We start from the raw sequence: 72,089 nt of genomic DNA, 5'->3' as shown, positions 1-72,089 counted from the left end.
CAATTAACAAATAATCTTGCTTTGCGTCACCTCGTCCCCATAAGTCCTTGCTGTTGCTACTGCACACGGTCGATATTTTACGGTAACGGTAACAACTGAAGATCAGGTACCTCATATGTGACTACAACCAGAAATGGGCCAAGAAATGTAGGAGCACTGGAAGTAGCAAGCGCATAAGTTCTACATCATCGTAGCCATGTATGCGCAGTAGCACCTTGTTTCTCGCGCTGGCAAACTGCTCTCTGGCAACGGCTCAAACGAATTATTCAGTCAAGGCAGTGCGTCTGTCGCATTTAGTAGTTAAGGTCCAGGCCCGAAAAACAGTGCAGGGGGTGAAATGTTTGTGGACCCTCCATGTAGCGAAGAGGGGTGACGCAAGAGGGCAGCAGCTGCCAACAGGGGTGAGCACTGTGCCCCCGTGTAGTACTGACAGGTGCCAACAGAGGACAAGAGAGAGATGCAGAGCGTGCAGGAAATGTTTTAGCGAAAGCCCCGGAAATTGCACAAGCCCCGCCCATTTACCCCCCCCCCCCCCCTCCACGCCAACTGAGTGCAAGTGTAAAGGCTTTGCCTGTGTCGAGTAATGATCTTTGCACGTTGTCACTTGTAGCACATCAATGTTTGTCGCTTTTTGTAGAGTGATAATTTGCTTGTTCCCTCTTATTTTGTAGTCCACGTGTTTTACCGCGGTTGATTATATTAGCAGTGTTGTGTTGTTAGAAGTACTACTTAGCAGTTTGTGTAATTAACCCTTTGATTGCTGGAGGCGCACGATCCGCTTTGCAGGCTGAGGCGCTGCGGCCTGCACTCTAATCCGTATACCTGTGCTAATGTGGTATCTAGCAGAGAGTTCAAGAGGTAATTAGCATAATTGGCCATATATAAATTATAAAAATAGAAAGGGCACAATATGAAGGAAAAATTAAAAATGAAATTTTGGAGGATAAATACTAACAGAGAGAGGGGCTGGCCAGTGCTTACCTCAGCTCAGTACAGCCGATAGATACACATAAAACAGAACTGAAAATTTACGTTCCTAGCTTTCGGAAGAAATGTTCCTTCATCGGAGAGGGGAAAGAAACGGAAGAAGGGAAAGGAGAATCAGTTACTCACAACCCAGGTTATGAAGAAACAGGGAAAGGAAAATAGGGAGGGTAGCAAGGATGGAGGCATGGTTGTCAGAGGGAAGCCAAAAATATTCTACTGTAAGTACTGTGCCAGCTTCAAACCAAAGAGGATGCATACAGAAGTAAAGAAGTATATAGTATAAAGATAAACACAACTATGTAGGATGAAAAGATGCGTGAATGGCTAAAGAGGAAAGGGAAAGAGTAGAAGACTGAAGAGTAAATGGGAGAGAGGTTGTTTAACGTAGGTTCAGTCCAGGGGTATGGCGGGATGAAAGGATGTGTCGGAGTGCAAGTTCCCATCTCCGCAGTTCAGAGGGACTGGTGTCGGGTGGGAGAAGCCAAATGGCACATACGGTGTAGCAGGTTCCTAGGTCCCAAGAATTATGCTGGAGGGCATGCTCCGCTACTGGGTATTGGGCATCTCCTAGGCAGACAGTTCGTCTGTGTCCGTTCATGCGCTCAGTCAGTTTAGTTGTTGTCATGCCGAAGTAAAAGGCTGTGCAGTGCAGGCATGTCAGCTGATAAATGACATGTGTAGTTTCACACGTGGCCCTGCCTTGAATTGTGTATGTTTCACCAGTAGTGGGGCTGGAGTAGGTGGTTGTGGGGGGATGCACAGGGCAGGTTTTGCAGCGGGGTCGGTTACAGGAGTAGGAACCGCTGGGTAGAGAAGGTAGTCTGGGAATATTGTAGGGTTTAACAACGATGTTACGGAGGTTAGGGGGGCGACGAAAGGCAACAATTACACTAATAACCTTCCCAGTGCTTTCCTCTCCCACAACTATCCTGCAGACCTTGCCCACAAACAGATTTCCCGAGCAATACATTCCTCCCCATCCAACAACAATGTTCCTACCCCCAGACCACACAGAAGCATCCCCCTTGTCACCCAATATTATCCTGGCCTCGAAAACATCAACAAATTACTCCGCCAGGGATATGACTTTCTCAAGTCAACCCCTGAAATGAGATCATCCCTTGACAAAATTCTCCCCACACCACCCAGAGTGACCTTTGTCGCCCCCCCCCCCCTCCCCCTCTGTAACATCCTTGTTAAACCCTGGCGACCTACAAAACTTTAGACTGAGATCTTGCAAATATGAATCGAAAAAGACTTTTTTTTATATTTACACATAGTGGTAAAACAAAATTGTGATACATCCATTTACCTTAGAGGATGAATGTAAAAATAGCCTATGCACTTAAACCATAAATTAAATGATACAGAAATAGGAAGGACATATACAACAAAAGTCTATGAAACTACAATGCTCACACCCACATTGACTATTAGCATTTACTAGTTAACAGCTAGGTCAGAAAGTACAAATGAAACTATCAGAAATCATTTGCTCGGAAAATACTCCATACAAAGCACTAAAACATACTTCTGTAGCTTTGTATGAATGTCATAAAAGGCACAGTCAGCAAGCATGTAGGCATATTTCGGTCAAAGAATTAAACTTTCCCTGGAGCAGCCTGGTCGCTTGGTTGTTCGTTGTCGCTGCCTCCACTACGTCTAAAGAAATGTACATCAAAAACCATTACAAACCAGAAGTCTTTTAAAGTAGTTCATGTGATCTTACTTTGCATCACCTCGTCCCCATAAAAGTCGTTGCTGTTGCTACTGCACAAAGTCGACATTTTACGGTAACAACTGAAGATCAGCTACCTCACACGTGACTCCAACCAGAAATTGGCAGAGAAGTGTACGAGCAGCACAAGTAGCAAGTGCAGAAAACTACGTAATCGTAGCTGCGCATGTGCAGTAGCGCCTTATTTCTCGCACTGGAAAACTGCTCTCTGGCAACTGCTCAAATGAATTATTCAGTCGTGGCAGTGCATCTGCCTCATTTAGTAGTTAAGGTCCAGGCCCGAAAAACAGTGCAGGGGGTGAAATGGTGGTGGACCCTCCACCTAGTGAAAAGGGGTGAGCACTGTGCCCCCGTGTAGTACCGACAGGGGGAAAGCGCGAGGTGCAGAGCGGGCAGGAAATGTTTTAGCGAAAGCCCCGGACTTTGCACAAGCCCCGCCCATTTACCCCCCCCCCCCCCCCCCCGCCCCCGCCCTCCATGCCAACATAGTGCGAGTGTAAAGGCTTTGCCCCTGTTTCACACCGCTATTAATAGGGAATGCTTCTGTTGTTTTAACATTGAAGCAGATTGTTGCTTGTGTTTTCTCATGGAAAGAGAGAATTACTTGCAGTTTAGGTGGGCATCCAATCGTCTGCAACAGTTTGAAAAGCCTATTTCTGCTCACTAAATCTAACGCTTTAACAAGGTCAATGTAAGCAATATAAAGTGGACTCTGCTGCTCACGACATTTCTCTTGTAGCTGTCTTAAAGAGATCATTACTATGGTTGATCGGCCTGGCCTGAAGCCACACTGAGATTCTGGAAGCTAAGATTTGTAATCGTATTGGGATGGCTCTTGCATAAGCTTTCCCGGCTACACTTAGTAATGAAATGCCTTGGTAATTGTTTGCAGTCACTTCTGTTCCATTTCTGTTTATACAGAGTAACTATCCTCAAATTCTGCGTACTCACCGGGACATAACCTTCTTCCCAGCTGGTTGCGATAAGTGAATATAAATGTTTGAGAAGAACAGATTTGTTATACTTAATAACCTCTGCCGGGATCCCATCTTTACCTGGGGCTTTCTGTTAGCAAGAAAATCTATTTTTCTACTGAGTTCTTCCACAGTAGGCATGTCATCTAGTTCTTCAATCACTGGCATTTGTTTGATGGCGTTACATGCATCATTGCTAACTTCATTCTCGGCTGCATACAACTCGAGGTAGTGTTCAACCCAGCGTTCCATTTGTTTGCCTTCATCAGTAATGACTTCACCCTTCTTTGACTTCAGAGGACTCCTTAATTTATTGTTTCTTTTATTGCATAGGCCAATACTGCTGAGTTGTAGATTGCACCCATGAGTTTTGCTCATTTTGTATCCACACACAAACCATAAATTAAAGGATACAGAAAATAGGAAGGACATACACAACAAAAAGCTATGAAACTACAAACATGGACAGTTAGCATTTAGTAATTAACAGTTACGACAGCACAAATGAAACTATCAGAAACCTTTTGCTTGGAAAATGCTCCTTAAAATGCACTTCAACATACTTAAGTAGCTTTGTATGAATGTCATAAAATGCACCCTCAGCAAGCATTTCAATCAAAGAATTAAACTTTCCAGAATCAGAGTGAGAATTAGAAAAAACTAATCTTCGTCAAGTATCCTGATAGCCCTGGAACAACCTGGTCACTTGGTTGTTTGCTGGACGTTGCCTCAGCCGCAACGTTTAAAGAATGTACATCAAAAACTGTTATAAACTAGAAGTCTTTTAAAGTAGTTGACGTGATGAATGTACGAAGTATTGAATGTAACTTCCTTGCACCATCAAGCAAAACCTCTGGGTAAATATTGCTCTTCTTCTGAAAGATCTCGTCCATTTCTTTCAGGTACACGAAATCTTCTCAACCTCTCCCCGATTTCTTATTGTTGTCCACTATGCCCTTATAAGTACATAGCGAACATCACCATTTGTTCTCACACTGCGCTGGCGAAAACGTCTTTCCCGAAGCTTCCCTGATAAAAATGGACATTGCGTCCCAGAATTGCTGCTTCCGCTTCAGGTCTCGGCTCTTACCGAACCATTCGTTATGAATTCTATAGAATTCAATAACTTCCAAGGTAGCTTCCCTGTCCTACAATGGTTCAGGTGTGGGGCATTAACGAAAGGGTTCTTGGGTGCGAGGTGAATGGATAACAAATAACTCTTCCATTACCTCGTGGTCTGAAAATAACATATTATAATAGAATTTCCATATTCTTAAACATAATTAATATTCACAGAACACTTTTAAAATTAACAAATAATCATATTTTGCATCACCTCGTCCCCATAAAAGTTGTTGCTGTTGCTACTGCACACGGTCGACGTTCAGTGTTAACGGTAACAACTGAAGATCAGCTGCCAACAGGGGTGAGCACCGTGCCCACGCGTAGTACCGACAGAGGGCAAGAGCGAGGTGCAGAGTGGGCGGGAAATGTTTTAGCGAAAGCCCCAGAAATTGCACAAGCTCTGCCCATTTACCCCCCCCCCCCACACACACAGAGACACACACACACACACACACACACACACACACACACACACACACACCCCCTACACGCCAACCGAGTGCGAGTGTAAAGGCTTTGCCCGTGTCGAGTAATGATCTTTGCACGTTGTCACGTGTAGCGCATCAACATGTTTGTCACTTTTTGTAGAGTGAGAATATGCTTGTTCCCTCTTTTTTGTAGTCCACGTGTTTTACTGCGGTTGATTATAGTAGCAGTGTTGTGTTGTTAGAAGTACTTCTTAGCAGGTTTTGTAATTAACCCTTTGACTGCTGGAGGCACACGATCTGCTTTGCACGCTGAGGCGCTGCGGCCTGCACTCTAATCCGTATACCTGCGCTAATGTGGTATCTAGCAGAGAGTTCAAGAGGTAATTAGCAAAATTGGCCATATATGAATTATAAAAATAGAAAGGGCACAATATGAAGGAAAAATTAGAAATGAAATTTTTGGAGGATAACACATGCGAGCCTCGAAATACTTCCTGAGGAGCATATTACGCTCTGCATGTTGCTTACTGGCTGCCAATGTTGCCTCCAGCAAACACGTTTCAGTTCCAGGCTTGCCCGTTTCAACTCCAGCTTCTCATTTTCCCTCTGGTCTCCCTTTTCCTGTCTTTCGCACTCCATCTCACGCCTCTCCTTTAAATAATTGTTCCTCCCTTCTTGGGTATCTCTTTGTGTACAACACTTGACTTTAAGCTTCTTGTGGGGGAGGGGGGGGGGGATGTACTTGCAGAGTCCTTACTCGTGCATAAAAATTGTCTACATGCTCATACAGAAGTGTGGCACAGAAAAGTATTCCATCATAGCCATGTTAGAACTTACCCAGTGATGAAAATAATGTAGTACTTCAAAGAAGGCACTAAAATACAGAGTAAAACAAGATTTGCTTGGATAAAGAGAATGAACTTGGTGAAATAGCAATACTTTTAGGCACAATTAATTTAAATGTCTATAGAAGGAATAATCAAAAACTGGAAGATTTTGCAATACTTATAAAGGATAAAATGCATATTAAGCAATGCAAAAATAAATGGAATTACAGTGCCTCTAACCAAGTAAATTATTGGCATTACTAGTTTACAAAGCAAACTGGGGTCATATTTGCTTGGCAGGTTACTACCTATAAAGAAATTTGAACGGAAGAATCAGTGAATGAGTGCACTGAAAAATGCAAAACGTTCACATAAACATCCACCATACTCCCACAGTTACTACTGAGAGAACTGGCGACCTACAAAACTTTCGACCGAGATCTTGCAAATATGAATCGAAAAAAGATTTACACATAGTGGTAAAACAAAATTGTGATACATCCATTTACCTTAGAGGATGAATGTAAAAATAACCTATGCACTTAAACCATAAATTGAAGGATACAGAAATAGGAAGGACATATACAACAAAAGTCTATGAAACTACAATGCTCACACCCACATTGACTATTAGCATTTACTAGTTAACAGCCATGTCAGACAGTACAAATGAAACTATCAGAAATCATTTGCTTGCAAAATACTCCATGCAAAGCACTTAAAGATACTTTAGTAGCTTTGTTATGAACGTCATAAAATGACGTCTCAGCAAACAGTAGGCATATTTCGCTCAAAGAATTAAAATTTCCAGAGTCAGAGTGAGAATTAGGAAAAACTAACCTTCGTCGAGTATCCTGATGGCCCTGGAACAGCCTGGTCGCTTGGTTGGTCGGTGGTCGCTGTCTCTGCCACAACGTCTAAAGAAAATAAAGCACTGCGTTAATGTACATCAAAAACCATTATAAACTAGAAGTCTCTTGAAGAAATTCACGTGATGACTGGTCGAAGTATCGAATGTAACTTACTTGTACCATCAAGCAAAATCTCCGGGTAAATGTTGGTCTTGTTCTGGAAGATTTTGTCCATTTCCTTCATATAAACGAAATCTCTCCGACCTCTCCCCGATTTCTTGTTATTGTCCACTACGCCCTTCTAAGAACGTAGCAAACATCGCCATTTGTTTTCGCATTGCGCTGGCGAGAACGTCTTCCCCAACGCTTTCGTGATATACGTGGACATCGCATCCCATAACTGCTGCTTCCGCTTCAGATCACGGCTCTTAACGAACCATTCATTATGAATTCTATAGAATTCAACAACTTTCAAGGTAGCTTCCCTGTCCTGCAACGGTTCTGGTGTGGGGCATTAACGATAGGGTTCTTGGGTGCGAGGTGAATGGAAAACAAGAACTCTTCCATTACCTCAGTCTAAAAATAACATACATATAATAGAATTTCCATATTCTCAAACATAATTAATATTCACACGACACTTTCACAATTAACAAATAATCTTGCTTTGCGTCACCTCGTCCCCATAAGTCCTTGCTGTTGCTACTGCACACGGTCGATGTTTTACGGTAACGGTAACAACTGAAGATCAGCTACCTCACATGTGACTCCAACCAGAAATTGGCCGAGAAGTGTACGAGCAGCAAATAGCAAGTGCGGAAGTTCTACGTCATCGTAGCTGTGCATACGCAGTAGCACCTTATTTCTCGCCCTGGAAAACTCCTCTCTGGCAACTGCTCAAATGAATTATTCAGTTGCGGCAGTGCGTCTGCTTCATTTAGTAGTGAAGGTCCAGGCCCGAAAAACAGTGCACGGGGTGAAATGGTGGTGGACCCTCCATGTAGTGAAGAGGAGTGACGCGAGAGGGCAGCAGCTGCCAACAGTGGCGAGCACTGTGGCCCCGTGTAGTACCGACAGAGGGAAAGCGCGAGGTGCAGAGCGGGCAGGAAATGTTTTAGCGAAAGCCCCGGACATTGCACAAGCCCCGTCCATTTACCTCCCTCCACGCCAACCGAGTGAGAGTGTAAAGGCTTTGCCCATGTATCACACCACTATTAATAGGGAATGCTTCTGTTGTTTTACCATTGAAGCAGATTGTTGCTTGTGTTTTCTCATGGAAAGAGAGAATTACTTGTAGTAGTTTAGGTGGGCATCCAATCGTCTGCAACAGTTTGAAAAGCCTTTTTCTGCTCACGACATTTCTCTTGTAGCTGTCTTAAGGAGAAGATAATTACTATGGTTGATCGGCCAGGCCTGCAGCCACACGGAGATTTTGGGTAGATTCTGGAAGCTAAGATTTGTAATCGTATTAGGATGGCTCTTACATAAGCTTTTCAGGCTACACTTAGTAATGAAATGCCTTTTTAATTGTTAGTCACTTCTGTTCCCTTTCTGTTCATACAGAGTAACTATCCTCAGATTCTGCATACTCACCGGGACATAACCATCTTCCCAGCTGGTTGCGATAAGTGAATATAAATGTTTGAGAAGAACAGACTTGATATACTTAATAACCTCTGCAGGGATCCCATCTTCACCTGGGGCTTTCCGTTAGCAAGAGAATCTATTTTTCTACTGAGTTCTTCCATAGTACGCATTTCATCTAGTTCTTCCATAACTGGCATTTGTTTGATGGCGTCACATGCATCCTTGCTAACTTCATTTTCGGCTGCATACAACTCGAGGTAGTGTTCAACCCAGTGTTCCATTTGTTTGCCTTTATCAGTAATGACTTCACCCGTCTTTGACTTCAGAGGAGCTCTTTTTCTGACAGTTGGTCCAGCTGCTTTCTTAATATCATCGTACATTGCCTTAGAATCCCCAGAATCGGCCGCTTTCTGTATACCTGCACATAAATTCAAGCAGTAGTTATTTGCGCATTTCCTGGATGTTTGCTGTGCCCTGTTCTTTGCTTTTCGTAGATCATTTCGAGGTCTTTCATTTGGGTTTCTTTTGTAAGCAAGCAGGGCTTTCTGTTTAGCCTCAGTGACTGGTTCCATTTCTTCCAAATTTTGCTCGTACCAGTCCTTATTTATTTTTCCTTTTTTCCATAGGCCAATACTGCTGAGTTGTAGATTGCACCCATGAGTTTTTCCCATTTCGTATCCACACACAAATCATAAATTAAACGATACAGCAAATAGGAAGGACATACACAACAAAAAGCTATGAAACTACAAACATGGACTGTTAGCATTTAGTAATTAACAGTTACGACAGCACAAATGAAACTATCAGAAACCTTTTGCTTGGAAAATGCTCCTAAAATGCACTTCAACATGCTTTAGTATCTTTGTATGAATGTCATAAAATGCACCCTCAGCAAGCATTTCAATCAAAGAATTAAACTTTCCAGAATCAGAGTGAGAATTAGAAAAAACTAACCTCCGTCGAGTATCCTGATGGCCCTGGAACAGCCTGGTCGCTTGGTTGGTCGGTGGTCGCTGTCTCCGCCACAACGTCTAAAGAAAATAAAGCACTGCGTTAATGTACATCAAAAACCATTATAAACTAGAAGTCTCTTGAAGAAATTCACGTGATGACTGTACGAAGTATCGAATGTAACTTACTTGTACCATCAAGCAAAATCTCCGGGTAAATGTTGGTCTTGTTCTGGAAGATTTTGTCCATTTCCTTCATATAAACGAAATCTCTCCGACCTCTCCCCGATTTCTTGTTATTGTCCACTACGCCCTTCTAAGAACGTAGCAAACATCGCCATTTGTTTTCGCATTGCGCTGGCGAGAACGTCTTCCCCAACGCTTTCGTGATATACGTGGACATCGCATCCCATAACTGCTGCTTCCGCTTCAGATCACGGCTCTTAACGAACCATTCATTATGAATTCTATAGAATTCAACAACTTTCAAGGTAGCTTCCCTGTCCTGCAACGGTTCTGGTGTGGGGCATTAACGATAGGGTTCTTGGGTGCGAGGTGAATGGAAAACAAGAACTCTTCCATTACCTCAGTCTAAAAATAACATACATATAATAGAATTTCCATATTCTCAAACATAATTAATATTCACACGACACTTTCACAATTAACAAATAATCTTGCTTTGCGTCACCTCGTCCCCATAAGTCCTTGCTGTTGCTACTGCACACGGTCGATATTTTACGGTAACGGTAACAACTGAAGATCAGGTACCTCATATGTGACTACAACCAGAAATGGGCCAAGAAATGTAGGAGCACTGCAAGTAGCAAGCGCATAAGTTCTACATCATCGTAGCCATGTATGCGCAGTAGCACCTTGTTTCTCGCGCTGGCAAACTGCTCTCTGGCAACGGCTCAAACGAATTATTCAGTCAAGGCAGTGCGTCTGTCGCATTTAGTAGTTAAGGTCCAGGCCCGAAAAACAGTGCAGGGGGTGAAATGGTGGTGGACCCTCCATGTAGCGAAGAGGGGTGACGCAAGAGGGCAGCAGCTGCCAACAGGGGTGAGCACTGTGCCCCGTGTAGTACTGACAGGTGCCAACAGAGGACAAGAGAGAGATGCAGAGCGTGCAGGAAATGTTTTAGCGAAAGCCCCGGAAATTTCACAAGCCCCGCCCATTTACCTCCCCCCCCCCCCCTCCACGCCAACTGAGTGCAAGTGTAAAGGCTTTGCCTGTGTCGAGTAATGATCTTTGCACGTTGTCACTTGTAGCACATCAATGTTTGTCGCTTTTTGTAGAGTGATAATTTGCTTGTTCCCTCTTATTTTGTAGTCCACGTGTTTTACCGCGGTTGATTATATTAGCAGTGTTGTGTTGTTAGAAGTACTTCTTAGCAGTTTGTGTAATTAACCCTTTGATTGCTGGAGGCGTACGATCCGCTTTGCAGGGTGAGGCGCTGCGGCCTGCACTCTAATCCGTATACCTGTGCTAATGTGGTATCTAGCAGAGAGTTCAAGAGGTAATTAGCATAATTGGCCATATATAAATTATAAAAATAGAAAGGGCACAATATGAAGGAAAAATTAAAAATGAAATTTTGGAGGATAAATACTAACAGAGAGAGGGGCTGGCCAGTGCTTACCTCAGCTCAGTACAGCCGATAGATACACATAAAACAGAACTGAAAATTTACGTTCCTAGCTTTCGGAAGAAATGTTCCTTCATCGGAGAGGGGAAAGAAACGGAAGAAGGGAAAGGAGAATCAGTTACTCACAACCCAGGTTATGAAGAAACAGGGAAAGGAAAATAGGGAGGGTAGCAAGGATGGAGGCATGGTTGTCAGAGGGAAGCCAAAAATATTCTACTGTAAGTACTGTGCCAGCTTCAAACCAAAGAGGATGCATACAGAAGTAAAGAAGTATATAGTATAAAGATAAACACAACTATGTAGGATGAAAAGATGCGTGAATGGCTAAAGAGGAAAGGGAAAGAGTAGAAGACTGAAGAGTAAATGGGAGAGAGGTTGTTTAACGTAGGTTCAGTCCAGGGGTATGGCGGGATGAAAGGATGTGTCGGAGTGCAAGTTCCCATCTCCGCAGTTCAGAGGGACTGGTGTCGGGTGGGAGAAGCCAAATGGCACATACGGTGTAGCAGGTTCCTAGGTCCCAAGAATTATGCTGGAGGGCATGCTCCGCTACTGGGTATTGGGCATCTCCTAGGCAGACAGTTCGTCTGTGTCCGTTCGTGCGCTCAGTCAGTTTAGTTGTTGTCATGCCGAAGTAAAAGGCTGTGCAGTGCAGGCATGTCAGCTGATAAATGACATGTGTAGTTTCACACGTGGCCCTGCCTTGAATTGTGTATGTTTCACCAGTAGTGGGGCTGGAGTAGGTGGTTGTGGGGGGATGCACAGGGCAGGTTTTGCAGCGGGGTCGGTTACAGGAGTAGGAACCGCTGGGTAGAGAAGGTAGTCTGGGAATATTGTAGGGTTTAACAACGATGTTACGGAGGTTAGGGGGGCGACGAAAGGCAACAATTACACTAATAACCTTCCCAGTGCTTTCCTCTCCCACAACTATCCTGCAGACCTTGCCCACAAACAGATTTCCCGAGCAATACATTCCTCCCCATCCAACAACAATGTTCCTACCCCCAGACCACACAGAAGCATCCCCCTTGTCACCCAATATTATCCTGGCCTCGAAAACATCAACAAATTACTCCGCCAGGGATATGACTTTCTCAAGTCAACCCCTGAAATGAGATCATCCCTTGACAAAATTCTCCCCACACCACCCAGAGTGACCTTTGTCGCCCCCCTCCCCCTCTGTAACATCCTTGTTAAACCCTGGCGACCTACAAAACTTTAGACTGAGATCTTGCAAATATGAATCGAAAAAGACTTTTTTATATTTACACATAGTGGTAAAACAAAATTGTGATACATCCATTTACCTTAGAGGATGAATGTAAAAATAACCTATGCACTTAAACCATAAATTGAAGGATACAGAAATAGGAAGGACGTATACAACAAAATCTATGAAACTACAATGCTCACACCCACACGGACTCTTAGCATTTACTAGTTAACAGCTAGGTCAGAAAGTACAAATGAAACTATCAGAAATCATTTGCTCGGAAAATACTCCATACAAAGCACTAAAACATACTTCTGTAGCTTTGTATGAATGTCATAAAAGGCACAGTCAGCAAGCATGTAGGCATATTTCGGTCAAAGAATTAAACTTTCCCTGTAGCAGCCTGGTTGCTTGGTTGTTCGTTGGTCGCTGCGTACACCACATCCAAAGAAATGTACATCAAAAACCGTTATAAACTAGAAGTCTTTTAAAGTAGTTCGTGTGATGAATGTATGAAGTATTGAATGTAGCTTATTTGCACAATCAACCAAGCCCTCAGGGTAAATGTTGCTCTTCTTCTGAAAGATCTTGTCCATTTCTCTCATGTACACAAAATGTTTTCGACCTCTACCCGATTTCTTGTTGTTGTCCACTATAAGTATGTAGCAAACATAGCCATTTGTTCTCACACTGCGCTGGTGAAAACATCTTTCCCAAAGCTTCCATGGTAGAAACGGACATTGCGTCCCAGAATTGCTGCTTCCGCTTCAGGTCTCTGCTCTTAACGAACCGTTCATTATGAATTCTATAGAATTCAACAACTTTCAAGGTAGCTTCCCTGTCCTGCAACGGTTCCGGTGTGGGGCATTAACGATAGGGTTCTAGGGTGCGAGGTGAATGGAAAACAAAGAACTCTTCCATTACCTCGTAGTCTGAAAATAACAGATATATATAATAGAATTTCCATATTCTCAAAAATAATTAATATTCACAGAACACTTTCACAATTAACAAATAATCTTACTTTGTATCACCTCGTCCCGATAAGTCGTTGCTACTGCACATGTTCGACGTTCAACGGTAACGGTAACAACTGATCAGCTACCTCACATATGATACAACCAGAAATGGGCCGAGAAATGTAGGAGCAGCGCAAGTAGCAAGCGCATAAGTTCTACATCATCGTAGGCATGTATGCGCAGTAGCACCTTGTTTCTCGCGCTGGCAAACTGCTCTCTGGCAACTGCTCAAACGAATTATTCAATCATGGCAGTGCGTCTGTCACATTTAGTAGTGAAGGTCCAGGCCCGAAAAACAGTGCAGGGGTTGAAATGGTGGTGGACGCTCCACCTAGTTAAAAGGAGTGACGCGAGAGGGCAGCAGCTGCCAACAGTGGCGAGCACAGTGTCACCACGTAGTACTGACAGGTGCCGACAGAGGGCAAGTGCGGGGTGCTTAGCGGACAGGAAACATTTTAGCGAAAGCCCCGGACTTTGCAGCACAAGCCCTGACCATTGACCCCCTCTGTGCCAACCGAGTGCACGTGTAAAGGCTTTGCCCGTGCCGAGTAATGATCTTTGGACATTGTCAAGCCTAGCGCATCAATATGTTTGTTGCTTTTTGTAGAGTGAGAATTTGCTTGTTCCCTCTTTTTTTGTAGTCCACGTGTTTTACCACGGTCGATTGTAGAAGCAGTGTTGTGTTGTTAGAAGTTTTTCTTAGCAGTTTGTGTAGCTAAAACATTTAACCCTAGAGAAACAAGGTGCTAATCCCGAGACATAAATAACGAGGTGGGGTAAAAATTTACACAACGTTTTTCTGAATTATTTGTTTCACAAAAGAGGTTCTGGAGGAACATAAAGTGATAATCACACAATATGAAACATTTATTACAAAGTATAGTTATGTTTCATAATTTGACAAAGTAAATCATAACTATAATATCAATGCATTTTATTGTATCATGGTTGTCATATGCAGAAATATAACACTGCACTTATTTTTTGCATTCAGTTACCCTTCGTTATGAAATTGCAAAACAATAGAGTAAATCAAAACGCATAAGAATCATTGAAGGAAATAACATAAATTGGTAAAAAGTATAAAGCAAACAACTACAAAAATAGTTCCTCGTGTGAAAGGAAACACAGATTTCATAAATTATTTTCAAAATTTGATGATACTTTGAATATACCAAACATTTTCAAACTGAACTATTGACAAATATTTTTCCGCTGGTCCTTGCACACTGTTTTCGAACAGACACTGCATTGAAAGGAACTTTTCCGGTGTTCTTTGCAACTGCAAAGAAAGCATTGTCCACTTTTTTTAGATTGCTTCTGGTTGTGCTGCTGATCTTGGAATATTGCTCCCAATATGTGTCAAAATCTGTTCCACGGTTATGCGAAGCTCTTTGGGTAAATTTCTTCTCGTGATTCTGTCCTCCATTTTTGCTTCAATCAGCCCGAAAGCCTAAGCAATTTTCTCAAGTCATTGGCAGTTTGTGCCGCCATTATCCTTATACAAGACGTGGGTATTTATTCCCGATGCATCTAAAAGCCCTTACGTGTATCGCATTGTCCAGAGCCTGGTTTTTCGTGCTGTGGTCAATTTGTGGCATAGTAAATCAAATACATGAACTCCCCCTTTGTTATCATTGTAGGAAAGTATTATGTTAGATTTCGTCTTCTCACCTATTTCACCTATGTCGTGCATCGTTGACAAAAAAATAACGTTTTTATTTTTCTTCGGATTGTATGACTCAAACATTTTTTTCTCTCCTGTATATGAATACAGATGAAGACACTGGCCTACTCTTGGTTTGAAGCAGGGATTCAGGTATTTCTGGTATATTCTTGCGTAAGGTGCCAACCATTGTCAACTTTTTGTCAGCCAGTTTGTCGGCTACTTCACAAGATGCAAACCAGTTATCCATTGTAATGTTCCGGTTCGTTCCGCATACAGGTTCACATAATTTCATCACATATGTAGGAACTGAAACACATTTGTCCCTAGTCTCTTTCCCCAAATATGGAATTCCTGCATAAAAATAAGTCTTCACGTCACATAATGAAATTATCTTCAGCTTGTATTTGTCTGGCTTGCTTGGCAGGTACATTTTGAATGGGCACCTGCCTCTGAAGTTAAGGAGTGCCTCGTCAATGGTTAGGAGGGCAGAGGAAGTGTAAAATTGTTGACTATGTTTGGCAAACATACACCATAAATCACAAAATGCAGCATACTTGTCTGCCGTTCTTCTTTGCAATCTGGTATGTCGGTCATCAAATCTTAATTATCTATCAAAAACTCTAATCGGTTTTCCACATAACTCCTCGGAAAAATGGGGACCTGTATACTACAGACCATGCATCAGTAGAATTCAGATGCACATTTTTAGAGCTCCACTCATAAGTATACCAAATAAAGCTTTTATTTTGTTTTGGTTGGTATCTCCAATTAACTGTTGGGGTGACATGAATTTTTCCCTTGAATTAGCAATTTTTTGGTTTGTGTATGTAACTATTAGTGAAACTGTGTCGCTAGTAAACAACATTTCAAATAATTTCAGGGGAGACGTTTCGTTTATTGCCTTGTCTAGTGCACCAAGTGCATGTACCACTATATTCTTTGCTAGCACACTCACGCTTTTTTGTGGAAGGGATGCATGTTCCAACAATACCCATTTCTGCCATATAAAATTTTCCTTACACGGCTATCTCCTTCGTCTGATGAATCGACCTCAAATGGCGGTACATCGAATTCGTCATCCTCCCGGTCGTCTGTGATACGACCGTCTTCAGGTTCACTCACATCTTCGTCTGACTCACTCTAATATACGTTTTCAGCCTCTTGACGCTCAAATTCTCTTATTATTCTGGGCTGATAAGAGAGCCATCACTACGGGTTCTAACAGCGCCTACATTCACCTTCAACATTGTCACCGTTTTTTTGGCTAGCTTAATTTCAGCTGTGAGTTCTGAAAACATTGAGACAACCTTTTTCTTTTCAATTGACACTGCTTCTTGGTTCTTGCAAGTAACATTTGTGCTTACTTGTGCAAAAACTGCTTCCCTCTCATCAATCATCATTAATCTCATATCATCAATCACGTCACCTCTGCTCTTCTTTTCTGTTTGGCAAACAATATGAATGTGCTTGCACATATTTAATTTAATACTATAATCAATGCACGTGAAAGAATACCGATGACTGTACATTAATTTACACTTGCAGTTAACGTCATTGTTCTTCACAGAGCAGACATCATTAGATTTTGAAGGATGTTCTTCCCAACCAGTGTCTACCTTAGTAATGAAGTCATCCATTAAAATACTCATGCCTAGCACAAATGTCTTTTATTGTACTTGTTGCATTTCCTTTCACTATCACAGTAAGACTATCAAACAGTTTTGCAGTTACAAACGACATTAGTGGTGATATACCTTTTTCGAACCGTTTCACTTCCTTCACATTAGCATGTACGAGGGCAGTTCAATAAGTAATGCAACACATTTTTTTTTTCTGAAACAGGGGTTGTTTTATTCAGCATTGAAATACACCAGGTTATTCCCCAATCTTTTAGCTACACAACACTATTTTTCAACGTAATCTCCATTCAATGCTACGGCCTTACGCCACCTTGAAATGAGGGCCTGTATGCCTGCACGGTACCATTCCACTGGTCGATGTCAGAGCCGACGTCGTTCAGCATAAATAACTTCATCATCATCCGCGTAGTGCGTCCCACGGATTGCGTCCTTCATTGGGCCAAACATGTGGAAATCCGACGGTGTGAGATCGGGGCTGTAGGGTGCACGAGGAAGAACAGTCCACTGAAGTTTTGTGAGCTCCTCTCGGGTGCGAAGACTTGTGTGAGGTCTTGCGTTGTCATGAAGGAGAAGTTCGTTCTGATTTTTGTGCCTACGAACACGCTGAAGTCGTTTCTTCAATTTATGAAGAGTAGCACAATACACTTCAGAGTTGATCGTTTGACCGTGGGGAAGGACATCGAACAGAATAACCTTCAGCGTCCCAGAAGACTGTAACCATAACTGAACAGGCTGAGGGTATGGCTTTAAACTTTTTCTTGGTAGGGAGTGGGTGTGGCGCCACTCCATTGATTGCCGTTTTGTTTCAGGTTCGAAGTGATGAACCCATGTTTCATCGCCTGTAACAATCTTTGACAAGAAATTGTCACCCTCAGCCACATGACGAGCAAGCAATTCCGCACAGATGGTTCTCCTTTGCTCTTTATGGTGTTCGGTTAGACAACCAGGGACCCAGCGGGAACAAACCTTTGAATATCCCAACTGGTGAACAATTGTGGCAGCACTACCGACAGAGATGTCAAGTTGAGCACTGAGTTGTTTGACGGTGACCCGTCGATCATCTCGAACGAGTGTGTTCGCACGCTCCGCCATTGCAGGAGTCACAGCTGTGCACGGCCGGCTCGCACGCGGGAGATCAGACAGTCTTGCTTGACCTTGCGGCGATGATGACACACGCTTTGCCCAACGACTCACCTTGCTTTTGTCCACTGCCAGATCACCGTAGACATTCTGAAAGCGCCTACGAATATCTGAGATGCCCTGGTTTTCCGCCAAAAGAAACTCGATCACTGCCTGTTGTTTGCAACGCACATCCGTTACAGACGCCATTTTAACAGCTCCGTACAGTGCTGCCACCTGTCGGAAGTCAATGAAACTATACGAGACGAAGCGGGAATGTTTGAAAATATTCCACAAGAAATTTCTGGTTTTTTCAACCAAAATTGGCCGAGAAAAAAAATGTGTTGCATTACTTATTGAACTGCCCCCGTACATATTTCAAAGCCTTGTACATACTCTCCAGGTGCATGTTGGTATTGAGTCCAGCTCGCATCCTGTGACAATATGCCAAACAGTTTGCATTTTTTTCATAGTAGGTCGTGTAATAATGATGAAATTCGGATGTATCTGGATCTCTGTAGAGCTTCTGGAGTGCTTTTTGCAGTGATTTTTCAAATATGGCAACGTCTCTTACCTGCATTAATGTCTTGACGAGCTTGTACACCCCAGTTCTCTTGTCCTTATGCAGAGCTTTATTGTTAATGTTGTTCCTCCATGCTCTATCCACATGCCAGGTGCTGTTAAAGTATCTTTTTAGGATGCCCCATTGCTCTGTTCCAAGTGATTCTGCCAGATCTGACATGAATACCTTGGGGCAGATCTGTCCAATCTGAGTCTTTACATAGTTGAAAAATATATTTAATACCTCAGTCATTTCTGTTAGAAATGAGGAATGTACATGGAAATCCTTGCCTCGTATCATCCAGTACTAGTATTGTGGTAACTTCTAAATCGTAGCCATTTATACCATCTGTCCCATTGACACAAATACAATCATTTCCATATTTTGCCAATAATTCACTTTGTGCTGTGTTCATTATTACTAACATGAAATCCTCGCTTGTCAATTCCGGATGTTAGTCAGTGATTATTTCTTGAAGCATTATAAAATAATGCACACGGATTATCACTTTCCTTAACTTCTTGCACCCAATCTTAAACGCTGATGGCATTATTTTGATGTCAGACTGCCTTTGAAGCTAAATTATAAAAAGCTGCAAGGTTATGCAAGTCCTGCAATTTTGTGAGATGTACTCTCTCCGAATTTGAACGCTGCACTGTCGATCAAATTTGGTCGAGAACAATGGGAAACAAGATTGCTACAGAATGTCTGCAGCTATGCTCTTACGGTGTCAGATTCAAATGAATTAAGTCTAGATCACGTCCAACACGAGTGGACACACAATTGACAATGCACTTTTCAGCCTTACAGAGGACTTTCATCTCTGCAGGCACTTTCCATCAAATTTGTTTCTACCTGCCATTTTTGTCTCATCCCTTCACCTTTGGAAACAAACTGACCTGAATGATGGCAAACATACTTACAGATTGAGCAATTGCCGACAGACTTTGTAATGGTGTTTGATGAATCTGGATTGTGTAGTATGTTCAATTTCCTCTTTCCACTTCAAAAATTCACCTTCACTATCAGATCTTCACTCCAGATCTTCAGATTTCACACGTATTTGTGAGTGGCTTGCAAATGATCAATCCAACACTTTTTTGACTCTGCTTCAAATGTGCATGTCGTACACTTCAACCTCTTCTGCAGCTTCATTATGCCACGAATGTCTTGTTGGTCGAGTTTTAAACTTCTTTTACGAGTGAAACTCTTTTGCATATCTAGCACTGATAGGAATGTGAAGGTTCATTATTCGTAACGTGAGGAACGATTTTGTTCAACTGCTGTGGGTATGCTCTGGAAATATACCGTCTCAGTCTTCCGATAATTGTATTTGTTTCCACGAACTTCACACTTAAAAGCACTCTTTTTAAATGTTTTAATTACACACACTGCTAGGAAGTGCAAGATGGCAGTTGCTCTATTTCTCAGTGGAACAGGAAAGGAAACGGCAAGTACTGGTGCAGGGTACCCTCTCCATGTACCGTATGCTGGCTTGTGGACTACCTATGTACATGTAGAATAGCATTTTACCAGGAAAAACTCAGGGAATTTCAGGAATGTTATAAATGCCAAGCAATTCTGTGATCTATTGTAGCATTGAAATTGAGTTTTACAAATTGTAAATTACCTAATATTTGAAAGAGTGTTACTTACATTGATACTATTCCACATAAATTTGTGGTGGTTAAAAATTAGTTAAACCACTGCTTGGGCTGGTATATAGTACTGCTGAGAGAAAGGAAAAGTCATTGTGGTATTCAGCCCCTGCCCCCCCTCCCCTCCCCTCCCCTGCTGCACTGCACCTTACCCTCTTACCATTACTTTGTCAGCAATGTATTGATGCATTCATCCTCCTCATACCTGGAATTGTCAGGAAATTTTTTTCCAAGTTTGAGTAGCCATCCTGGAAGTAGCTTAGCACTATTAAATTAGTAACATTGCTGTTGTGTGTTTTCTTTGCACTGAAGAAGTGATGCTGTTAAACTGAAATAAATTTGCAGGAGTCGCACTATTCCTGAATTTAATTTGAAATACAGCATGTGGAGTAATGTTCTCCTTCAGATTTATTGAGGCTGTTGTGACAGTCCAAAAGAAATTATCTATGTATTTGTTCTCTGCCGTTATCTACATCTGAGTTTCTGCTCACTATATATGTAAATACAGCGTGCATTCCATAAGTAATGCGACCATTGTTTTTTCTGGCGCAACGGTTAAAAGGAGTCGTGAAAGGAAAACATTGTGACACAATTGAAAGCATCGAGGCACATGTTAAATCAGCTCTAAAGGACATTCCGGAAAAGGCATTCCAGGATGCCTTCCAGGCATGGAATCACCACCTCCAGAAGTGTATTGACACAGGAGGGTGCTATTTTGAAAACTTTTGACTATTTGTATGAATATATTCAGTAAATGATTTTTTATGAATTTGGTCGCATTACTTATGGAACGCACCTTGTATATGGAAATAAAACGATGTACCTACTCTGATCACTGTGAGAGCTTAGAGCTTGTAAGTGTGTTTCAGTGCAAATGATTGAATGTTTATATGATAACTCACATCTCATGCTTAGTTTTATGTTTGGTGTACAATATTTTGATTTGATTTACATAATGCCCACGTGATGTCATATCACTGTACTAATTTATTACATTTTGACACCCAGTGTAGGGCATAATTTAATGTACACAGTACATTCCTTTTTTAATTTTTGCATTTGCCAGATACTTTGTTGTTTTGTGTGACCTTTACTAGGCTAAGCGAATACTGTTTTTTAAGTTTTAGATCATTTTAGCCGCGAATGTTATAATATATTTCAACCACACTATTATCTGCGTTTCATAAACTAACTCGGCTCCTTGAAACTGTAGTAATACTGAATTGTCTTATTTGTTTCAAAGCTTTACAGAAAGATTTAAATTTTGGATTCACTGAAAAAAATGTTATTGTTTTCTTGGAGCATTCGGAGTTTAATATTTTATTTAGTAAGCAATATTTTGAACTACAGATATCTGATAAGTCAAAACTTATTCCCACATTTGTTTTATTCAGATGTCTGTAATAGTTATAAGAATTTTACTGAGTTAATAAAAGTATATCCGTACAGAATTTGCGTCTTATTGACTACCCTGCCCATTTTACATAATTAAAATTACCCATTGGAAACATGAAGGGGTACCATTGAAAGCTGATAAGTAATTGGTAATGAACTGGTCATCCTAGCAGTGCTATACACCTTACAAATGTTGTTGCACTGCTCGATCCCAGCTCTCACCCATCGCAAAAATCCGACTTTTATAATGTGCTGCCTGTATCCTCAGTACCTGTGGCTGCCAGAGTTCTGAACTGGTGTTGTCATGATGTCTATGCTATGTGTAGTTCTACACTGAACACCCAAGATTTCATCACAAGGATTCTTTCTGGCTCATCAAAAATTCACTGCAGTGTGAAAGGACACACTAAATTGAAACCAAACAATGGATAATCCAGGATGGAATAATAGTTATATTAAGAAAAGGATAGAGTGGTACTATATACACGAGCTGTCTAGTCCCAGATAGGCGTAACAAAAATGCTGCTATACATGGGTTTTTTGGCCAAAGGGTCTTCTTTGAATGTATAAAATACACACACATATTCATGCAACCACAACGGTCTCACAAATGAGCACTGTCTGACCATGAACAAGGCCTTTTGGCCAAAAGCACTCACATGTATAGCAGTGTTTTGTTGTGCATCTCAGTATCTGGCTGTGATGGAACACGCCTATCTCACAACTGACTACTAGTTTAGACACATACGGTTACTGCAACAAGTATGGGCCTGAAGACGATTTAACATCGAAACTAGTTGCCAATAAAACCAACACCTTAATACAGCCGGAGGAATTGTCATTTTTTAACATATATTATACCAGCTGACGTCCCAAGTTGTCAGTTTTAATTATGGATATACAAAGCTATAATGTTTTGGATTTAAGAGATTTGGTGATGAGGTCTGGAAGATTAACATAGAAAGTACATGGTCAGTTTGCTGCTATACACATATAATAACCCAAAGTTTGAAGAAACAGTTACATTGAAAACACTTGCAATGCTATAGGATTTTAACATCAATTTATTGAAACATCTTCAGTAGCCTAATATATACTGTGTATCCCATGAGGAAAAGTGTTTTTTCAGGGATATGACAGCAATGCTTATTGGAACTAAAAACCCTCAGACATTTTCTCTACTCAGAGTAGCACATTTAATGTACCTTTGTTTATATGCTAGTTGTGTGCACATTATGCCTTACTCACCCAACCTCTTTGACATTACATTCTAGCCCAATGTACCTCATTGCTTTCAACCTCTTTGCTCGAGATGTCTTTCTGCCACGAAACAAACTGTCTAACAATGCAATTATCGACGGTGTGTTGAGTGAAGTAGTGTTAAGGACAATTATCGGTCATGCGCTGTCTGAAATGCAACATATCTACACAGACAAAGAATGTGCAGATGCAGTGTAGATTTACAGCTTCTGTGATTGTAGTGCCCCTGCTGCCATCAAAGGATACAGTTGTGGCTTTCCGACACTTCAAATTCCTAATCGTATAGTGTGTGTACCATAGTTTTCAGGACTTTGTGCAAAACAGGTGTTCTTCCAAATTCCCATTTTTTTCTGACTGTGCAGTTCAGAACCTGCAACACATTGTTGAGATAAGTCAGTGTAGTCCTACTATCCACACTGGCTTTCTGCACATATCAGTGGCCGCTCCAGCAATTGTTAAATGCGGCAAACTTTTGCCCACTTCACGTACAGTGTGTTCACAATATCCAATTAGTGATAATGCCACACATTTGCTTCCGTTAACGCTAATCAGACGGTGCCAAACACAAAATAGAATTGACAAAGCACAGAATCGTCCAGGATAACATCAAAATCCATACGCCACAGTGGAAATAGATTTCCAATTCATTTTTCAATCAGTCTCTGGTGTGGCATAATCAGGAATACGTTGACAGGTCCATTTCATTTTAAAAAAGTGAATGACAGTACAGAATTACTCGCATATCTTGGAAAATCTGTTGGTCATAGATGTTCCTTGGGCCACGCGGACTGCAATGTACTTCCAGCATGACAGATGACCACATTTTACCACACGTGTGAGGGAACACCTCAACCGCACTACCATAATCTCTGGACTGATCGTGAAGCACAATTAAGTGGCCACCAAGGATGCAGACCTTGTGCCATTAGATTTTTATTTGTCTGGATGAGGTCTCAGGTGTACAAAAGAAAAGTGAATAAATGGGATGAACCACTCATTCAATACGTGTGAATCGGTCACATCGTGGACACGCTGCCCTCTTTAGGGAATATGTAGAACCACTCAAACAGCACAACATGTTCTCCCTAGAGTGGATAAACACACTGAAGTTCACAGTGAGATATTCATACATACATTGTGAGCTGTACAATAGCTGTAATGTGATATGTATGATAATGCTTAAGAGGTGAGTGTAACCTTACAATGCGATTAAGACAGAAAATAAGTAACAATGTACATTAAATGTGTTCTGCCTCTGAAACCATTCAGAATAAGGCATACACCCATTTGAAGACACTTGCTTGAATCATATACATAATAACTATATAAAATACATACTTGCTGTCGTTGAGATGTAGCACTTTAAATACACTTTCTACCTGTATACTTGAATTTTCAAACAGTTCTGGCTGAGTAGATGTATTACTTAGTGTGTTTTGGTGTTGAAATAGATGGGTTTTCATTTTTCTGCAGGTGAAGCTGATCACATACTAACTAAAAAACCACAAGTGCTGACAAATGAGTTTACATATGCAAGTTAATTATCTCATAGAGCCAACTGCTGTCTATCAAATGTTCAACTAAAAGGAAAAGGTTACAGTCTACTGGCACAAATTCACACGATTCAACAGACCGTCTCATGCTGAGTGCCAATTATCACATTAGACTTTTTTTATAAAAGTGTGAAGTATACGGTAGCTGCATCCAGAAAGGAAAGAAAATGAACTGTCTCAAAGTAATAGGGATGCCACTATTTGCACAGACTTGGTACTTGGTCAGACACAGTTCCCTTACTCACCATTCATAACAGCAGATATTGCAGATAAACTCATCCAGGCTAGTTTATGAATTACCATCCTAATTATGTGCACCATATCATACTTTATTTCATTTAATACAGTTTCACTTGCCCAATTCTCTTTGTACAATACAATTTTTCTCATTTACCACTTTTGTCTCAGCATTTGTCTCACTTGGTGATACAACACAAGAGAATGTTAGCTCATTCAGCCATGCCCTCGAAATATGGCACCAAAGTATACTGTATTTTGCCCAATTTATTTTTCTTCTCTGAAAAACTGCTGTGACATGCAGTTCACAAACCCAATGTCTCATATTTTGTATTCTTCTCTGAAAAACTGCTGTGACATGCAGTTCACAAACCCAATGTCTCATATTTTGTACAGTTTAAACAGCTTTTAATTCAAATTTTAATGAAATAATTCTTCTCAGTTTAGTCTTACATGGAATGTTAGTAATTGTCAACTATGACAGCCTGTTGACACTGTTTGGATGCAAATAGTTTAAAACCTTTGACATCACAAAATTCAAAACTGTACACATTTATCTTTGTAAATGATGCCAGAGTAACAGCCAAAAAAACCGTTGGTTAAATATTATGACGAGGGCAGATTGCTGCTCACCATAAAAACAACAAAATTGAAAAGCCTATTATGTGAGATCTTTCAGCCAGAGCCTTCTTCAGAAAAGAAAATCACACACACACACACACACACACACACACACACACACACACAGAGGCAAGCATACCTGACACACAAACATGGCCGAACTGGACACAATACATTGCAGGCTGTTAAACAAGGAATAGGTTCACAGACACGCAAATGGCTGGAAGACTTCTTAAGTTACAGAACCCAGTAGGTTGCCCTCGACGGCAAGTGTTCATCAGAGATGAGGGTGTTGTCAGGAAATGAAATGATTGTACGGCATTGTTGGCCGGGAAGCCCCATGCGGGGAAGTTCGGCTGCCGTATTGCAAGTCCTGTTTAGCTGACGCCACTTCGGCGACTTGCGAGTCAGTGGTGATGAAATGATGGACACACAACACCCAGTCATCACGAGGCAGAGAAAATCCCTGACCCCGCCAGGAATCGAACCCGGGACAGAAGTGCCCCTGGGATGTGTGATAACACTGCTATTATTCTCTTTATACATAAATGTGGTGGACAGGGTGGGGAGTAATCTGTGGCTGCTTGCCGACGATGCTTGGGTGTACGGTAAGGTTTCAAAGCTGAGTCACTGAAGATGACGAAGACAAAACTTCTACTTGTGTGATGAATGGCAACTAACTCTAAATGTAGAAAAATGTAAGTTAATATATCAAAAAACAAAGATATGACTTACCAAACTAAAGCGCTGACAGGTCGATACACACAAACATACACACACAATTCAAGCTTTAGCAACCAACGGTTGCTTCATCAGGAAAGAGGGAAGGAGAGGGAAAGATGAAAGGATGTGGGTTTTAAGGGAGAGGGTAAGGAGTCATTCCAATCCCGGGAGCAGAAAGACTTACCTTAGGGGAAAAAAAGGACGGCTACACACACACACACACACACACACACACACACACACACACACAAGCCTGCTTTTCCCCCTAAGGTAAGTCTTTCCGCTCCCGGGATTGGAATGACTCCTTACCCTCTCCCTTAAAACCCACATCCTTTCATCTTTCCCTCTCCTTCCCTCTTTCCTGATGAAGCAACCGTTGGTTGCGAAAGCTTGAATTTTATATGTATGTTTGTGTGTGTATCAACCTGCCAGCGCTTTCGTTTGGTAAGTCACATCATCTTTGTTTTTAGATATATTTTTCCCACATGGAATGTTTCCCTCTATTATATTCACATCATTAAAATGTAAGTTAATGTGGGCAAGAAAGAAAAACAAACCTGTAATGTTTCGATAAGCATCCTGCATGACAGTCATGCCATTTAAATGCCTGCACCTAACATTGCAAAGCGATATGAAATGGTATGAGCATGTGAGAATTGTGGCAGGAAAGGTGAAAGGTCAACTTAAGTTTCTTGGTCAAATTCTAGGAAAGTGTGGTACATCAGTAAAGACGACTGCACATAGGACGTAGTACAATCTATTCTAGAATACTGCTCGACTGTTTGGGATCCCTACCACATCGAATTAAAGTAAGACGTGGAAACATTTCAGTGGCGGGCTGCTAGACTCGTTACTGGTAGGTTCGAACAATGTGCAAGTGTTAGAGATGCTTCGGGAACTCTAATGAGAATCCCTGGAGGGAAGGAGACATTGTTTTCGAGAAACACTATTGAGAACATTTAGAGAATTTTCATTTGAAGCCTCCAACATATACTGCGCATAAGGGTCACAAAGATAAGATACGAGAAATTAGGGTTCATGTGGAGGCATGAAGACAGTTTTTACATTGTTCTATTTGCAAGTGAAAAAAAAAAAAAAGGAAATATCTAGTAGTGGAACGGGATACCCTCTGCCGTGCGTCGTAAGGGGATTGTGGAGTATCAGTGTAGATGGGGATGTAGAAATGCATCAAACGGGAGCAATAATCTGGAGTGGGGCACGGAAGGTTTAGGGATAGCAGGGCGCAGCTGGGGACTCTGTGCTGTCTGGTGGAGTGTTCTGGGGGTAGAGGAGGCTGCCACGAGCAGCGGCGGGAGACGGGGGAAGGGGTTGTGGGTGGGGGTGCAAGTATTCCAAAGAAGGCTACGCCCAATAGCTCTCGTGAACAGTCTTTTCGTCACGCCTGTCTGCAACTCGACGTTTCTTCCTTACGGTGAGCAGTGATCTACCATTTTCATAATACAGGGTGATTCAAAAAGAATACCACAACTTTAGGAATTTAAAACTCTGCAACGACAAAAGGCAGAGCTAAGCACTATCTGTCTGCGAATTAAGGGAGCTATAAAGTTTCATTTAGTTGTACATTTGTTCGCTTGAGGCGCTGTTGACTAGGCGTCAGCGTCAGTTGATGCTAAGATGGCGATCGCTCAACAGAAAGCTTTTGTGTTATTGAGTACGGCAGAAGTGAATCGACGACAGTTGTTCAGCGTGCATTTCGAACGAAGTATGGTGTTAAACCTCCTGATAGGTTGGTATAAACAGTTTACAGAGAATGGGTGTTTGTGCAAAGGGAAAAGTTCTGGACGGCCGAGAACGAGTGATGAAAATGTAGCACGCATCCAGCAAGCATTTGTTCGCAGCCCAGGAAAATCGACTCGCAGAGAGCTGCAAATTCCACAATCAACTGTATGGAGAGTCCTACGAAAAAGGTTAGTTATGAAACCTGAACGTCAACTACCCGAGGCGATGGATCGGCCGCCAGGCAGCCTGTGACAGAGCACTTCATCACTGGCCTCCAGGAAGCCCTGATCTTACCCCCTCCGATTTTTTCTTATGGGGGTATGTTAAGGATATGGTGTTTCGGCCAACTCTCCCAGCCACCATTTATGATTTGAAACGAGAAATAACAGCAGCTATCCAAACTGTTACGCCTGATATGCTACAGAGAGTGTGGAACGAGTTGGAGTATCGGGTTGATATTGCTCGTGTGTCTGGAGGGGGCCATATTGAACATCTCTGAACTTGTTTTTGAGAGAAAAATAACCTTTTTAAATACTCTTTGTAATGATGTATAACAGAAGGTTATATTATGTTTCTTTCATTAAATACACATTTTTAAAGTTGTGGTATTCTTTTTGAATCACCCTGTACTTTCCTTACGAGACTTTCCATTTTTTCACATTTAAGTAATAAGAACTACAGCATTTTTACACAAGCATTGAATATTTTACACCCATAATCTATACAGTCAGATGGACAACAAGAAAAGCAGAATTAAAACTAACACTTTACTTTATTTCCATCACAACTAATTCCACAATTGCTTGCAGAGTAAAAGCCACAAGCAGCACATGTACCATCTCCACTGAACTTTTTACTTTTTCTTACATTCTAAGACTAGTGATGAATGCTAACTTTAGTTGTTCTTAATAAACTACAATTATTACATCTATTAGTATTGGAAAATTATATGCAGCTTCCAGTAGAGGGGACCGAACTGCACATATAGCATTCAGATCGACATCATAAAAATTGATTACCACAACTAGGCCTACTCTGAATCTATTTTAAAATATGGAATGCCTTTTGAGGGATGGAAGCAGCACAAATACTACTTTATAAATATTGCAAAAAGCACAAACATCAATTTTGAGAGATCTAACATTGTAATCTTACACAGCAAAAGGGTCATCACAAATTTGGAACAGTATGACGCTAAAAACGTATTCAATTAATTACTGTTAGCTACATTTTAGGAGCAGAGCTCTGAGGGAAGGAACGGGAGCACAGCGGGAAGTTGTCAACTAGACAAGAGTAGCTTTCGCCTGTCGAGCGAAAGTGTGCGAAGGTGGGGCAGGTCTGCCGTAAGGTCCCCCGTCGCCGACTCCCGCAGCTGCCACTCGCCCAGACGGAGTGCCCACAGTGACGGTCCCGCACAGCTCCAGACCCGGCACCGCAGTCGGCCACGGCCGACTCCTCCGGGTGGGAGCCGAGGCCGCACGGCACCCGACGGTCGCGCAGCCCGCGGCTCTCGACGTGCGAGACACTCGGCGGGCCGTGCCGCACGGCTCAACCAACGACTGCCGCCGTAGCATTTCGCAGTGCACCTCCGGTGCCGGGCGCACCGTGCCGCCGTCGGTGTCCACCTCCGAGGCTCCCGACCTCTCCGTCTCCGAGACGCTCGCCCTCGAAACTCGAGCCGCCGTCACGGCGGCGTGGCTCCGCACAGTTCGCCGTCGCGGCACGGCCATAGTTCGGTACCGGGAAGCTGCGGGGCGCGCCGTCGGGGTCGGCGGGGGGAAACGGCCCCCGACGGGGCCGGCGGTACTCGAGGTGCCGCTCGGCGACGCGGATCTCGTTCGGGTACTCCGAACTACTCTCCGCGGTCATCCGGGTCGCCGCTCACCACCAGACTTTCGGTGTTGAAGGAACGCAAGTACGGCTCCAGCAGGAAGGGAGTGGCGACACACAGGTGGAGCGTCACTTCGGGCCAGGCGACGCGGATCCTGTATTCGCTGTCGTAGAGTAGCCGGAGGGTCCGTAGGCGGGGAATGCCGCTGCCGGCCGCGAGGAACTCTTGCATCGCGTCCACGCTGTTGCTGCTCCACACCTTACGCCTCCACAGCTGCTCCTCCTGTTTCAGTATGCCGTGCCACTTCACGCACACCTGCGTGCTCCGCGCCATGTCGTCCGGTGACAGGTAAGAAAAGATTTCCAGTAAGATCTCGTCCGGCAGGTCGTAAATTCTGGCAGCTCTTTTCGTTTTCGTTTCCGGTGCTGTGCCGCCTGAAAAAATAAACGAGCGATCGGTACCTCTACGTCGAACATGGCAGGTTACGCTCTGCACCACTCTGTCCTCTTCGATTCTGTTCGTACTTTTAGAAGTTGGAGGTTAGAGCCCAGACGTCAATTTTCTAAACCACTACTACACAATTCTCGTAACTTTCAGAAAAAAATTAGTTAAAATTGCCAGTGTGCTGAAGTGCATAAAATGTAAACCACTTCAAGTTTTTTTTCTAAGAGATCTATCAGTGTCTGCGTGCATAGCATTCTAGCCTTAGACTCGTGCACTTAGACTCGTGCAACTGCATATTTGATCATAGCTGCTAAGGTTCAGTGACCGTTTCAGATCTTTGATTCAGATTTCCTCATGCAGTTTACCGAAATATTGTTTTCCTGTCACATATTTGCTGTTTTCTTGTATGTCATAACTAACGTTTTTACGTTACAAAATGTATCTCTATTTAAAGCAGATAAATATGTAACTTCATCCTGTTATTATTAAAGCTTACGTTATGCCTGAATCAGCTGCATCACAATTTCATGTGTCTAATTTTGAATGTACAGTAGCCTAGTTGTTTCTGCGGCTACTAGATGGCGCTCGTAGCAACACCATGTTTACTTGCCCACACTTTCTAATGTGGGCACCTCAGTCTTGTTGCAACCCTTGTTCACGGTACGAGCAGCCCTTAGCAGCTCGCCATCTCACAAGTGTTCATGACGTCGCCTTTCCGGCTTAGGTCTTTTTTAATATGTGACTTGTAAGTACTGCATCTTTTCGAGTCAGTACAAACTTTAATTTTATTAATGTACTATATACCTAATGTTTTAGTACAGTTAGTCCAATTCTGAAGATGACGCTCATAGTAGCGTCGAAACCAGAACAATTTTGACTTAATATTTGTGACCGAGGGCTTATTTGTTACAATATGCATATTTGATCCTTGTTATGAGCAACTGTATTTAACCCCTATTTTAACTCTGTATTTCTAATCAGATGCAAATACCAATAACAAATACAGAATGACAAAATTAAATTTAGTGAGAGCAGGGGCGGGGGGGAACAGCACTAACATTAGATCAAAAAAATTTCTGTACGTGCTCGCATACAATGAACGGGAATAGAAATTTTGAAGCTTAAACTCCTAAAATATGTGTGAATTTATCACACAAAAATTTCTGCTTCCTTGAGAAAATATATTAATGAGTAAATGGGTAGAGTTATAGCATTATTTCTGGCACTGATTTATGCAATGTGATGTTATTCAGTGTATTCACATTTCACTTACGAATTGCAGATACTTTTGACCACATTCTACCTTAGGTATTCTTTGGGCTGGTGGTGGCGTAGGGGTGCAGAAGCCAATGTGATGTCGGAGCAAGTCCAGGGGTATCTTACTGTCAACTGCAGCCCCAAGGAATATGCCAGTCAGAAGATTCCTCGAACCCAAATCAACAATTCCGAAGAAGAAAACATCGAGCTGGGGTGTATTTTTCAAGCAGCCTCTTGTCTGAAGCCTCTTGTCTGAAGCCTCTTGTCTGAAGCCTCTTGTCTGAAGCCTCTTGTCTGAAGCCTCTTGTCTGAAGCCTCTGGCTAGAGTTCTCTAGTTCTCTTATCAGAGTATCACAAGGGCATTGTATGTTATGTGACAGTGTCTGTAAACAAAGATATTTGTTAATGAAAACTCCAGTTGACCTATTTAAATAGAATGGGTACATAACAGTGTCACATACTGTAGTTCGACAAGGTCACGGGAGCACTAGATGAGTGTCACAGTTTACTGGAATATCTCTAACAAATTCGTAAGACACCCCTTGCTATGACGAGCAAAACTAGTAATAAAGGGAAGTTATGACTTGTGGCTGCACGACAATTTCATTTATAAAATAAAACACCTCATTATCTTTAGTGTTTATTCATACACACAGAGTATTAAAGGTAGTATTATTACAGACAGTTTTTTCCATTTAATATGTAGCAAGTACCTCACTTGCATTTCAGTGCCAGTTAAAGGAGAAAAAGTGTTTTTGTTTGAATTCAGTTTGTTGAAGTGCTTTTGGATATGCATTATTTTATGTTTTTTCGTCTGGTGGATACAGGTTGACCGACCCATGAACTGACTCTGTCCAGCCAGCCGAGTGAGAAGCACTGATTTGCCACATGTACTCTACACATTTCTAGCAACTGGTGCTTTCTCGACAACCACTGGAAATGCGACTCCCTCCAGAATCGTCTGAATTCTGATAGCTTATCTGTTGGAATTGTTTGATTGTAACTGCACTCCGAGTCATTAAAGACTCTGGAGAAATCACCAGCACTGATAGATGAAAACTTAGGCAGAGAATTGTAGCTCGGACCACGTCCTATGGCCCATACGAAAAATACAACCGACGGCAAACATACTTTGTGTATTTCATGTAAAAATTAAACCAACTGGCAACTTCATTATCGAATATACTTATAATAAAACTGAAAAAGTGGTGTGTCTGTATACTGAAAATATTTCCCAAAACCTGGTTGCATGTGAGGTGTGGGGTTTAACAGAATACAATAAGACTATTTTTAAACATGCTAAACCCAAAAACTATGATACAAATTTTCACAGGTATCTTGAGCATAGGTTGGGGCAAAATTTTGGCTTTTTTTCATCAAAATCCTACCACGGGAAAAAGAAGGGAGCCTGTTCAGTTTAGTAGTTCAGATGCTTACCTCAGTGACACGATCATCACAGCATAGTACACAAAATAACCATTTTTCAGAGGTTTACATCAGAGACAGAATTAAGATCTGCAATCTTATCTCTACAAATACACACTAACATTGAATTTACTTTGTTAGAATATACTAATCTTCTGATTTCACTTTGCATATTAAGAACTTAATGAAATAGAGTTGATCTTTGCAACAGGTTTATTTATATTTGACTTCTTGACTAGGAAAATGAATTCATTGAGTTTGCTCCATCATTTGTGTGCCTACTTATTACGTTTTGACTGTTTTGTTTCCAAATAGAACATCCAGCAAACGGTTGAATCTTTCTTAGTAACGTAGAATGGCTTGGAGACCAAGAATCTGATGAAGATCATGTGGCATGTCATGTTGCAGCTTGAGAACACCAGGCTTTAACTCATTCTTTGGAAACTCGTCCTGAAAGCGAAGTGTGTTGTAACTGATTGAGAGCATCATGCATTACCTCGCTCCTCTGTATAAGTTATCCAACAATAGATACTTATAGCTAACCGCACGAAGTGAGAGCGGGTACCTACCATATTTACTCGAATATAAGCCGCACTTTTTTTCCGGTTTTTGTAATAAAAAAAAACGCCTGCAGCTTAGAATCGAGTGCGAAGGAAGCGGAACTTCTGCCATCGAATATATGTAGCGCTACACAGGCATGCTTTGCAGGCACAAAGATAAATACTGGCAGCAAAACCTCTGTGTCAGCAAATAAATTAAAAGAAAAGGTAGAAGAATGTAAACATTGTGCCATGTATTCTTTCTATCTCATTTAAATCCTGTCTGCGTAATAAACTACGAAGCTAGAGTGAGACAACAGCAACCACGGAAGAATATACATATCAGGTCATGTTTATATTCGTATTATTCTTATGCTGAATAGTGATACAGTCAGAAATTAAGCACAGCAACTGACTAGATTTTTATATCTACGATTACTCTAATTTCTGTGCGGAATGTAATGTACAAAAGAGGCGTCTGCAAAGATTTTCAAACGGAGAAAAATTTTCGCTAAACTCTCGTTCAGAACATCTTCTATCATACACAGTCTATTATTTGGTTCTTGTTGATCATTATCAAAGAAAGCAGCAGTGTAAGTCACAAAAAATAGCAGTCTCTTGCCATTGTTTCACTTGTAAGACAATTCTTCTCTTTTTTTTTTTATATTGTAAGCGGAAGTAGCGCGCAAAAAAGCGAGCCATGCCGCGAGCGGCTACAGGTCATACACACTCATTATCAGAATGCGACAAACAATGCATGACAGTACAATAATGCATTTTCAGCTTAGAGTAACGTAAACACCTATAACAAAGACAACGGCACGTATCAGATCTAAGCACAATAAGCAATCGATTCAAACCAGATGAAGCACGTGAAAAAGGAAGGGTGCCCGTATAAATACGGACAGAGCGCCTGACACATAGCAATGGCTACTTGGTAAATCTTAAGTGTTAAGCTTACGACTCGAACCAAACTACTATAGCTGTATCTTCATCCATTCGACCTAAATTGTGTCTCATGTTACAATGGACATCTTTGTTCTGATTTGGAGGTACGGTCTAAAACTTTTCTCTCCCCTTGAATTTCGAGTCTCAAATTCCAGGTGTGGCTTAGAATTGGGAAAATTTTTTTCCTTGATTTCGACTCTCATTTTTCAGGAGCGGCTTAGATTCGAGTAAATACGGTAGTTACCGAACAGTGCCACTTCTGCAGAAACCAATTCATTCACCATACAATAGTAACCAATGATTTTACAACATAAAAGTTGTTCATTTAGTCCGCCATACATTTTGTGGAAAATGCTTTTCCTGTAGAACTAAGAGCTGTGTAGTTCTTTCACTGCTAGGAATAAATTAATCCAATTTAACAACCAAAAACCATCAATCACATCCCTGAAAATGTTGCTGCACATTCAAAATCCTTTCTGCTTAACAGAAAAATAAAATATTGGCTGGGGTCACCATCTTATAAATAAAAATAGCAGTACGTGTCTCCTTATTCGCAACTGAATCAGTAAAAGACACCTCCACAATTACAGAGAACACAAACTTCAACATGTTGTTGGGGTCTTCAATCCTGAGACTGGTTTGATGCAGCTCTCCATGCTACTCTATCCTGTGCAAGCTCCTTCATCTCCCAGTACCTACTGCAGCCTACATTCTTCTGAATCTGCTTAGTGTATTCATCTCTTGGTCTCCCTCTTCGATTTTTACCCTCCACGCTGCCCTCCAATACTAAATTGGTGATCCCTCGATGTCTCATAACATGTCCTACCAACCGATCCCTTCTTCTAGTCAAGTTGTGCGACAAATTTCTCTTCTCCCCAATCCTATTCAATACCTCCTCATTACTTACGTGATCTACCCATCTAATCTTCAGCATTCTTCTGTACCACCAGATTTCGAAAGCTTCTATTCTCTTCTTGTCCAAACTATTTATCGTGCACGTTTCACATCCATACATGGCTACACTCCATACAAATACTTTCACAAACGACTTCCTGACACTTAAATCTATACAAATTTCTCTTCTTCAGAAACCCTTTTTTTCCCATTGCCAGTCTACATTTTATACCCTCTCTACTTCGACCATCATCAGTTATTTTGCTCCCCAAGTAGCAAAACTCCTTTACTACTTTAAGCGTCTCATTTCCTAATCTAATTCCCTCAGCATCACCCGACTTAATTCGACCACATTCCATTATCCTTGTTTTGCTTTTGTTGATGTATGTCTTATACCCTCCTTTCAAGACACTGTCCATTCTGTTCAACTGCTCTTCCTAGTCCTTTGCTGTCTCTGACAGAATTACAATGTCATCGGCGAACCTCAAGGTTTTTATTTCTTCTCCATGGATTTTAATACCTACTCCGAATTTTTCTCTTGTTTCCTTTACTGCTTGCTCAATATACAGATTGAATAACATCGGGGAGAGGCTACAACCCTGTCTTACTCCCTTCCCAACCACTGCTTCCCTTTCATGTCCCTCGACTCTTATAACTGCCACCTGGTTTCTGTACAAATTGTAAATAGCCTTTCGCTCCCTATATTTTACCCCTGCCACCTTCAGAATTTGAAAGAGAGTATTCCAGTCAACATTGTCAAAAGCTTTCTCTAAGTCCACAAATACTAGGAACGTAGGTTTGCCTTTCCTTAATCTTTCTTCTAGCCACAGAAAACATTTGCTCGTGTAGCATTGTAACAGAGAATTAAAACGTCCTTCCATATTCCCGTAGCTACCTAGCTGTCACTTACATCATCATTTGAGTAGCTGACAACTCTCATTATTACACAGCTTATCTTCTCTGTTACACTTTGTACATACACAGAGGTCTGTGTTGTGATCTACGGTGACAAGACAATGAAGCTTGCACACTACTGTACTTCTCATCTAAGGAATTACGTGTGAGAAGAGTTAGTGGTAATGCAATAGACACTGATGGAAAAAAATATCTCAACACCAAGAAAGAGTTGTGCAACATAAATCGAAGATCACAGGTGTGTTTCAGCATCTGAAAGACGACGCCTGTTCAAAAGTTTGCACCTATCACATAAGGCAGTATCCTATGTAGGGGTCAGAAGCGACTGACAGTGAGTGACTTCTGGATATGCGTCATTCGGGCAACAAGCGGCAGCATCGGGTAATCCACTCTGGTCTCCTGCGTGCGGGCAACAACCTCTCGTTACAAGACTGCTACTAGAGCTGACCAGCTGTTTCTACAAAAAGGCACCACAGAATATTGTAGCTCAAGAGTAAGGCAACTAAATTAGCTTTACTTAGGAAAATAAGGTGATAAAGGAGAACTGTTCATGAAATTTATGAAGGAAGAAATGTTCATGGAGAATTTCATAATTTATATTATCAACTACAAATATCACCAGACAAATTCTTTGAATATAGGTAGATGAGCAGAGAGATGTTTGACTATCTCAAAATAAAGACAAATGCTTCTCACATGACAGATAACTTTAAACAGCTGATAAGTGCGGAAGAATGAGTGATGTTCCACAGGTGGCGTCTATTGCATAACAGTAGTGTATGAATATCAAGAGCTCAGATGGAAACCCAGTTCCAAGCAAACAAGGGAAAACAGAAAGGTGGAAGGAGTATATAGAGGGTCTATACAGGGGAGATGTACTTGAGGGCAATGTTATAGAAATAGAAGAGGATGTAGATGAAATGGGAGATATCATACTGCGTGAAGAGTTTGACAGAGCACTGAAAGACCTGAGTCGAAACAAGGCCCCGGGAGTAGACAGCATTCCATTATAACTACTGACAGCCAGTCCTGACAAAACTCTACCATCTGGTGAGCAAGATGTATGCAACAGGCGAAATACCCTCAGACTTCAAGAAGAATATAATAATTCCAATCCCAAAGAAAGCAGGTGTTGACAGATGTGAAAATTACCGAACTATCAGTTTAATAAGTCACAGCTGCAAAATACTAACGCGAATTCTTTACAGACAAATGGAAAAACTGGTAGAAGTGGACCTCGGGGAAGATCAGTTTGGATTCCGTAGAAATACTGGAACACGTGAGGCAATACTGACCCTACGACTTATTTTAGAAGCTAGATTAAGCTAAGGCAAACCTACGTTTCTAGCATTTGTAGACTTAGAGAAAGCTTTTGACAATGTTGACTGGAATAATCTCTTTCAAATTCTGAAGGTGGCAGGTGTCAAATACAGGGAGCGAAAGGCTGTTTACAATTTGTACAGAAACCAGATGGCAGTTATAAGAGTCGAGGGGCATGAAAGGGAAGCAGTGGTTGGGAAAGGAGTGAGACAGGGTTGCAGCCTCTCCCCGATGTTATTCAATCTGTACATTGAGCAAGCAGTAAAAGAAACAAAAGAAAAATTCGGAGTAGGTATTAAAATCCATGAGAAGAAATAAAAACTTTAAGGTTCGCCGATGACATTGTAATTCTGTCAGAGACAGCAAAGGACTAGGAAGAGCAGTTGAACAGAATGGACAGTGCCTTGAAAGGAGGGTACAAGACGAACATCAACAAAAGCAAAACGAGGATAATGGAATGTAGTCGAATTAAGTCGGGTGATGCTGAGGGAATTAGATTAGGAAATGAGACACTTAAAGTAGTAAAGGAGTTTCGCTATTTGGGGAGCAAAACAACTGATGATGGTCGAAGTAGAGAGCATATAAAATGTAGACTAGCAATGGCAAGGAAAGTGTTTCTGAAGAAGAGAAATTTGTTAACATTTCAAGTATAGATTTAAATGTCAGGAAGTCGTTTCTGAAAGTATTTGTATCGAGTGTAGCCATGTATGGAAGTGAAACATGGACGATAAATAGTTTGGACAAGAAGGGAATAGAAGCTTTCGAAATGTGGTGCTGCAGAAGAATGCTGAAGATTAAATGGGTAGATCACATAACTAATGAGGAATAGAATTTGGGAGAAGAGGAGTTTGTGGCACAACTGGACTAGAAGTAGGGATCGGTTGGTAGGACATGTTCTGAGGCATCAAGGGATCACCAATTTAGTATTGGAGGGCAGTGTGGAGGGTAAAAATCGTAGAGGGAGACCAAGAGATGAATACATTAAGCAGATTCAGAAGGATGTAGGTTGCAGTAGGTACTGGGAGACGAAGAAGCTTGCACAGGATAGAGTAGCATGGAGAGCTGCATCAAACCAGTCTCAGGACTGAAGACCACAACAACAACAACAGTGTTTTAAGCTAGCAATTGGGATCATAATCTGGTCCTGCATTAGGCCCCACCACACTCACTGCAAGAAGAAAGTTTGCAGTGAAAGTGAAAAAGGGCAACAGAAAAGAAAAAACTCCAGCTGCATCCACAAACAGCATTAACCGTCCCTGTATTGACCGATCGAGTGCGACAGTCACGGACCGCCATCCCACAAACTGATATCCGGTAACTGTACACCACAATTAATGCATGTCTGCATTCAACAGTCTTGTATAACACAAGTGTTCACAGAGAGTATTTCGGAAGTCACAAAGAGGATGTCATTTGTGATCGACCAAGTTTATGAGTGCAGTACGAAAAACTGTAATAATCAAATATACAGGGCGTTACAAAAAGGTACGGCCAAACTTTCTGGAAACATTCCTCACACACAAACAAAGAAAATATGTTATGTGGACATGTGTCTGGAAACGCTTACTTTACATGTTTTAGCTCATTTTATTACTTCTCTTCAAATCACGTTAATCATGGAATGGAAACACACAGCAACAGAACATACCAGCGTGACTTCAAACACTTCGTTACAGGAAATGTTCAAAATGTCCTCCATTAGCGAGGATACGTGCATCCACCCTCCGTCGCACGGAATCCCTCATGCGCTGATGCAGCCCTGGAGAATGGCGTATTGTATCACAGCTGTCCACAATACGAGCACGAAGAGTCTCTACATTTGGTACCGGGGTTGCGCAGACGAGGGCTTTCAAATGCCCCCATAAATGAAAGTCAAGAGGTTTAGGTCAGGAGAGTGTGGAGGCCACGGAATTGGTCCGCCTCTACCGATCAGTCGGTCACCGAATCTGTTGTTGAGAAGCGTACGAACACGTCGACTGAAATGTATGGGAGCTCCATCGTGCATGAACCACATGTTGTGTCGTACTTGTAAAGGTACTTGTTCTAGCAGCACAGGTAGAGTATTCCGTATGAAATCGTGATAACGTGCTCCATTGAGTGTAGGTGGAAGAACGTGGGGCGCAATTGAGACATCACCGACAATGCCTGCCCAAACGTTCACACAAAATCTGTGTCGATGACGTGATTGCACAATTGCGTGCGGATTCTCGTCAGCCCACACATGTTGATTGTGAAAATTTATAATTTGATCACGTCGGAATGAAGCCTCATCCGTAAAGAGAACATTTGCACTGAAATGAGGATTGACACATTGTCGGATGAACCGTTCGCAGAAGTGTACCCGTGGAGGCCAATCAGCTGCTGATAGTGCCTGCACACGCTGTACACGGTACAGAAACAACTGGTTCTCCCGTAGCATTCTCCATACAGTGACATGGTCAACGTTACCTTGTACAGCAGCAACTTCTCTGACGCTGACATTAGGGTTTTCGTCAACTGCACGAAGAATTGCCTCGTACATTGCAGGTGTCCTCGTCATTCTAGGTCTTCCCCAGGCGCGAGTCATAGGCTGGAATGTTCCGTGCTCCGTAAGACGCCGATCAATTGCTTCGAACGTCTTCCTGTCGGGACACCTTCGTTCTGGAAATCTGTCTCGATACAAACGTACCACGCCACGGCTGTTGCCCTGTGCTAATCCATACATCAAATGGGCGTCTGCCAACTCCGCATTTGTAAACATTGCACTGACTGCAAAACCACGTTCGTGATGAACACTAACCTGTTGATGCTACGTACTTATGTGCTTGATGCTAGTACTGTAGAGCAATGAGTCGCATGTCAACACAGGCACCGAAGTCAACATTACCTTCCTTCAGTTGGGCCAACTGGCGGTGAATCGAGGAAGTACAGTACATACTGACGAAACTAAAATGAGCTCCAACGTGGAAATTAAGCATTTCCGGACACATGTCCACGTAACATCTTTTCTTTATTTGTATGTGAGGAATGTTTCCTGAAAGTTTGGCCGTACCTTTTTGTAACACCCTGTATGTTCCTGGGTACGGGTATCCGGTTTTTCTCAGTGAGTGTTCAGTATTGGGGAGTGTGGATTCACTGGCAAAAAGGAAGACCTCGGAGAACAGCATGCAGCCAGTAACTAGCTGGGTAGTAATATTTCAGTGGACAAAATGGTCGCGGCTAGTGTTAATTCACTGCAATAAATTTCATCGCCTTCCCTATATATTTGAGAGCGGAGTCTTTGTGTGACTCTTTCCCTATTGACTCTTTGAAGTGTATTCCTTTTTGGTCGTTGTGGGGATTAATGGTGGGAGTTTGCTAGTATCCAGTCGGAGGTGATGTGTTGAACTGTAACAGTGTACGTATCCCACTACATTGATGGGACCATCATTCTTGAAAGTAGTCAGACAGCTGCAGGGCTTTTAATTATTGACTTTTGAGTTGCCGGAATTTTAATCCTGTAATGTTGGGCAAAGCAAGGCTAGCAATCTTTATTTTTACATGTGTAGCAATGCAGGGAATTAATTGGGTGTTACTACGAATGTTTCTGACTAAGTCCACATAGTAGCACTACACATATTTTGTCTCTCACAAAGCACATCGCATGTGGATTTCAACCTCCACAACTAATGTGTTTTTTGTGCAGCAGCGTGCAAACTCCAAAGAATGAATGAGAGGAATGTTTCAAACATTAGGAGAAGCAAAAGAGTGATGGTAAATTACATTAAAAAGAAAACTTCCAGAACCAGTGTATAAAAGTCTCAAGGACAATCCCTGCAAAATTGTAAAAACACATTATCAAAGAGTAAAATAAAATCAATAAGACAGAACTGGATCCTCTTTATTCTGCAAATGATGTAATGATACTGCAAAAATAGTTGATGTAATATATTTTTTTAATTATTTCAAACCAAGAGAATTAGTGCAACCTGCATTCCGTAGGAATGTTACTGTTCCAAGCATGGCCATAGTACACAAATAAAATTTCTGGAAATCCAAGAACAGCACAGCATTTTACTGCATGTATACATGTTTGTGTTTGTGATTGAGGGGCATGGGGCAGGGGGGGGGGGGGGTTGCAAATTTTTTTTTTTCCTTCCATGCCTCCGTTTATCAGTCAGAAGCTGCTATATTGTAGGCCAATTTTTAAAAGTTTTCACAGAAAAAAAAAAATCAAAAAAATTTTATGCATATCATCATTTCTCAAAATATTTTCTTTTCAAAGTTACACACTTCTGTATGCGTCCAAATTAGCACAGGAAATGTTTTGTTCAATCTGATGCTGATACCTCAAAAATGTGCTTTCAGAAGGGTGCAACAGTGTTCTTTTGATGACGAAAATCTCCATCCGTGCATTCCTCATTTGATTGGTGGGCAACACAAAGCCATTAGGTTATACATTGTGGCAACGGGACAGTAATTCGATATTTCCCTCTGCCATATATTCAGCCGTTTCACATGCTGTGGGACAGCTGGCACTCTCATTATCAAGAATGATGCAACCGTGTCAGTTGTTTCACCTGATTTCATTGCTGACCTGTGGCAAACAAACTGTTGTGTACCTTTTGGCACTGTTGTTCAATCACAATTGGTGCTCAATCTCTGACTCACATTTTGTCTCCCGTTTAGCAGTTCCGTATCGAGTTTGCATTTTCTCCGCCACACGTTTGGAGCATTTTCTTACTCCAAGTTTTTGAGTATCTTGCAATATGGAACAAATCTTTTTCTCACCTAATTGTCCACGCAAAAGGTATTTCGGTCTCTGATATGCTTAAGGATGCTTACCACTCGGCAATTCCCGTAAATTTTTTTATCGACAGCATCCCCCCTTTTGTAGCAACTACCAATTTTCACTGACATTCAAAATATTATTATTGGTGGAAGCACGACTGTGAAGAAAACTCTACAAACCAACTGCAAACAGTCATTTTTGAAGGTGATCTACTACGACTGGAGAACAGGAGACATTGTTCCCATCTTCAAGAAAAGACTTTGTAAAAACTACAGAGCAATAACCCTTAACAGTCATACAGCCAAGATTTTTGAAATAATTTTATTGAATCGAATAAGTGAAAAGATAGAAAAGGAGCGGAGTGAAGAACAGCACGGGTTTAGGAAAGGAAGAAGCACGATCGACCTGATATTTTCTATCCGTCAACTGATGGAAAAAAGTTGGGAGTGTAACAAAAGGGTGATAATGGTTTTTATAGACATAGAAAACGCATATGACTCAGTTAACAGGGAAAGACTCCAGGAAGAAATGAAGAAGATAGATATAGAAGATGGTTACATTAATGTAATAAAGACAATGTACGGAGGACATAATTGTAGAATTATGACACTACTGGGGAACTCTAAATGCTTTGAAATAAGACAAGGACTTGAGCAATGAAGTATTCTATCTCCTGCATTTTTTAATGTTGTGATGGAGGGAATGAACAGGGCAGTTAAAGATGTAGTAAAAGAAAAAGACAAAAAGATGATTTTTGCAGATGATATGGTATATGGGGTGGTAAAGAGGTAGATGTACAGTTACAGCTTGATGCGGGGAAGGAATTAATGAAAAGGTATGGATTAAAAATAAATAAAGATAAGAGTGAAATAATGGTATTTGGAAGACAGAAAGGGATCAACGGAAATATTACCTTGAATGGAGAACCCCTCGAAGTGGTAGAAAGTTTCACTTATCTAGGGAGTGAAATATCCAGGGATGGAAGAATAACTAACGAAATTAATAGGAGGTTACAGAAGGGAGGCAATTTCTACCAAACAATAAAGCACCTGATTTGGAATAAGGAGGTTTCAAAAAAGCAAAACTCCTTATGTATAAGAATTATTACATCCCTATTGTCACCTTGATGGAGAAACATGGACAATGACAGAAAGGGACTGGAGCAGACTGCAAGCAGGGGAAATGAAATTTCTCAGAGAAGTTAAGGGAAAAACAAGAATAGACAGAGTAAGGAATGTAGAGATTAGAAAGGACCTAAAACAAGAAAACATGTTACGAGGATGCACGGGCAGAGACTCCCCAAAATTACGGAAGAACTAAAGATGGATGGGAAAAGACCTAGAGGCCGCCCAAGAACACGGTGGAAAATGGGAGTGAGAATATCTGTAGAAAGGAGAGGTGTGACCTGGCAGCAAGTGGAGGAAGAAAAGTGGTGGGAGGACCGAGCCAAACGGAGAGGACTCGTCAGCACCCAGACCCGGCAGTAGCTGGAGCGGGATTCGGATATACTGGCAGTTGAAAAAAGCATTTTGAGGTCTGTTGTTGTTCTGCTTGCCACAATCAAATCCATAACACTGCAAAGGGACACGAAGTGGAATGGGCACATAAGCTCGGTTGTGGTTCTGGTGTATGGTCGACTTGGATTTCTGGAGATAATTCTAGGAAAGTGTAGCTCGTGTATAAAAGAGATCGTATAGAGAACAATCGTGGGACTCATTCTCCAGTACTGCTCAAGTGTTTGCGATCAGCAGCAGTTCATATTAATGCCTTACCATAAAATTCCGAGTTATCTCGTTTTCATTATTTTGACAGAAACTTACAATTCTGAGTATACTCGGGAAACTTAAGAAAAGACCTCTGAAAACATAAAATCCTGCTTGCATCCATTTCAGCACTGATAGTTAAGTGTTTGGCCACTAGAGAGCATCTGGTCCTGCATTTGTAGCCCGGCCGTCGCGTTTCAGTTGAAGTGCTCGCCACTAGATGTCGTCTTTACTGTGTGCAGCTGTGGATACTCTAAAACAAAACATATGCTTTCAACCTCTCTCCTGTATTATTGTTTACACAGTGCTTTCAGAAAAGAATCACAATAGTGATCCTGAGTTGACAATGAATTTAACAGCTCAGAAAACGAATAAGAATGTCATGTTACTTCATCAGAGACTGTAACTGACGACAGTTCGTCAGTCGAGTGATAAGTACTCGCCAGTTGTACGAGATAAATACTTCCACTGAACTACAGCTATCTCTTCCGAGATTTATGTTCGTAGGAAATGATTTTGAAATACATGATTGGACTTCATAGCTACACAGAAACTAAAAAAATGACTTCAAGTAACCTAATATTTTACTCAAAGCCCAGTGCACGAGTATACTTGGGATTTTATTATTGGTGATGTTTAAAATTTTGTAACTCAATATTTTGAGCTTTAAAACCTGTCTTTAAATGTTTATATGCAATATCATTCATTATAGGAGGTTTTTCATTAATGAAAAAATATTATTTTCTTGAACATGATTTGAGGAAACAACTGTTAAGTTAACGGGTTAAAGGAAGATGTGGATGCATACTGCTATATTCTTTGCTAGTAGGTTCAATCCACACACGAGTATTAAGGAAACGCAGTGCACCGTACAATGGCTAGTGGAAAATGTCTGTAGATACAGATGAAAGAGTGAATGAAAGGGTCAATTAGTGATGACCCTCCAGAAATAAATCATACGAAATTAATATTTGCGATTAAACTTACCTGATGCCATGTTTGCAGAAAGTATTAAGAGACACAGTTAAATTCCGCAAGAATTCTGACTTGACGTGCTCACATTTAACACTTTTCTGTCGACTTTTTATTCCAAATTGCTAGTGCCATATGCATAGACACATTCATCCTCGTAGCGCCTTCACTGAAAAATTTATGTTTTCAAATTAATTTCACAAATAGATTTGGGTCAAATAACTTTCATTAATAACTTGAAAATAAAGGATTTTTGGACATATGTTTATACAAAAATTTTTGTCTTGGTGTAAGGAACCATCCCCCAAACTCTGTAAAAGTATATCCTAATCTTACCAGGTAAAATAAATTCATAAAGAAAATACACTATCAATGGAGTATCTAATATCTCAGCAAAGTGTTTTAAGTGTTGGGAGCAGCATAAAATTCCTGGTTGTTCATATTCAAACCATATACTGTAATGTGGCAGACCAAGAAACACTACATTGATGCGATCAACAACAGAAACGATGGCTTTCCACAGGCAGTGAAACAACAAATGTTTTTTAATTACTATTAACTTCACCATTCTTAACTGTAATAAAACACATGTCTACCAGTGTCATTATACTTTAAAAGCACACACGTGGGTAGCATAATATCATCATTTTATAGCTGGGATGTTTGAGAACACAACATGAGAACAGCTTAGAAATTTGTATGAGGTATTTATCAAATGTTTAACTGTAATGAATTGTTCAGCTTTGATCCTTATTATGCAAAACAGTCATACAAGCAATAATTTAATTTAAGTGTAAATTAATTTATTGCAACTTTAATCACACTGAGATTTAGTCTCACAGTTCATCACTGTAGCATATCATTTGTGTCGGTATGATTATGTATATAAGGAAAATGTTCCCTCCCCCCAAAAATAAACAATTATTAAAGTGATTAACTTATTAAAAAAAACTTCATCTGGGGCACAGAACATTTCGGGCGTGAAAGATGGAGCCTAGGGAAGAAGTAAATGAAATCGAGATAAAAAGAATACGCAGGCCTACCAATCGTGAAATCTCCCAAAGATGTAGCGATGAGACAACACTGTGGAAAACAACAGAGAAAAAAATGACATACGGGTAGCTGTCACATAACGTGTCACAAACAATTACTTGCAAACATTCTAAAAGGAGCCAAAAAAAGACAGAAATGGCAAGCAAGACTCCAATCAGCATTTTTAAAACAGATCATAAATAAAAGAATAGAAACTCTCTGTAGGATTATTAACAATGTAGGGAAATATACACTGTTACTTTATGGTAAATATGACATGATAAGTTTCAGACAGGCACAATTATAAGACACTTACAAGGGAACCTCCCGATCGCACCCCCGTCAGATTTAGTTATAAGTTGGCACAGTGGATAGGCCTTGAAAAACTGAACACAGATCAATCAAGATAACGGGAAGAAGTTGTGTGGAACTATGAAAAAAATAAGCAAAGTATACAAACTGATTAGTCCATGCGCACATAGGCACCATCAAGGATAATGTCAGATCAGGAGTGCCATGGTCCCGTGGTTAGCGTGAGCAGCTGCTGAACGAGAGGTCCTTGGTTCAAGTCGTCCCTCGAGTGGAAAGTTCAATTTTTTATTTTCAGACAATTATTATCTGTCCGTCCGTCCGTCCGAGGCGACTGTGAAACTGTTGCATTCATTTGTTGCAGTTTATGTGACAAACTCATATTTTCATCACTTTTTTTGGAGTGGTTATCACATTCACATGAAAACCTAAATCGGGCAAGGTAGAAGAATCTTTTTACCCATTCGCCAAGTGTACAAGTTAGGTGGGTCGACAACATATTCCTGTCATGTGACGCACATGCCGTCACCAGTGTCGTATAGAATATATCAGACGTGTTTTCCTGTGGAGGAATCAGTTGACCTAAGACCTTGCGATCAAATGTTTTTGGTTCCCATTGGAGAGGCACGTCCTTTTGTCTACTAATCGCACGGTTTTGCAGTGCGGTTGCAAAACACAGACACTAAAATTATTACAGTGAACAGAGACGTCAATGGACGAACGAACAGATCTTAACTTCACGAAAATAAACTTTTCACTCGAGGGAAGACTTGAACCACGGACCTCTCGTTCTGTAGCTGCTCACGCTAACCACGGGACCGCAGCGCTCCTGAGCTCACATTATCCTTGATGTAGCCTATCTTGCACGTGGACTACTCAGTTTGTATATTTTGCTTATTTTTTTCATAGCTCCACACAACTTCTTCCTGTTTTCTCGATTGATCTGTGTTCAGTTTTTCAAGACCTATCCACTGTGCCAACTTATAACTAAATCTGAGGGGGGTGTGATGGGGAGGTTCCCTTGTTAGAAAAGCTGATGGCCACAGTGTTCATAAGCAAAATAGAAACACACACCATTTGTTTACATAAGCAAGCACACCTCACGCACCCACGGCTGCCAACTCTGTCAGCTCGGACCAGAATGCAACTATCACGTGTGGTGGAAACAGCGGCTAGGAGGTTGCGGGGAGTGGGAACAGAGGAACAAGTGCAGTGTCGGGAAGTTCTGAAGCAGGAGGGTGGGGAAAAAAGGAATGAAAAAGGAGAGGAGTGGTGGAAGACGGGTGGGTGTGAGCGCAGAGGGCAGCACACAGAGAGGGTGGGAGACAAGAATGGGGAGGAGATGAGAGGTTAGAGGGGATGGAAATTGTTGGACAGAGTGTGTGGAGACAGTACGTTACTGTAGGTTGAGGCCGGGATAATTACGGGAGCAGAGAATGTGCTGCAAGGGTAACTCCCATCTGCGCAGTTCAGGTGAGCTGATGTTAGAGGGGAGAATCCACACGGCTCGGGTAATGAAGCAGCCACTGAAATTGAGGATGTTATGTTCAGCTGCTTGTTGTTCACAGGGTGGTCCAGTTTGCTCTCTGCCACAGTGGCCGTTCATCACGGTGTACAGCCGGTCGTAGCCGTACCGATATAAGAAGCAGAGCTGGCAAATGACGTGGCTGCTTTCGTAGGTGGCACAGCCCCTGATGGGGTACAATACACCTGTGACGGGACTGGAGTAGGAAGTGACGTGTGGAGCGGCAGAGTGGTGAACTAGGATGTTGTGGAGGTCAGGTGGGTGACAGAACATCATTTTAGGAGGGTGGGAAGGAAAACATAGGTACAAAGAAGGTAGCTGGCGAAGAAACCGTGGGTAACAGAAGAAATACTTCAGTTGATTGATGAAAGGAGGAAGTATAAACATGCTCCAGGAAAATCAGGAATACAGAAATACAAGTCGCTGAGGAATGAAATAAATAGGAAGTGCAGGGAAGCTAAGATGAAATGGCTGCAGGAAAAATGTGAAGACATCGAAAAAGATATGATTGTCGGAAGGACAGACTCAGCATACAGGAAAGTCAAAACAACCTTTGGTGACGTGAAAAGCAACGGTGGTAACATTAAGAGTGCAACGGGAATTCCACTGTTAAATGCAGAGGAGAGAGCAGATAGGTGGAAAGAATACATTGAAAGCCTCTATGAGGGTGAAGGTTTGTCTGATGTGATAGAAGAAGAAACAGGAGTCGATTTAGAAGAGATAGGGGACCCAGTATTAGAATCGGAATTTAAAAGATCTCTGGAGGACTTACGGTCAAATAAGGCAGAAGGGATAGATAACATTCCATCAGAATTTCTAAAATCATTGGGGGAAGTGGCAAAAAAAACGACTATTCATGTTGGTGTGTAGAATATATGAGTCTGGTGATATACCATCTGACTTTCGGAAAAGCATCATCCACACAATTCCGAAGACGGCAAGAGCTGACAAGTGCGAGAATTATCGCACAATCAGCTTAACAGCTCATGCATCGAAGCTGCTTACAAGAATAATATACAGAAGAATGGAAAAGAAAACTGAGAATGCACTAGGTGACGATCAGTTTGGCTTTAGTAAAAGTAAAGGGACGAGAGAGGCAATTCTGACGTTACGGCTAATAATGGAAGCAAGGCTAAAGAAAAATCAAGACACTTTCATAGGATCTGTCGACCTGGGAAAAGCGTTCAACAATATAAAATGGTGCAAGCTGTTCGAGATTCTGAAAAAAGTATGGGTAAGCTATAGGGAGAGACGGGTCATATACAATATGTACAACAGTCAAGAGGGAATAATAAGAGTGGACAATCAAGAATGAAGTGCTCGTATTAAGAAGGGTGTAAGACAAGGCTGTAGCCTTTCGCCCCTGCTCTTCAATCTGTACATCGAGGAAGCAATGATGGAAATAAAAGAAAGGTTCAGGAGTGGAATTAAAATACAAGGTGAAAGGATATCAATGATACAATTCGCTGATGACATTGCTATCCCGAGTGAAAGTGAAGAAGAATTAAATGATCTGCTGAACGGAATGAACAGTCTAATGAGTGCACAGTACGGTTTGAGAGTAAATCGGAGAAAGACGAAGGTAATGAGAAGTAGTAGAAATGAGAACAGCGAGAAACTTAACATCAGGATTGATGGTCACGAAGTCAGTGAAGTTAAGGAATTCTGCTGCCTAGGCAGTAAAATAACCAATGATGGACGGAGCAAGGAGGACATCAAAAGCAGACTCACTATGGCAAAAAAGGCATTTCTGGCCAAGAGAAGTCTACTAATATCAAATACCGGCCTTAATTTGAGGAAGAAATTTCTGAGGATTTACGTCTGGAGTACAGCATTGTATGGTAGTGAAACATGGACTGTGGGAAAACCGGAACAGAAGAGAATCGAAGCATTTGAGATGTGGTGCTATAGACGAATGTTGAAAATTAGGTGGACTGATAAGGTAAGGAATGAGGAGGTTCTACGCAGAATCGGAGAGGAAAGGAATATGTGGAAAACACTGATAAGGAGAAGGGACAGGATGATAGGACATCTGCTAAGACATGAGGGAATGACTTCCATGGTACTAGAGGGAGCTGTAGAGGGCAAAAACTGTAGAGGAAGACAGAGATTGGAATACATCAAGCAAATAATTGAGGACGTAGGTTGCAAGTGCTACTCTGAGATGAAGAGGTTAGCACAGGAAAGGAATTCGTGGCGGGCCGCATCAAACCAGTCAGTAGACTGATGAAGGGGGGGTGGGGGGGAACCTTCCTCGGTGAGGACACGACGACAGGTATCTGAAGCCCTGGCGAAGGATGTGGTCGATTTGTTCCGGTCCAGGGTGGTACTGGGATATGATACAGGAGTCAATAAGTATGCTGAAATGGAGACGGCTTGTAACAAGACAAGACGGCTTGAGATCTGCTGACACGATTGAAAGCTGCCAACCAGCCTAGAAACTGGAAGAACGGAAGTAGCAATACCACTTACCTTCATACATATATTAAAAGAGGAAGAAGGTATTGTACCGAATAAATCTCTCGGTACAGCAAAGAGTGAGTTCCAATTTGAAACTTCCTGGAGGATTAAAACAGCCGTCCGCAGTGGCCGAGTGGTTCTAGGTGCTTCAGTTGGGAACCGCGCTGCTGCTGCGGTCGCAGGTTCGAATCCTGCCTCGTGTGTGGATTTGTGTGACGTCCTTAGGTTAAGTTAGGTTCAAGTAGTTCTAAGTCTATGGGGCTGATGACCTCAGATGCTAAGTCCCATAGTGCTTAGAGGCATTTGAACCATTTTGATTAAAACTGTGTGCCAGGCACGGACTCTAACCCAGAGCCTTTTGCGCCACCGGCTGCCCTCACAGATTTAGTCCTGCCAGTACCTTATCTCCTACCTTCGAAACTTGACGGAAGTTCTGTATACCTTGGGAATTATCACTCCTGGAAGAAGGGATACTGCAGTTAATTAGCTCAGCCACAAGCAAGGAGAGTGGTGGAAACGAGATCTGCCCCACTGGTGGGTGTGTCCCTGTTCGAGTGCAGTGTAAGCACAGCTTCTCGACAGGAAAGATTTCCTGGCAACTGCAGCCACACTGTTCATCACAAAAGTGCCCATACTTTGGCACACACATTTAGTACAGTGAGTTTCAAAAGATTGTAATATGTTTTTAATTTTGAGGTTGCAAACAGAAAATACACAAATTAACAAGCAAAGACTTTCTGCTATTTATTAATAATCTACATCTCCATCTATACTCTGCAAACCACTGATTGGTGCATGGCAGGGTTAAGTACATCACCATTGTGCCAGTTTTAGTGTTTCTTGCTGTTCCATTCACATACACAGGGCAGGAAGAAAGAATGATTGAATGCCCCTGTGCATGCAGTAATTATTCTAATCTTATCTTCCCGATCGCAATGTGAGTGATACGTAGGACGTTGCAGTATAATCCTCGAGTCATCATTTAAAGCCAGTTCTTGAAACTTTGTTAATGGACTTTCTCGGTATAGTTTATGTCTGTCTTCAAGAGCCTTCGAGTTCAGTTTCTACAGTATCTCTGCAACACTCCCCTGTTAGTCCTATCTTGTATGGATCCCACACACTTGAGCAGTATTCTAGAACCGGTCACACAAGTTATCTTTTAAGCAAACTCCTTTGCAGACTGATTACATTTACCCATATTTTACCAATAAACCAAAGTCTCCCACCTGCTTTACCTACAACTGAGCCTATGTGATCATTCCATTTCATATCCCTACAAAGTGTGGCACCCAGGTGTTTTGTAGACCAATTCCACTCACTTATACTATAGTTTTTGTTTTGCAAAGTACACAATTTTATATTTTTGATCATAAAAGAAAACTGCCAAATCTTTGCACCACTTTGAAATCTTACCAAGATCTGACTGAACATTTATGCAGCTTCTTTCGGACAATACTTCATTATACACAAGTGCATCATCTGCAACCAAATCTGAGGTTACTAATAGTATCATCTGCGAGGTCATTAATATACAGGGCTATTACAAATGATTGAAGCGATTTCATAAATTCATTGTAGCTCCATTCATTGACATATGGTCACGACACACTACAGATACGTAGAAAAACTCAAAGTTTTGTTCGGCTGAAGCCGCACTTCAGGTTTCTGCCGTCAGAGCGCTCGAGAGTGCAGTGAGACAAAATGGCGACAGGAGCCGAGAAAGCGTATGTCGTGCTTGAAATGCACTCACATCAGTCAGTCGTAACAGTGGAACGACACTTCAGAACGAAGTTCAACAAAGATCCACCAACTGCTAACTCCATTCGGCGACGGTATGCGCAGTTTAAAGCTTCTGGATGCCTCTGTAAGGGGAAATCGACGGATCTACCTGCAGTGAGCGAAGAAACGGTTGAACCCGTGCGGGCAAGTTTCACGCGTAGCCCGCGGAAAATTGGCTCATGCCACAACTGGAGACCGACAGCGTCGACTTCATCTTTCAACAGGATGGTGCTCCACCGCACTTCCGTCATTATGTTCGGCATTTCTTAAACAGGAGATTGGAAAACCGGTGGATCGGTCATGGTGGAGATCATGATCGGCAGTTCATGTCACGGCCTCCACGCTCTCCCGACTTAACCCCGTGCAATTTCTTCCTGTGGGGTTATGTGAAAGATTCAGTGTTTAAACCTCCTCTACCGAGAAACGTGCCAGAACTGCGAGCTCGCATCAACGATGCTTTCGAACTCATCGATGGGGACATGCTGCGCCGAGTGTGGGAGGAACTCGATTATCGGCTTGATGTCTGCCGAATCACTAAAGGGGCACATATCGAACATTTGTGAATGCCTAAAAAAACTTTTTGAGTTTTTGTATGTGTGTGCAAAGCATTTTGAAAATATCTCAAATAATAAAGTTATTGTAGAGCTGTGAAATCGCTTCAATCATTTGTAATAACCCTGTACAAAGTGAACGGCAAGGGTCCTAACACACTTGCCTGGGGCACACCAAAAGTTACTTCTACATCTGAAGATTACTCTCCATCAAAGATAACATGCTGTGTTCTCCCTACCAAAAGTCCTCAATCCAGTCACAAATGTGACTTGATACCTCATATGATTGTACTTTTGACAATAAGTGCAGGTTCGGCACTGAGTCAAATGCTTTTTGGAAATCAAGCAGCATTTCGTCTGCCTGGAAGCTTTGATCTAAGGCTTTCAATATGTCGTGTGAGAAAGTGTGAACTGGCTTTCATGTGGTCAATATTTTCAAAATCCATACTGGTTGGCATTGAGGTGGTCATTCTGTTCAAGATACCTCATTATGTTTGAGCTCAGAATATGTTCTGAGATTCGGTAACAAATCGATGTCAAGGACATCTGACAGTAGTTTTGTGTGTCACTTCTACCACCCTTCTTGTAGACAGGTTCGGTCTGAGCTTTTTTCCAGTTTTTTATTCGAGAGATTGGCGATAGATTATAGTTAGAAGAGGGGCTTACTCAGCCCCAAATTCAGTGTAGAATCAGGCAGCGATTCCATTGGGGCCTGCACCTTTGTTCAATTTTAACAATTTCAGCTATTTCTCAACATCCCTGACACTAATACTTATTTCATTCACGTTTTCAGTGGTACGAGGATTAAATTCAGGGAAATTCACTTGTGTTTCCTTTGTAAAGGAACATTTGAAAATGTAGTTAAGCAATTCAGCTTTTGTTTTGTTATCCTCAATTTCAGTTTCTGTCTCATTCACTATGGACTGGACACTGTCTTTGGTGCCACCAACAGCAGTTACATATGGCCAGAATTGGTTCAGAATATGAGTTCTGTGAAAGATCATTTGACAATATTCTGCTACAGTAATCACTGAAGGCAACATGTAACATCCATTACATTATCAAAAGTAGTCAAACACAAAAAACCTTTATTGCTATCTCAATTGTGTTACCACATCAATCACCATTTCTTCAATATGTCCACAAAGTTTTCTCCCCAAAATAAGAGCTGTTTCAAAAAGACGAAATTCTAGAGTTGTATTGAAGACCAATATGTTAAATGACAGTTAAGAATTCTCCATGCCCAAGGAGGAATGAAATGAAATTTCTCCTTCAGTGCATCGAACTTTGTCAAAAGCCACCCCTGAAAATTATACACTGCAGTTTTAAAGATTACTCACTGATGACCTAATGTAAAAAGTTACTTGTGCAAATACTCCTTTCTGAATTCATTCTTTAAACATGGACTGTACAGAAGTACATTCCTCAAGTCTTTCAAGCATAAGCTGCAATTACTCACCCAAAAGCCCATTCTGTACACAGAATTTACACAAGCTGCATGGAGAAATTCTCCCACTTGCCTTTCTGTCACCTTACAAGAATCAAATTAATGAGCGAGATGTGCACATCGGGTGTCACTGAAATGGTGTAAATTTGTGGCACCTGTTACAGTTCCAGTGCGCAACACTGAAATTTTCAAAGAATACATATAAAATTAATGAAAATGTTTACAACAAACAATGGAAAATCCAACATGGATTAATGACAATATTATGAAATGGATAGATTGCTACTAACCATACAGCAGAGATGATGAATTGCAGACAGGCACAACAAAAAGACTGTCAGAAAGTAAGCTTTCGACCAAAAAGGCCATCGTAAAGGTTCCGTAATGTGAGGTGCAACAGCCGTAAGTGTTTTATACAGTGGATTTTAACCATCAGCTGTTTATTAGGATAAACTCTGTGACGCCTGTCTGTCTGACATGAGATATGACTGTCAGTATTTTAGGACAAATTATGTCAGGTGTTTGTACAATTTCACTTGATAATGTTAATACCGTTTAACTTGAAAGAAATATGGGAAGTTTTCAACTAGTCTGTTGTGCCATACATCCAGGATGATGGTTAATAACCGAAACTGATGAAAGCTTTTTTGAAAAAAAAAGCTTACTTGTTTGACAGTCTACTTCTTGTGCCAGTCTGCGAATCAGCATCTTCACTATATGGAAAGTAGCAATCTATCCTTTTCGTAACATTTCCGTGAACGACAATGTTTCTAATAAGAAAACGCATGCAGATACAAACACAATCAAGTGACAGAAGTACTCTGTTTCCGATAGCCTTCACATTCCATTCATACTGCTCTGCCCCTTTCCATTTGTCCTAGGGTCCTGATTGACTTTCCTTCCTTATCCTTGACCAGATCTTTTTCCTTCCCTCTCTTTTCCCATCCAAAGTTCTGTGCGGTGAAAATACTAAATGGGCAGTGCATAATTATTTTTCTCACTCTCCTTGATCAGGTATGTGTAAACATAGACAAGTGTACATCAGAAAACTTTGATACCGGCTATAGTGACCACCTTTCGCAATTACTGACCGTACCTGCAAAACACATTTCGACCAGTATAGAAAACGTCACCCACAAAAGAATTTATAGTAGGGAAAATATTGAATACTTCCAGTACCTAATCAGCAAACAATCTTGGAGAGAAGTATATGATACCTATAGTACCAACGAAAAGATGGAAAATTTTTTGAACATTTTCAAGTATAACTTTGACATAGCCTTTCCACAAAGGAAAGTGATTTCCAAAAGCACAGATTGATTCAAAAACTGGATTACATCAGGCATTAGAGTACCTTGTAAAAGGAAGCGGGAACTTTTTCTGCGGTCAAAAACTCACAGCAATCCAGAATTTATTAATTATTTCAAAAAATACAAGTTAGTTTTTATACAGGTCATAAAAAAGGCAAAAATTAAGGAAAATGACAAATATATTATGAAGTCATCCAATGAAACTAAGTCCATGTGGAAAGCTGTGCAGGATCTTACGGGGAAGAAGACAACTCACAAAAATATTGTGATATAGCATGATGGCAAGAATGTCACTGACCCTAGGGCAGTTGCAAACGGTTTCAATTCTTATTATGCAACTGTTGCTGGAAAATTAGTGAAGGAAAAATTTGGAAATCCACCTAATACAACATGTAAAGAACTTTCATCTATACAAATAAATAATATATCCATGTTCCTCAGTCCAGTAAGCCCAACAGAGCTCCTAAATACCATTAATTCACAGAAGAGTAAGTATTCAGCTGGTATTGATGCTATTCCAGATTATATTATAAAAATAACAGCCCGACAAATACATTCACCTTTATTGGACATATGTAATTCATCCTTATCTACATCTACATCCATTCTCCGCAAGCCACCTGACGGTGTGTGGCGGAGGGTACCCCGAGTACCTGTATCGGTTCTCCCTTCTATTCCAGTCTCGTATTGTTTGTGGAAAGAAAGATTGTCGGTATGCCTCTGTGTGGGCTCTAATCTCTCTGATTTTATCCTCACGGTCTTTTCGTGAGATATACATAGGAGGGAGCAATATACTGCTTGACTCCTCGGTGAAGGTATGTTCTCGAAACTTTAACAAAAGCCCGTATTGAGCTACTGAGCATCTCTCCTGCAGAGTCTTCCACTGGAGTTTATCATCTCTGTAACACTTTTGCGATTACTAAATGATCCTATAACGAAGTGCGCTGCTCTCCGTTGGATCTTCTCTATCTCTTCTATCAACCCTATCTGGTACGGATCCCACACCGCTGAGCAGTATTCGAGCAGTGGGCGAACAAGCATACTGTAACCTACTTCCTTTGTTTTCGGATTGCATTTCCTTACGACTCTTCCAATGAATCTCTGCTGGGCATCTGCTTTACCAACGATCAACTTTATATGATCATTCCATTTTAAATCACTCCTAATGCGTACTCCCAGATAATTTATGGAATTAACTGCTTCCAGTTCCTGACCTATTTTGTAGCTAAATGATAAGGGATCTATCTTTCTATGTATTCGCAGCACATTACACTTGTCTAAATTGAGATTCAATTGCCATTCCCTCCACCATGCGTCAATTCGCTGCAGATCCTCCTGCATTTCGGTACAATTTTCCATTGTTACAACCTCTCGATATACCACAGCATCATCTGCAAAAAGCCTCAGTGAACTTCCGATGTCATCCACAAGGTCATTTATGTATATTGTGAATAGCAACGGTGCTATGACACTCCCCTGCGGCACACCTGAAATCACTCTTACTTCGGAAGACTTCTCTCCATTGAGAATGACATGCTGCGTTCTGTTATCTAGGAACTCCTCAATCCAATCACACAATTGGTCTGATAGTCCATATGCTCTTACTTTGTTCATAACTGACTGTACCTGCAAAACACATTTCGACCAGTATAGAAAATGTCACCCATAAAAGAATTTGTAGTAGGGAAAACATTGAATACTTCCAGTACCTAATCAGCGAACAATCTTGTGGTGTCTTCCCTCAGCAACTGAAAATGGCAAAAGTAATACCCCTATATAAAAAGGTGGTCATCAATGTAAGGGTAACTATAGGCCTGTGTCTCTATTGTCAGGGTTTTCGAAAATTATTGAAACAGTGTTCCTTTCAAAACTAATTACACTCTTCGACAAGAATAATATTATTTCTGGATGTCAACATGGCTTCTCACCATAGCGATCAATTGAAACAGCCACTTTCAATCTGATAAACCATGTCTTAAATGCACCACAGAAATATCTCAGGTTTATTCTTGGATCTAACAAAAGCTTTTTATGTGATTGATCATTCTATACTTCTGAGGAAACTTGAATGGTATGGTGTAAGAGGTGTGCCAAATCAGTGGATTGAATCATATTTGGAATATCACTCTCAGGTAACTGAAATTAAGTACATGGAAGGAAATGAACTCCAGGTACACCTTTCAGAACCATGTGGACTAAGTCATGGTGTTCCACAGGGCTCCATTTTAGGTCCCTTTCTTCTTTTGGTCTACATTAATGATTTCCCATCACACATTAGGGATTCTGAACCAGTACTGTTTGCAGATGACACCAGTCTATTGATTGAAGGGAATAAAGAAGAAAATCCTACTGCATCTGCAAAATATATTACAAAAAGTGTGTCTGAATGGTTTACCAGAAACAGGCTAATAGTTAATCCCCAAAAAACGGTACTCACGAATTTCCACACTGATCAAAATAAAAATCCGGCACAACCTGTAATATGTATAGATAACCAAAACATTAGTGCTGTCAACGAAACTAAATTTCTTGGGATTCATATCCAAGAGAATCTTAAATGGAGCACTCATATCACATCCCTAAATTCAAAACTAGCAAAAATGAGCTATGTAGTAAGAATTCTCTGCAACAATACTGAAGTAGGGTATCATTTTCAGGGAAATGTACACCAGGACATAACAGCTTTCAGAAAACAAAAGGCTATTATAAGAATAATAAAACGAGTGAACAGCAGAAAACCATGCAAACCTTTCTTTAAAGATCCTACCCCTTCCCTCCATTTATATACTGGAAGTAGTCACGCATGTCAAAAAAAGCATACCGAGAAAAGAAAACGTTTTTCCTCAAAACAAAGGTGTCCATGATTACAGTACCAAGTCAGACAGTGACATACATGTTAATCATTGTAACACCACATCATGCCAAAAAGGTGTATATCATGCTGGAACAAAACTTTACAACTGATTACCAAGACATATAAAATTTCTTCCTGAACTACAAAGCTTTAAAAAGTCTGTGACAGCCTACCTTCTGAAAAACTGCTACTATTCAATCTCACGGTATCTTATGCAAGAAAAAATGTAATTTGTATTTTTAATTGTAGAAATAAGTTATAAATATACAGTATTTCAGAAATTTGTAATTATTAACTGTATAGATCCAATATGTCATAAAAATTTAAGTCATGTATGTTTGACATTTGAAAAACCAATAGCTAAAAAAGGTTTTCTGTCCAATATCCTGTGTACAATATATGTAGGCCCTACTGAAAAAGAGATTTACATGGACAAATAAACAAAGTATTGCATGAGGATTCTTAAAGCAAATGTGAATGTATTTAAATTTTTATTTACATTATTTAGGTTCATCTGCCATTTCAGGTTTTCCTGTATATGTATGTGCCTAAAAAGTTTTCTCCTTACCAATGGGAGTTTTTCTATTAATGCAAGGAGGATTTTCCATGCAGTGAATTTATTGCAAGCCTGTTCGTTCTCAAACATTATTTAATCGTCCGTTACGACGACTCCGCCATCTAATTAGGTCGGAACGGACACTTCAACAAGGCCACATACCTATACTACCTTCTCCTCATTAAAAACGCGTTGGATTAACTGTAACGTTCTCTAACGCCTGCGGTATTTATATGGTTGACTTTATTGTATTAAGCTGACGTATCCTGTGGTATTGTAAAATGATCCTTGGGCAAAATAATTCCTGGCACTGAACGTACTCTATACTTGCAAGAGGTAATTTACACAATTTTCATTTCTGTATACATTTGCTCCGCGCAATAGAGTTTTTTTGCTGTCTCTACTTACTGACTCTCTCTCTACTTTTTGCAATATTATTCTTTAAAGTTAGTTTACAGACAATTCTGACTAAGAAGTTAAGTTTCAACCCGAGCATGTTATAACAATTTGGCATACGACGGTAAACGATAATTTGAAACCAACAGAAAGGAAATTCGTAAATTATGGAAAACTTGTATCTGTGTGGGGGATTCGAATTCGAACGTATATGCTCCTGGGGAGAAAACCAGTCTCGACCTAACTGCTACATGCAATAAACAGATATTTTCATCTTATTAAGGTAACAAATGTTTCTCAGGAGAGCCAAAGATTAACTTCCATATCGTATTACATGAACATATGTACGATTTCTGGATGAATCATTCGTAAAAGGTGAAAGTAATTACGGATTGCATTAGGCTCTATAGGGAATATGGATTTTATTTAATATTCTATCATAGGATGGAACGGAGAAACATCACAATGAAGGGCTACCTCTGCTGTAAGGTCCACGGAAATCTGGAGTATCAGCATTTAGAACCCCAACAATCTTAAAATGTTTGTATCACAAGGATCTTACAAATGATACGACAAACATTATTAGTAGAGTATATTTGAAATGTACATTGCTTACCGTACCTTTACTTTATCAACCACAAGACGATTTCAAAACATTTCTGTTTCGAATGCTTCACTTCATAAACATTAGATTACGCCTTCCGATAAACACTTAATGGCAGTGCCCATTTACAGAAAATCATGCACTTTAGGGTACATATACATAGAGTAACTTATGTCTACAGACAGCAAATGTTCCTCCCAGTATGTTGCGCCCTGCGTATCTCGGGTTTGCACTTTGCAGGTCCTAGCGCTTCCCGGCGGCAGACATCGAAAGCTTCAGCGGCCCTTATACGATCAATAATACAGGACTGTCTCCCTAGACCGCCCAATAATATTGTGGTTCAACGAAAAAAGAAAAGAAAAGAAATATATGATGGGATACTGATTAATGGGATGCGAACCCCTCAGCTTTGCGAAATGACATCAAAGCTGCAACAGATTATGCATTTCAAAGTCATGGACGAAAGTTGGGAAACAAAAGTGATGTAGTACAGAGAAAACAGATCGTGGACATACACCACCTATATCTATATTTCGAATGCTTTTTTCGCAGTAGAAAGTCCTAGTACCCTATTTTTCAGTTGGTCAAAGTAGGTCAACTGATGGATGGGACACTAGTGCAGCAAAAAAACATACGTAAAATTGGCATGGAATAATTCAGATGATGTACTGGGTGATTCACGAAGAAATGCAAATATTTCAATATGTTATTCTACAAGTAAGACTAAGGAGAACAGTTCATATAAACATAGGTCCGCATATGTTTAGAGACGGAGTTACAACTAATAAAAGATTTTGCCAGAAATTTAGCAACTTAGCTAATGTGAAGCCATCGCAAAATTATACGAGGTTAAAGCAAAGCACGATTTCCATTTATTTTGTTGTTATTGATCTAGTGAATCTAATAAAACATGTCCCAGACGTGTACATGCAGTAGTTTTCCAGAACATCCAGAGAAGCAAAGAAATAATTTCGTAAAATTTTTAATTTATTAACTATTTGGCCCAATTTGTTTTTTAAATTGCAGCCAATTGCACAAAGTTCTCGGGTCTGGTGATACAGGGGGTACAACCAGCACCCCCGGTGCTGGTACAACCCGTCGGCTGTGATAAATGACGTCAGAATTGGCCAGAGAGAATTTAGTACACAGATGAAGGAGCTGACAAGAATGTTCAGAAACAAAGGAATAAAAGAGACGAAAAATATAGTTGACGTAACTAAAGGCCAGTAGTATTTTCACGTTAAGGATATCGCGTGGCTGTATCGTATTATTTCTCTGGAAAATGAAAGGGAAAAATGGATGGAAAATATTGGTAGCATAGAATACATCACGTCACATATATATGAGTTGTATCTCGAACCTCATTCGAACTGTATTACTTAAGTGCAGTACGGGATACAAGTTTCGCGTACGTCGATTTCTTCGTTTTCACTAGCATTGGTGTCCTGTTGTTCAGTTGCACTATGTATCCCGTGCTTCACTAAACCCTGTTCGTACGTAGATATTAGTACTATTGATGGACGAACGAGATACGTACATAATATTTGTATCCCATACTTCCGCTGACCTCTATATTTGTACACTGCTAACGAAAACGTGGAAATGGTACGTACGTTACATTTGCAACCTGTACCTCAGTTGAACTACGCGAAGAGGCAATAAGACGAGACACATACAATTTGTATCCCGTACTTCGCTATGGGGTACAATTTTTTTTTTTTTTTTTTTTTTTTTTTTTTTTGTCTTCGATGCTAATAGTATCCCATTCTGTACCTGAGCTATATAGCCATACACAACATTTGTAGGTGGTGGTGGTTGCTGGGATGTTTAAGGGGGACTAAACAGCAACATTTGTATCGATTTCTACGTCTGTAGCACGTCATCTTCGTGGTGTAGCAATTTTAATGGCCAGTAGTGTACTTATATAATAATCTTTGCTTCTCTGGACGTTCTGGAAACTATTGCAGATACACGTCTGGGACATGTTTTATTAGATTCTCCAGACCAATAACAACAAATTAAATGGAAATCGTACTTTACTTCAACCTCGTACAGTTTTACGATGGCTTCATATTAGCGAAGTTGCTAAATTTCAGGCAAAATCTTTTACTAGCCCAACTCTGCATCTAAACGTTTGCAGACCTATGTTTATATTAATTTTTTCTGTAGTTTTACTTGTAGAATTACATATTAAAATATTTGCATATCTTCGTGAATCACCCTGTATGTATAGGTTGTATCCTGTACTTCAGTTGATCCATATATGAAGGGCTTATTTCAATAGTGGTACAAGTCCATTTTTGTTCATATTGAGATACAGAGCCCTGAAGTTAAATGAGCGCTGAAAAATCTGCAGTTGAGATACCAGAAATATTCAAGCATATGGCTTCTTGCTAGAGATGAACCTTCCTTTCTGTTTGTTTGGCTCATTAATTTCAGAAGCGTTATAGACCGAAAAGTGGAGGTAATGGACTTGTACCACTATTGAAATAAGCCCTTCATACGTGAATTGAATTACAAGATACAATTTTAATGCATGTCGATGTTTTGGCTAGTACTGGTATCAGCTGGAGAATAGGATGCGAAACCGAAAAAAGCGAGAAACGTAAAATTTGTATCCCATACTTCAGTTGACGTACATATTTCAATTGAAGAATAGGACACTAGTATTAGCGAAGACGAAAAAAGCGACACGTAAAATTTGTATCATGTACATCACTCGACCTACATAAGTCACTGAAGAATACGTACGATACGATCTGAGGTACAAATGCCAGTGTTATGCATGCTTTCTTGCTTTCGCTGGTACTTCAGTTGATCTACATAGTACAGGATACGAATCAATTGAAAAGGAAACAGCAGTCGGAAGCCTTATTATCAGACAAAGGTATAATTCAAATTGTGTGCACAAATGATTTTAAAGTTACCAGAAGTGACAAGAAGCATACGCAGTATCCATCTCTTAACAACACATTAACTTATTTTTATTTACGATTATAGCCGATTTATTCAAATGGTTCTAATGGCTCTGAGCACTATGGGACTTAATTTCTGAGGTCATCAGTCCTCTAGAACTTAGAACTACTTAAACCTAACTAACCTAAGGACATCACACACATCCATGCCCGAAGCAGGATTCCAACCTGCGACCGTAGCGGTCGCGCGGTTCCAGACTGTAGCGCCTAGAAACGCTCGGCCACTCCGGCCGGCCCGCCGATTTATTACACTACTGGCCATTAAAATTGCTACAACAAGAACAAATGCAGATGATTAACGGGTATTCATTGGACGAATATATTATACTAGAACTGACATGTGATTACATTTTCACGCAATTTGGGTGCATAGATCCTGAGAAATCAGTACCCAGAACAACAACCTCTGGCCGTAACGGCCTTGATACGCCTGGCCATTGAGTCAAACAGAGCTTGGTGGCGTGTACAGGTACAGCTGCCCATGCAGCTTCAACACGATACCACAGTGCATCAAGAGTAGTGACTGGCGTATTCTGAAGAGCCAGTTGCTCGGCCACCATTGACCAGATCTGGAGAATGTGCTTGCCAGGGCAGCAGTCGAACATTTTCTGTATCCAGAAAGGCCCGTACAGGACCTACAACATGAAGTCAAGCATTATTCTGCTGAAACTTAGGGTTTCGCAGGGATCGAATGAAGGGTAGAACCACGGGTCGTAACACATCTGAAATGTAACGTCGACTGTTCAAACTGCAGTCAATGCGAACAAGAGGTGACCGAGACGTGTAACCGATGGCACCCCATACCGTCACGCCGGGTCATACGCCAGTATGGCGATGACGAATAGACGCTTCCAATGTGCGTTCACCGCGATGTCGCCAAACACGGATGCGACCATCATGATGCTGTAAACAGAACCTGGATTCATCCGAAAAAATGACGTTTTGCCATTCGTGCACCCAAGTTCGTCTTCGAGTACACCATCGCAGGCGCTCCTGTCTGTGATGCAGCGTCAAAGGTAACCGCAGCCACGGTCTCAGAGATGATAGTTCGTGCTGCTGCAAACGTCGTCGAACTGTTCGTGCAGATGGTTGTTGTCTTGCAAACGTCCCCATCTGTTGACTCAGGAATCGAGACGCGGCTCCACGATCCGTTACAGCCATGCGGATAAGATGCCTGTCATCTCGACTGCTAGTGATACGAGGCCGTCGGGATCCAGCACGGCGTTCCGTATTACCCTCCTGAACCCACCTATTCCATATTCTGCTAACAGTCATTGGATCTCGACTAACGCGAGCAGCAATGCCGCGATACGATAAACCGCAATCACGATAGGCTACAATCCGACCTTTATCAAAGTCGGAATCGTGATGGTACGCATTCCTCCTCCTTATACGAGGCATCACAACAACGTTTCACCAGGCAACGCCGGTCGACTGCTGTTTGTGTAAGAAAAATCGGTTGGAAACTTTCCTCATGTCAGCACATTGAAGGTGTCGCCACGGGCGCAAACCTCGTTTGAATGCTTTGGTGTAGCAATTTTAATGGCCAGTGGTGTATCTATGGCTCAAAAGTTAACGATGTAGCATCTATGACTAAAGTAAAACGTCATTGGTAGAAGCCACAGACAAACATGTATGTCTGTGGTTAATGCCGACAAGTTGTATCCATGGAGGTAAAAAAAGAAGAGAGGAGACTTTACGGCACATACTTGAAGCCGACGGCCGCTGTCTTAACTAGCACAAAACATTAGGTTCACCACATTCATATCCCCATGGTTGACCGCTGTGAACACTTCCCTATGCCGACACTCTCACTGTGTCGCGTTACTGGAGCAAATACGCATTCCAGAACAGAAAAACGTTCCAAATTGCTTTCCTGACACTATTTTATTCAAGTAAACTGTCAGTTTAATAAGTCACGGCTGCAAAATACTAACGCGAATTCTGAACAGACGAATGGAAAAACTGGTAGAAGCCGACCTCGGGGAAGATCAGTTTGGATTCCGTAGAAATATGGGAACAATACTGACCGTACGGCTTATCTTAGAAGCTAGATTAAGAAAAGGCAAACCTACGTTTCTAGCATTTCTAGAAAGCTTTTGACAATGTTGACTGGAATATTCTCTTTCAAATTCTGAAGGTGGCAGGGGTAAAATACAGGGAGCGAAAGGCTATTTACAATTAGTACAGAAACCAGATGGCAGTTACAAGAGTTGAGGGACATGAAAGGGAACCAGTGGTTGGGAAGGGAGTGAGACAGGGTTGTAGCCTATCCCCGATGTTATTCAATCTCTATATTGAGCAAGCAGTAAAGAAAACAAAAGAAAAATTCGGAGTAGGTATTAAAGTCCACATAGAAGGAATAAAAACGTTGAGGTTCGCCGATGACATTGTAATTCTGTCAGAGACAGCAAAGGACTTGGAAGAGCAGTTGAACGGAATGGACAGTGTCTTGAAGGGAGGATATAAGATGAACATCAACAGAAGCAAAACGAGGATAATGGAATGTAGTCGAATTAAGTCGGGCGATGCTGAGGGAATTCGATTAGGAAATGAGAAACTTAAAGTAGTAAAGGAGTTTTGCTATTTGGGGAGCAAAGTAACTGATGATGGTCGAAGTAGAGAGCATATAAAATGTAGACTAGCAATGGCAAGGAAAGTGTTTCTGAAGAAGAGAAATTTGTTAACATCGAGTATAGATTTAAGTGTCAGGAAGTCGTTTCTGAAAGTATTTGTATGGAGTGTATCCATGTATGGAAGTGAAACATGGACTATAAATAGTTTGGACAAGAAGAGAATAGAAGCCTTTGAAATGTGGTGCTACAGAAGAATGCTGAAGATTAGATGGGTAGATCACGTAACTAGTGAGGAAGTATTGAATAGGATTGGGGAGAAGAGAAGTTTGTGGCACAACTTGACAAGAAGAAGGGATCGGTTGGTAGGACATGTTCTGAGGCATCAAGGGATCACCAATTTAGTATTGGAGGGCAGCGTGGAGGGTAAAAATCGTAGAGGGAGACCAAGAGATGAATACACTAAGCAGATTCAGAAGGATGTAGGTTGCAGTACGTATTGGGAGATGAAGAAGCTTGCACAGGATAGAGTAGCATGGAGAGCTGCATCAAACCAGTCTCAGGACTGAAGACCACAACAAGAACAAACTCTATAATTTTTAAAACAGTTGTTGCGCGCACACGACAGAAATAATGAACAAAATGCACCCATAACCAGTAGTCTGCTGATGTTTTGGGCGACTTAAAATAGCCGCAAGCCCTGCCCACGCTGGCTTCAAAACAACGTACTGCGTTTAAGTCTGTAGCGCCACCTACCTTCTTTTTATACATCCATGGTTGTATCACATTTTTTTCCCTTTTTTTGTTTTAAATCATAAAATTCTTACACACTTCTAGGAGTGATTTCCCACGATTGCGCTAAACATCTCGTTTATCCGAATGTAGCAGTACCTGGTTGACTGCACCGAGACAGTACTATACCTTTAGCAACTGCCGATTAATTGTTTGTTTTTATGTATCGAAGTAATGTACATGTAACAAATATTAAGAACATAACCATCAGTTCCCTGGGATATAACATTTTGTGTCACCCATAACATTTAGTTCTTGTGGCGTGATACCTCTCAAAAGCGACCAATTTATTTACGTTGAAAGTAGCAGTGTTAAGAGTTTTGCATATCCATCCCCTCCCAGCGATTTTCTGCAGGCGCCCGTATTTACATGATAAAAACTAAACTACACTCCTGGAAATTGAAATAAGAACACCGTGAATTCATTGTCCCAGGAAGGGGAAACTTTATTGACACATTCCTGGGGTCAGATACATCACATGATCACACTGACAGAACCACAGGCACATAGACACAGGCAACAGAGCATGCACAATGTCGGCACTAGTACAGTGTATATCCACCTTTCGCAGCAATGCCGGCTGCTATTCTCCCATGGAGACGATCGTAGAGATGCTGGATGTAGTCCTGTGAAACGGCTTGCCATGCCATTTCCACCTGGCGCCTCAGTTGGACCAGCGTTCGTGCCGGACGTGCAGACCGCGTGAGACGACGCTTCATCCAGTCCCAAACATGCTCAATGGGGGACAGATCCGGAGATCTTGCTGGCCAGGGTAGTTGACTTACACCTTCTAGAGCACGTTGGGTGGCACGGGATACATGCGGACGTGCATTGTCCTGTTGGAACAGCAAGTTCCCTTGCCGGTCTAGGAATGGTAGAACGATGGGTTCGATGACGGTTTGGATGTACCGTGCACTATTCAGTGTCCCCTCGACGATCACCAGTGGTGTACGGCCAGTGTAGGAGATCGCTCCCCACACCACGATGCCGGGTGTTGGCCCTGTGTGCCTCGGTCGTATGCAGTCCTGATTGTGGCGCTCACCTGCACGGCGCCAAACACGCATACGACCATCATTGGCACCGAGGCAGAAGCGACTCTCATCGCTGAAGACGACACGTCTCCATTCGTCCCTCCATTCACGCCTGTCGCGACACCACTGGAGGCGGGCTGCACGATGTTGGGGCGTGAGCGGAAGACGGCCTAACGGTGTGCGGGACCGTAGCCCAGCTTCATGGAGACGGTTGCGAATGGTCCTCGCCGATACCCCAGGAGCAACAGTGTCCCTAATTTGCTGGGAAGTGGCGGTGCGGTCCCCTACGGCACTGCGTAGGATCCTACGGTCTTGGCGTGCATCCGTGCGTCGCTGCGGTCCGGTCCCAGGTCGACGGGCACGTGCACCTTCCGCCGACCACTGGCGACAACACCGATGTACTGTGGAGACCTCACGCCCCACGTGTTGAGCAATTCGGCGGTACGTCCACCCGGCCTCCCGCATGCCCACTATACGCCCTCGCTCAAAGTCCGTCAACTGCACATACGGTTCACGTCCACGCTGTCGCGGCATGCTGCCAGTGTTAAAGACTGCGATGGAGCTCCGTATGCCACGGCAAACTGGCTGACACTGACGGCGGCGGTGCACAAATGCTGCGCAGCTAGCGCCATTCGACGGCCAACACCGCGGGTCCTGGTGTGTCCGCTGTGCCGTGCGTGTGATCATTGCTTGTACAGCCCTCTCGCAGTGTCCGGAGCAAGTATGGTGGATCTGACACACTGGTGTCAATGTGTTCTTTTTTCCATTTCCAGGAGTGTATTACATAGGGAGACTCAATTCAACTTAGTAAGCGTTTAATTATTATGCTGCAATACCTTGGCATTGGCGGTTCTTTTGAAGACTAGTAAATTTACAAGTGCTTTTTCACCTTAACCTAGAACACTTAAGGGGAGGAAGGATATTACACTGTTACTAAACTACTGTAAATTTTAATACTTCATATTTCAGTCAAAAGAAGTAGTAATTTATAGTATATGCACTAGTTAATTACAGTCATGAGGTCTCCAATTGTACATCAAGTAGAAAATATACTGATCAGCCAGAACATTGTTACCACCGACATACACTCATGCTCATAAATTAAGGATAATTGCAGAATGTGGTGCCACACAATGTGGCACTACACAAAACTGGCGCTAACAGCATAGGCACGTAGGGAACACACACGACACACATCTGTAAGTACACGGTATCGGTGATAAGTTGAGAAAACCGTCCCGAAACACGTTTGCTACAAAACGCCACTGTTTTCTGCGCACGTACCCTGATATCATCATGGGATATGATCCCCGTGCACACATACACAGACCGCACAACGGGTTGGTATACTCTGGATCAGGTGGTCGTGCAGCTGCTGGGGTATAGTCTCACATTCTTGCACCAGTGCCTGTCGGAGCTCCAGAAGTGTCGTAGGGGTTTGAAGTGCAAAGATACGTCGACCGAGAGCATCCCAGACGTGCTCGATGGGGTTTAGGTCTGGAGAACAGGCAGGCCACTCCATTCGCCTGATATCTTCTGTTTCGAGGTACTCCTCCACAATGGCAGCTCGGTGGGGCCGTGCGTTATCATCCGTCAGGAGGAAGGTGGGACCCACTGCACCCCTGAAAAGGCGGACATACTGGTGCAAAATGACGTTCCGATACACCTGACCTGTTACAGGTCCTCTGTTAAAGACATCCAGGGGTGTACGTGCACCAATCGTAATCCCACCCCACACCGTCAAACCACGACCTCCATACAGGTGCCTTAATTAAGGGGTTGGTATCTGGTTCAAAATGGTTCAAATGGCTCTGAGCACTATGGGACTCAACTGCTGAGGTCATAAGTCCCCTAGAACTTAGAACTAGTTAAACCTAACTAACCTAAGGACATCACAAACATCCATGCCCGAGGCAGGATTCGAACCTGCGACCGTAGCGGTCTTGCGGTTCCAGACTGCAGCGCCTTTAACCGCACGGCCACTTCGGCCGGCTGGTTGGTATCTGGTTCGTAGTTCACGCCAGATGAAAACCCGGCGAGAATCACTGTTCAGACTATACCTGGACTTGCCCGTGAACATAACCTGGGACCACTGTTCCAGTGGCCATGTACTGTGTTCTTGACACCAGGCTTTACGGGCTCTCCTGTGACCAGGGGTCAGTGGAATGCACCTTGCAGGTCTCCGGGCGAATACAGCATGTCTGTTCAGTCGTATGTAGACTGTGTGTCTGGAGACAACTGTTCCAGTGGCTGCGGTAAGGTCCCGAGCGAGGCTACCTGCAGTACTCCGTGGCCGTCTGCGGGCACTGATGGTGATATATCGGTCTTCTTGTGGTGTTGCACACTGTGGACATCCCGTATTGTAGCGCCTGAATACGTTTCCTGTCTCCTGGAATCGTTGCCATAATCTTGAGATCACACTTTGTGGCACACGGAGGGCCCATGCTACGACCTGCTGTGTTTGACCAGCCTCCAGTCGCCCTAGCATTCTACCCCTCATAACGTCATCAATATGTGTTCTTTGAGCCATTTTCACCACACAGCCATCATTAGCATGTGTGAAAACGTCTGCACACTTACTCGCTGCACCGTACTCTGTCATGCGCCAACACACCTCTGCGTATGTGGACTGCTGCCAGCGCCACTGTGCGACGATAGCAAACCGCCCACCACAGCTTTGTTTCGCCATGTATCAGCATTATCCTTAATTTATGAGCACGGGTGTACTATCGATATGCACCCGTCCAGGCGTTAGCAGTGCCATCTGTCGAGGATGACTGCTAGTTAGGCAAACGAAGGGGGCCACGGGGCAAGGAATATCAGTGACTGTGCTGTTCGCGTGTAGAACGGGGAAAACGTGCGATCTGTCTGACAAGGGAACCTCCCCATCGCACCCCCGTCAGATTTAGTTGGCACAGGGATAGGCCATGAAGAACTGAACACAGATCAATCGAGAAAACAGGAAGAAGTTGTGTCGAACTATGAAAAAATAAGCAAAATATACAAACTGAGTAGTCCATGTGCAACGTAGGCAACATCAAGGAAACTGGCAGCTTACGAGCGCCGTGGTCCCGTGGTTAGCGTGAGCAGCTGCGGAACGAGAGGTCCTCGGTTGGAATCTTCTCTCGATAGCCGGCACGGTAGCTCAGCGTGTTCGGTCAGAGGGTTACGTGCTGTCTGTAATAAAAAAACTGAGTCAATCGATCAACAACGAACATAAATGGATGTCTTACGACGTCCGCCCCGAGAAGATGTAGCGAACAAATGAGATTTAAGAAAAAAAAGAGAGAAAAGTTTAATTTTTTATTTTCAGACAATTAATTATCAAAGTTCAGGCTCTCACACATAATCAACTTCGCCCTCCAAAATTCCAGGGCATGTTCAGATTTGCTTGGACATATGCACAATTTTACGGTCTACACACGGAAACATTTGAAAACGTAAGAAACATATGTTTTGACAGAGCACAGGGAAAACTGTGCGACTGTGAAACTGTTGCATTCATTTGTTGCAGTTTATGTGACAAACTCTTGTGTTTTCATCACTTTTTTGGGAGTGATTATCACATCCACAAGAAAACCTAAATCGGGCAAGGTAGAAGAATCTTTTTACCCATTCGCCTAGTGTGCAAGTTAGGTGGGTCGACAACATATTCCTGTCATGTGACGCACATGCCGTCACCAGTGTCGTATAGAATACATCAGACGTGTTTTCCTGTGGAGGAATCGGTTGACCTATGACCTTGCGATCAAATGTTTTCGGTTCCCATTGGAGAGGCACGTCCTTTCGTCTACTAATCGCACGGTTTTGCGGTGCGATCGCAAAACACAGACACTAAACTTATTACAGTGAACAGAGGCGTCAATGAATGAACGGTCAGATCGTAACTTTGCGAAAATAAAGAAAGTAAAATTTTCGCTGGAGGGAGGACTCGAACCAAAGACCTCTCGTCCTACAGTTGCTCACTCTAACCACGGGACCTTTTTTTTTTTTTTAACGTAATAAACTTTTATTTACAAAATAACAAGTACAGTTATGAGATTCGAAGGTACTTTCAATTTCTATTTCTGTTAGTTATCGAGTCTTTTTCTTTACTTTTCTGGTATGTAACTTTGTTGCAATTGTCTGTTTCGTTATATGTTGTGCGTTTGCAGGTTGATTTACACAGTTGCACTGATTTGTAAGTCAGTGGAGCAAATTATTTCATTTTTCAGTTTTGTTTGCATTTTTGTTAAATTTTATGGGTTATTGATTCAAACACTTCTAAGCTCTTGACTCTAGGTAGAGTTATTGGTCTGGTGCCATTATGTGGCATGTAACTAATATTAGAGTTGTCTTATTGGCTAAGGCTTACATCTAGGAGACAAAGGACAATGACAAATATGAATGAATGAATATTGTATAATATATAGCGAAGGTGTCCACGAGATGGTGATTGAAGGGAAGAGAGTGTGAGAGAGAGAGAGAGAGAGAGAGGGAGAGAGCTAGTGTGAGGGCGATATGGAACACATATGAGACACAATTAAAGAAAACTCAATAAGTGGACAAATATATTCTAGGTGAGCTTAATATGAATAGATATGAATTGAATATAGATGTTTCTTTTGTTAGTCTACTCACATAGTCATCTTCGGCGTAGCAAGTGATGTTTCGCACATTTTTATGATCGCTACCTGGATATGCGCTATATGTGTAGCCGTAGCACTCATCTACTAATATTTACACTTTTTTTTTTGCGTTGCGGACACTGTGATTGCACTGCACAAATTTTACTCCGGACTCACTTTTAACCCACAACACTTTGGGGGCGTTGGAGGGTCTCTGCGTCGGCGACGACGGAGGCGTGGAGGACTAGGGGGGGGGGGGGGGGGGGCGTGGTGTGGCGGCGGCGTCGGCGGCGTCGGCGGCGGCCAGGCGCACCTATGCTCACATTATCCTAGATGTTGCCTATCTTGCACATGGACTACTCAGTTTGTATATTTTGCTTATTTTTCATAGTTCCACACAACTTCTTCCTGTTTTCTCGATTGATCTGGGTTCAGTTTTTCAAGGCCTATCCACTGTGTCAATTTATAACTAAATGTGAGGGGGGTGCGATGGGGAGGTTCCCTTGTGAGGTTGACCGAGGACAGATTGTTATGTCGCAGAGGCTCGGTACGAACATTTAGGACACTGGATGACTTATCAGGTGTTCAAAGAGTGCTGTGGTGAGCATCTTCAAACCCTGGCGAAATCGAGGTGAAACCAAGTCCAGAAATAGTGCCACCCTCACTACAGATGTCGGACGTAGTATGCTGGGCAGACTGGACAGAA

General features: G+C 41.8%; 1 protein-coding gene across 1 annotated transcript; it reads right to left on the bottom strand.

Moving 5' to 3' along the window:
• Positions 1-26,153: 26,153 nt before the first annotated feature.
• On the bottom strand, positions 26,154-59,626 carry LOC126212848 (uncharacterized). Its single transcript, XM_049940277.1, has 3 exons — positions 59,423-59,626; positions 44,598-44,751; positions 26,154-29,789 (listed from the first exon to the last, which is right to left on the bottom strand). Exons 2-3 carry the CDS (start codon positions 44,605-44,607, stop codon positions 29,377-29,379), a joined length of 423 nt encoding a protein of 140 aa, XP_049796234.1. The 5' UTR covers positions 44,608-44,751; positions 59,423-59,626; the 3' UTR covers positions 26,154-29,376.
• Between the last annotated feature and the right edge of the window lie 12,463 nt (positions 59,627-72,089).

Source organism: Schistocerca nitens, chromosome 11, assembly GCF_023898315.1.
Source record: "Schistocerca nitens isolate TAMUIC-IGC-003100 chromosome 11, iqSchNite1.1, whole genome shotgun sequence".
Taxonomy (NCBI): domain Eukaryota; kingdom Metazoa; phylum Arthropoda; class Insecta; order Orthoptera; family Acrididae; genus Schistocerca; species Schistocerca nitens.
Note: the sequence above shows the minus strand (reverse complement) of the source record. Positions and strands in the feature narration are given on the sequence as shown.